Below are 59,273 nucleotides of genomic sequence, written 5' to 3' on the forward strand. Positions count from 1 at the left end.
ATACAATTACGATACTATATATTACCTTATACATTGTATTAAACATTACACTTTAATACTAGTATTACTAATCGCATATCTGCATTTTCCATAAATATGCTAAATTCCTCTTGATATGCAAATTATTTTGTCAAGACGCTCTTCGCCCCTCCATCCCAGCATAAATAGTCGCTCCAAGCCTGGGGCGTGCCATTCAGACTCTGTCTCCTCGACAGACCTGTTCTCCACCTGTCAAGACGCTCTTCGAAACAGACCGAGTGAGTTAAATAAAAGCGTGTAAATGTAAATAATACTAATAATAAACTGATACAGTACTCGGGGTTGTGAACGATCAGAATCGTGAGCAGAATCGTGAGCAACTGTACCGTCGTCATCATCATCAGCCGTCATTCGCTGCTGGATGAAGAACTCCGCAGGCCGCCGCCGTCTCTCCATCGTGGAGATGGAGCGATGACATCGTCTGGTGTGCAATAGGCTAGATGGATTGTATGATGCAACAAATATGAATATGAAACAATTAATTGTTACATAATATGATGCACGTGTCATGAGCTTAGGAATATATAGTCATCGGTGAATTGATAAATATTCAACACCCATACTCGTGGACATAAGTTGCCAGAACTTGAGAAACTGGATATTTCTATTTTAATGGATGAGGCTGGAATTCGGAAGAGAATACGCTGACCGCTGTTGCATAGGCTTCAACGTTTCAGGTCGTACGGCGTGTTGTTCGGCAGGTTGTCCAACGTTTCGCTCCGCGTGCTCTGCATAGGATCTCACAAGGAATTGCATAGCGCCCAGAGGAGCTTCCCGCGCGTGGAGCGAAACGTCGGACTTTATTTGCGAACGTCACGTGAGATAACCCGAGGGCAATCCGGGGCCACCGCTGTCTTTTTACAAAGGGGTGCGCCAGTTTCCCCACAGGCCCACTCGATGCACTGCAGTCATTAATACTTCAAGATGCATTGTCTGCTGTAAACAAAAACGAAAAGTTGCTGTTAAATATTTTATCCCGTGTCAAAGCCGGAGCATGCCAGGCAGTCGTCTCGACTATAACACATGTACACTTTTAAATAATCTAGATCGAAAGCGCATTATTTTAGAACGGCTTTTTGTGTTTGGCTCGTTGTCCTTCCCCCACACCTGCGATTAGCATGGTTGGCTACGTACAGTGCGAAATAAGTTGAACATACAAACAAAACAACAAATATTTTAAAAAAAATACTTCGTAGACGTTTCGCGATTGTGCCATACAGTTCTCCGATCTTTCCAATAATTTCATGCGAAGGGTCAATTGTCGACGCTTGAATCTCGCTCGGTGTGTCTCAAATCGGGGTGGTAGTGGGAGCGGTGACACGATGTAAACTCAGCGACCCGAGTTCAATTCACATTCGAGGCGAACATCAGTGGCGAGTAATATCTGAACTGATCCTCGGATCCTTCCCTTTCACCAACCCACACTGACCAACGTGGTGAAGTATGGTCAAACAAGCAAACCCCACGTTGAACAGAATGTGGGGATGCCTTAGTCCAGCACTGCATTGACAAAGGGCTGCAAGTTGAGACAGTTAATGATGTAATTTTTTTTACTCATAAGGAACTGCGCTTACAGAAACAATACAATGCATATGCATGGAGTAAAGAATACCTCGCAATTGATTTCACTCAGGTATTAACCTAAACCACTTTTATTCTACAAGGTAACGCCCACTGAACTATACTGCTCTTTTTCAGAAGTGACATGGCCACAATTGATAGCTGCACAAAGTGACTTATCATGTGGAGAATCTATAGCAGTCAAACTCCAATATGCAGGCGTCAAGGGTCTGGATCGAACCCACAACCGCCTGTATACCAGGCGAGGTAGTTAACATCTAGAAACCGTGGCACCCCAAAATTAAGTTGTAAGTTAATAATACATTTCAGTCCCTTGTTAATATGCTCCTGGATGAAGGGGTCCACACGCCGTGTCAGTCTTGGGGGGGGGGGGGGGGGGTTACGACCGTACTTCACCACGCTACGTCAGTGCAGGATGATCAAAAAAAATCAGTGGTGGAGGGCTAGAATAGCTCGGATATCACGCGTCAAGAATGTCAGCTCTGACCGGGCATTGAACTCAGGTTCCACTGAGTTCATATCGCGTACTGCACCAACGCTCCATCCCCGAGTAATTACTAATCCCGATACAGACGCTTAAGTCAGCAATAATAACTCACACAGCCAACGGGATTGCCAAGGAGCAATCTACTTACAGCCCTTTGAATTCCACGCCGCGTAGTAAATTTTAAGTATTGCCTTCAGCTTTGTTGGCCCCAGCACTGGGGAGCAAGAGACGCCACCCCCCTCTCTCCCCCTCACAGTCATGTACTGTATTGATCGTGGGATCGAGGGGATAAGTAGGCCCCTAGGTGCAAATAAATGACCCGACCCGCCCCTCCTACCCCCCTTTCCCCTCCCATGCCATGAGAGCACCAGGCAGACAAATCAACACTTAATGACTCCTCAGGGACTGTCGGATTTCAGTGATTTCTCTTGGCACAGCCTCTCGCCTGCCTCTTTGTACGTCTCGTTGTTTAAACGGGCACACTCACGGTGCCCGGGAGGAGGCGTTAGGGAGACTTTCGGGTGGCAACGTTGCATTTGGTGAGCCATGCGCAACACGCCTGCCCCGATGCTTAATTTCAGCCGGGAAATATTTTTGGCGGGCCGCGTCCGTCCTATGATTACAAAACCTGTTCACAGCATCGATTATATAAATATAGGGTGCAATAAGAGAGGATTATTATTGATAGGCGTCCATGATACTCTAGTGGCAGTGCCTTGTGCCGATTAATCCCTACTCCAAACCAACCTCGCAGCGTTCCGGAAAATCGCGAGTCAGAAATCAAGTCCGGCACGTGACTGCCACTGGCGTCGTCTAAAATGTTGACCGAATGATCTGTGCTGCCTCTCATCTGCTGCCCCCAGGGGTCTGGAACTTTCCCCACCGCCGACCATGCTGTCAACTCCCTGCCGCTGGTCAAGGATCAGGCTCCAACACCATTCTGCGTTCCGCTGCCGTTGACCGGCCACCCTCTGTGTACAGCATCTTGAGATGTTGGTCCACGCAAGAGAAATCCGCATTGTATCCTCGAATGTCTTGTGTCAGTGCGCTGGTGTTTAATGACGATCTGTCAAGCTCATCTCGTTTTAAAATCAACCGCGCAGCACACTGCTGTGAAAGCGCCATCGATTTTTTTGTCAATTCCCTTTGTGTTTTCGTTTTAATGTGGACGCAAGCATAGCGTAGTGTGCATTCAGATGGTAACCGATCGAGCGTTAAACAGCAGTGGCAACGTGGTTAGTGCCGTGAGTGACAAACCCGCCAGCCGCAGCAAGGATCACCAACCCATGCTCACGCACCCACATTGCGAAGTATGGTCAAAGACCTCCCACGACGGACGTGATTCTTATTCTTGGTTCTTTCGGTAAAGTCACGTAGAAGGTAAATAATAAAATAATGCAAATATAAGCAATCATCATCACCTGATTACAGTCGAAACGTCGTGAGAGTTTTTATTGTTTGATATTTGTATTATTTTATTAATTCCCTTCTACGTGACTTTACCGAAAGAACCAAGAATATGAATCCCTGCAGTCACGAAAGCTTTAAATCAAACATTTTGACCTGATTCTGTTGTAATGTGCACACTGTTGTAATGCGTACCGTGCACGGATGCCTACTTCATTGAGGGCGATATTGGCACGTAAAATAAAGATGCATTTATTGACATGATGCGGGAAGGGCCTTCGCCCAGCGGTGGATTGACGAGAGAACATTTTTATTATTTAGTTTTAAACAAGTCTGCGTTAAAACAAAACACCCCGAACTTTCCAGGACAATGTTTGTGATTGCCATCAACCCCACCAATCCCAGAGGAACACAATCCCTCACGCCCCCATCACATGGGGCTTAGCAATCGAGACTTTGTCCTATCCTTGGTTTATCTGTGAGGAAGAGGTGGGGGAGTCCTTGACTAAAGTTCTGCTATGGAGACACGGACGCTGTGTTGTGGCGTTACCTGGCAGATGAGGTCAACTCTGGCCTCCAAACTCAAGCGTTTTCTGAGTTTCCACCACTTTCTCAGGATGCCGCGAGGGCAGATCTCGGAGGTCACGTGTCGACTCTACAGCAGCTACGGGGGGGTGGCAGGGGGGAGGGGGGGGTTTTGGCAGAGTTCGGTAATATTTTAACATAAACATATATATAACAATAGGAGTCTAGTACAGAGCACAAACTGCGATGCCAGAGGGGGGTGGAAGGGGAGGGGTACAGGAATTCTGCGGACTTAAAAAGTTCTCGATGCAACCACAAATACAAATGCAATCAAATAATTGGGGTGTGTTTGCCAAATTGAAAGAGGATAATAACATCGTTGTCCATGGGCTTATATTTAACGAGGACTGCTTTGATTTTATTTTGACATCTTATAGCATAACCTTCGATATGATATCATCAGCCACGATAAATCCACGGCTAGATAGCGGCCTCCCCGAGCCACAATATAATTCAAATTATAATGACGCGAATTTTTCGACTGTTGTAGAGCAATGTGGGCAATAAATAATTACATACACAAACAAAAGTATCTCCGTCTAAAATATTATCTTTCTCATTTATCGGCCTTTGGGCCTTTCGGAATATATAGTCTGACAGAAAACTCTTGGTCAGTTTCGACTTTCTAGGTTTCACCAGTACAGTCAGGCTTGTTAAACAACACTGGAGCAGCAATGCCACATTGTATTGGTCAGAGCACGATATTTAAGCTATGGTGGCCCATCAGTACAGAGCACTGAATGTATTATCTTACAATTGTTTTTATTAATATTCATTACCACGACATGAGTTTTTGGCTTGCGCCGCGGGTTGTCTGGCAGGAAGTCTAACGATTCGCTCCACGTGCTGGGAGCGAAAGCTCAGACATCACGCCTAGCAACACGCATCAACACAACCAGAAAACACACCGGAGTGCCGATATTGATTTCTGATAGTCAATCACAACAGGAGCACGTCATGCATTTCGTCAGAGCCTCATAAAACGAAACAACCACCAGGCACGAACTTCCAGAGAACAATCATCGAATTAATGTGTTGGGCAACCACTGTTGTTATTGTTGTGTTAAACACCAAAATGCACTGTGGGGCGAGGGAGGGGGGTAGTAAAAGTGAGAAGGTACGAGCTTGGGGGAGGGGGTGTTTTGACCAGCATACGCCTGTGGGCTGCACGTTTTATTCTTCTCCGAGATTTTCATATAAATGACACACTCAGTGAGTATCCCACCCAGCCGTAGTGCCGTAGTGCCGAGTGCAGTTCAATAGTCCAGGCGGCGAAGTGGCCAGCGCGCGACGTGGCCCCGAGATAATTTCCCACTTGGGAATCAAGTCTCCCAGTGAGATCACAGCGGGCGATTTGTTCAAGGCCAACGTGTAATCACATTGGTAGGTCTCTTGGCTTTCCAGACCCATTTCATCGTTCATCGAAATAGACAGCGTCTACCTTGGTATAAGTGTAGTAGCGGTCAGCACACCGGACTTTCAATGCAGAAGGTCACCGGTTCATTCTCCTGGCGCCGAGTAGATGAAACAATGGTGCAAGTTTCTTAACTCCACCCCCGTACCCTTTGTCCACCCAGCAGTATAAATGGGCACCATGGTTAGTCCGTCGGCAGGTCGTGTGTGGTGGAGTAAAGTGTGGGTTGTGTCCCACCATGTCTGGCCCAGCGTGGAAGAGTAGGCCAAACAACTCCATGAGAGGGTCTCTCTCTCTAAAACTCCCTCTAGTTGGGGCCCTTCTGCCAACAGGGGCGTGAGCCAAGAAAGTGCAGGGCTGCACCTTCTTTTGATTGACACATTTTTCCGAGTCAAAATTCGTCGTTGTTTTGGCTTGGATCGCGTGGGTGTAATTTCAGATAGAGTTCCTTACGGCCCCCACCACCTGTCACAGCCAAGCAAATCAAGTTGTCGTCTGGACGAACGTTGCCGATTGATTTAGTGGGGTTTTTGTTCATTATCACCACGTGGTCCCACTTAAAAAGCCAGTGATGAATCGTAATATATTTGTCGTGAAAGCCTGCATCACGAGACGGACATATTGGATCTCGGTGGAACCCGATGGAACCCCGTGCCCTGCGGTCGATTCTCAGTCCTGGCTGACACCAAGTGGCGAGTGGTATCGCAATCGGTCCTGGACCCTTTTCAACACTCGTGCCAAACAGCCAGACGACCCACAAGACTGCCATGCCATGGGGATGCCCTTCATACAGCAGTGGATTGACTGGGGATAAAAAAAGATGTTCATTCTGATTATTGTCAATTCTATACTACAAAGTGTACGCTAAGCGACGTTTGGCAAACATTTGACAACTACATTTTTTCGGATTCCCTCAATGCTCCCGGTATTTAAAAAAAATATAAAATCGTTTTGTAACGAGAAAGAAAACAACGTTAACTCAATGTTTACAAACATTCACACGTGTGTGTGCCTTATAATTAAATTGGGGAGATGGGTTATAAACATTTAATGGCTTCAGCGTGGGTGGCGGATGGGTAGCGGGTTGAAATGTTTCGAATTAACGAGGAGTCTGCCACCAGAGCTTTGAAAATCCCCACAAAATTATTACCAAGGCCACGTGAAAACCCCTTGCTCCAATAGAGGCCCGCGGCTTGGATTTCAGGCGGCTCGATGTGACTGATGTCTCAACCCGGAGACAAGAGCCCTTGTGTGCACAGACGTCCATGGCGCCCTGTCCCCTCTCACCCGCGTTGTGCGGCCATTGAGCGCTTTGTCGAGACATTAGAGATGACTGAGTGCGATTTTGTGGCTCTCGTAATAATTGAAACGCAACGTATTTTCTTTCATCTGCGTGGTGTTAAAGTTTTAATTGAGTTTTGTTTTCAATATAAATGCTAAATCGCGTTCATGAGGGCTAATATGTTTTCCCAATTTGTAATTCATTACAGATATGAATTATATGAAACCCTGCAGTCTCTTGGGTTTAGGTGACATTTTTGGGTAGATTGGTGACATAATTCGGTAAGAATCCATGGAGACCAGATATTAATTTTGCAATGGATAATGATAAATTTCAGTCATTTGCCAATCTACTGCTGGATGAAGACATCTTGGCACCGTGTTGGTCGTGGTGGTTGTTTGACCATACTTCACCACACTGGTCAGTGTGGGTTTGTGAAGGCAGGAGGGAGGGCACCGATGTTAGCCGTGGCCGGGAGAAAAAAGTAATCAAGCGGCCGGGTTCATAGTACAGTGCGCTAACCACTGCGCCACGGTTCCACCCCATCCTTTTGCGTTTAAGTTAGCGCGGCAAAAACGTCAGGCAGCTTCCAGCATGTCAACAAAAACAAAGCAGGAAATACAATTCGAAATGTAATGTTGGCAAGCAATGATTCCGCGGAGATTCTGGTTTGTCGTGTCACGGTGTCACGGCGTGAATCGTGACATTACCCGGGCTACCGTAGACGTATGTGCCAAAGGCCGCTGAGAGAAGGGGAGAAAGAGAGCATTGTGGTCTAATTGTCTGGGAGCGATTCGAGCAAAGGCCCGTGCTTATTGTCAATCAAGATGTGGCAACGTAGAGGACACGAGAAACCTAGTGAGTGGGGGGGGGGGGGGAGCCTCAATTTGCTCCCCACAGATTCATAATGAGGTTCATAGATTATGGCTTAAGGGACAAGGCATGGTATGTGATGAGAACTTATAACTGTAAACATTGGAGCCAAATGTCTAATGACCTGCCCGCCCCTTTTCCCCATGCTCAAATTTAACAGGAGCTGCACATTTGTGAAAGGACCCCTTTGAGAGATTGGATGCCAGCGGTTGGCACACACTAAGTAGACCCCCATTGTTGTCTGAAATATCCAACCAGGAGTTTCGCAAGGGCAGGGGATGATTTGTTTTTGTCACGTGGGGATAAGCCAAACAATACTCTTCGGTTGAGTGCCCAACCATTGGGAGTGGGCAGCCCTCTGCTACTAGCCGAATGGATTAAGATTCTGGGACGCTAAATAAATGTTGGCCTTAAACGCTAATCTCGTGTGGGCAAAAGATAATTAAGTCTGTACATGGGGAACAGGAATCTCGTAGATTCCACTCGTCCCAGAGTCCTGTCTTCTTAACGCTAACTTTCAAGTTAAAGTTTCCCCCCCCCCCCCCCCAATGTTCCCAGCAAACGATGAAAGTTCTCTTCGACGAGCTGATACGAGCGCTGTGTCCGAATTGTGGGTCAATTAACCGGGCGCTCCGAACATAACGCTGGATTTAATTATGAGCGCATCAAGCAGAGCAGTGTGTATATAAATAGTGAAGCATATTATGTAACGTAGGTTTCAAGTGTTCTGCTGAGGGGTGTGGGGGTTGGGGACGGGTTCGGTTGCACGCATGTCCTCTTTTTTTTTTGTACAGGGGTAGCATGCTTCGCCCACTCGCTGCCCATGTGATCGCTGCGTGGTAGCGCGACCTCGAACACTGATAATCCAAAGGGGTCACTCTGCCTCGCCCGGAGGGGGTCAGATTTCCAGGAGGGTCAAAAGGACCCGTGTCTTCTGAGTAAGAAATAATCGACATGGGTTGAGTTCTCGTTCGTCGTGTTTGTGATTGCACGCAGGATCGCAATTCAATCCCGTGATGTCTGACTATTCGGCTCTTCCGCGTTGGCTACTATACTTCGACGGCTGAAGCAAAACGTTCACACGTGGTAATTATACCACGGGTGGTTGAATCAAAGGAGACGCGATGGACAGAGAGATGATTGCCGTTATTTTAGACCAGCATGTAGTTTAACTATACTTCACCACGCTGGTCATCGTGGGTTAGTGGCCAAGTGGGGAGGGGGGGGGAGAAGATGCCTTCATCCAGCAGTGGATTGACGACGGGCTCTAAAGAGGAGCAGAGGGAGAGAGAGAGCTGGGTGCAAATCATTAAATTTAACTGACGTTAAATACCAACGTGTCAACGAAATAACAGAAACACAATGCAAAACGTACAACAGAATGCAAACTGATACATTCAGTAATACTGTAATGATTAGCCATCAATTCCCAAGTAATCAGCTGCAGTTACGTGCTGTCTACTGCTTGACGAAGTCCTACTTGAAACTAAAAACTAAACAAAAACATATTTTACCAGTTAAGGCCCACTGAGCTCCTTTTCAGAAGCAACCTGGTGACACACGATATCTCAACGAAGTGGCTTATCGTGTGGAAATCTAGAGCAGACAAATACCCTAAATGCATGTTGATTCTAAATGTGGAGGGGGAAAACCGGAGGACCACGGGGGAGAGACACGCAAACTCCGAATATGCAGACGTCTAGGCGGGATCGAACCCATTCCCTGTATTACAGGCGAGGTAGTTAACATCTTGCCACAGTGGCAAGGGAGGGCAGCGGGTCGTGGTGGGCGTAGCACCTGCACGTTCGTGGTGAGTTGCCTTGTCAGGTCGGCTATCTTCACCGGCCCACACTGACCAAACGTGGTGAAGTATGGTCATGGGCCTCCAATTCCCTCGGCAACGCTGGTTTCACCAGCCACGTCACTTGGCTGGGTAGGCAAGTTGAGGAGGCTATGAGCCACTGGGGTACGAACAGGACTCCTCGTAGATGTTGCCACTGCTCGGTAAAACACACGGACTCTGTCTGGCGAATCGAAAACCTTGTTGATCTGGACGTCGAGATGCGAGAAAGGAATTGTAGAAATGGATTCAGTGAGACGAAGGTGAAGAGAGGAGGGCTCCATTCGTCATGAAGTAAACATTGTTTGGTGGGTGGAGTAATAAGGAGGCCAAAGCACGTCACATAGGCCAGAAAAAACCTGGTTCGACTCCTGGTCAAGGCGGTTTAAACTTTAACAAAGTTCCGTATTACGGTGTTGTCAGAACAAAGGAAACGATACCCCCATGTAACCTTAACAGATTGTTGGGGCAAGTGCAGTTAGTGAGCACCTAATGAAGGCCGGTATGGCATACGACAAAGACAAATATCCCCCGTATAGCCTTAACCGACTGTTGGGGCAAGTGCTGTTAGCGAGCACCTATGAAGGCCAGAACGCCACGCGAAGGGGGTGGGTGGCCAGCACCACGCCCTAATGTCGATGTTACGCACCGCACCAGGTACTCATTTGAGGCTGAGTCGACCTAGGAGAGGACCAGGACCGGTTCAGATAATCGTCACTGGTATTTGCCATGAGCAGGAATCGAACTCGGGTCGCCAGGTTCGAAGCGCAGCGTAGCGCTAACCACTACAGCTACTGCACACACACACACACACAATGCGTAGATGGGTAACATTGAGTCGTATTATGTTTTTAGATGAGTTAAAATGTGGGAAGTCTTACCTCTAGTGACCCATTCTGCCAGCGTGAAATAGTATACCGAACTACCCGCTCGTGACAAAAAGACCAATCCTCCCCCCACAGGGGCGTGACTATACTTAGCGGGGGCATACCTATGTTGTTTTGGGGGCCTCTTGAAGCTTTCGTGGGTAAGACGATACAACGTGGGTAAACCGAGACGACCTACACACCTGGAATGGAACGGACCTTAACTCGTGGCGCAACCTTATCCGTCAACATCGTCAACCGTGGTCGATCCACCGCTGGATGAAGCCCTCCCCAAAGCCATCGCCATCTCTCGCGATCCCGCGATGTGATAATACAACTCGGCACCTGCACGTGAGCTGCTTGCGTTGTTCCATCTGTACGGTGTGAAAAAAGTCGACGAGCAATGTAGTAGTAGTCATAAGAGATGTTGGCAGCAGTGTGTGCGGGCTCAACTCTGGCAAGTATTTATCGTGAAGTTTTAAAACATTAGACCTTAACAAACAAAACTGATCTTGACGTATCATTATCATCGTGAGCCGTGATAATGTATACTCTTAGGTTTTTCGGTAAAGTCACGTAGGTAAAAAATAATAAATAATAGAAGTAATAATAGAAATAAAATAATAAATCACGACGTTTCGGAGGCAACACAAGTCTCCGTCATCAGGTGGGACCATCACAGCTAGATTTACTTGAGGCAGTATTTTTTATTTTTTACCTACGTGACTTTACCGAAAAACCTAAGAGTATGAAATCCTTGTAGTCACGAAAGCTTCAAATCTAGAACCGTGATAATGTATCTGCTCTAAAAAAGAACCACCCCCCAAAACGTCACCTATTATTTATTTCCGTGTTTTTTTTTTTCCTTTTAAGGTCACACAGTGTTGGCTTTGGTGTTGCCGTTGTGAATTGTGCTTGTGCACCACTGCCAACGCGGCAGCGTCGCCAAATCATTTCCCACTACCGGACGAAGGCTTCCCCGACGCTACGTCGGCAACGTGGCGGTTTCCCGACCGTTCCTTCCCCCACGCTGGCGAGTTCGGGTTGGCGATGGGGACGATCGGGACTATTTCGTATCTCGCTCCCCGGGAATTGAGCTCGGGGTCACCGGGTTCACAGGGAAGTGCGCTCCACTGCAGTTCCGTACAGCATGTGATTCTATATGCAGCGCACAGCAGTATTCCTTTCTCGAACTCAAAACTATTTCTCAGCCACTTACGACCATACAACTCCTCCCCTGTCTGTCGTACCCATGTGTAATATACCCTGCCGTATGTAACATACCCTCCATAGCTCATGCATCTTGACACAACCCTCGCATGCACTTCCCTGCTGAGAGTTTGTAGATGCTGTGAGACACGAGGGTGACGCGTGCATTAGCCTCAAATATAGAGCACAATTTGAATATAGCCAGGACAATTGTCATCATCATCTTTTTTTTTACCTACGTGACTTTACCGAAAAAACCTATGAATATGAATAAGAATATCATCATCATCGTCCGCAGGCCTTTGACAATTCATTGCTGAATTAACGCTTCCCCACATGATTGCAATTTTGGGGGTCGTGTAACCATACTTCGCCATACTGGTCAGTTTAGATATCACCCCACGACTGATTCGGATGCCACCCGCCACTGGTGTTAGCTGTGGTTGGGAATCAATTGCAGGTCACTGGGTTCGTAAAGCAGTCCATGAACCACAGCGTCGCCACCGCTGCCATACAAACGTAAATCATTGTCTGTGATGTACAGCCCCAGGGTCCATCCACTGATAAATGAAGGCCCCATCACACCATGGCAATCATGTACGTATGTTGAACTTATTTCGCACACTGCTTAGCCAACCGTGATAATCCTAAGGGTACTAAACTATACTTCACCACGCTGCCAAGTGTGGGTTAGTGATGTGTATATATTACATCCAAGTAATTAGTTTAATAACAACATTATTTAATCACTCATTTTAAAATCTGCCCGTGAAACCGAAAACCATTTTTTGAGAAAGCACCATCAGTGAACATTATACATTCTAATAACGAACTTGATCATGACAACCCGATCATTTCCAACTGAAATCTGAAGTAAACAATCCGCGCATTATTCCCGAGGCCGAGTCGCGTGCCAAATTCGGTTGCGTTATCGGGCCGCGCCGCGAGCTGTTTCGGCGGTATCGTCCGACGTTTCGCTCCCCGTGCCGGGAGCCTCCTCGGGAACTAAATGTGTCCACGTGTTCCAGAAGCGGCCACCAGAGCACGCGGCGTAAAACACCAGACACCGGTACAACCCGAAAAAAACCACACACACACACACACCGGGTCAATGCCAGCGAGTTACACAATTCGAGAAGCGCCATCTGAGAGGAGAGCCGGTCACCAAATCTCAGCACAACTCTCGGCATCTGCAAGAGGGACGGGATTTCTAGAAAGAAGAACTGCGGGAATTTTATCCGCGGGTGAAAATAGAACCCTGAGGCGCCGTGACTCACCCGGCTAAGCGTTTCACGCGGGGTCAAATAATTTCGAGAAACAAAATTGATTTGCGGTTGAATTACGTTTTCGTCATGTCATTATTTAAATTATTTTGCTGCTATAAATTTCCACATGATGAGCCAATTCGTTGAGCTATCAATTCTGGTCAGGTCGCTTCTGGAAAAGAAGCAAACAGCTCAGTGGTCATTGCCTGGTAAGATACAATAAAAATAGTCAAGTTTTATTCGTGTAAGTGATTTGATTACCTTTCCTATACATTGCACTCCTATGCTGTGTTTACATTGTTTGTTGTATGTTCTGAACTGCCCCGACTGGACATCCGTGAAAAATAGCTTCATAGCTCATCGGATTTATTCGGGACGAATAAATAAATATTCTGACTCTGTATAGTAGTGAGCACGATATGAGCCTGGCTGCTTGAGTTCAATTCCCACCTACTACTCAGACCAGCAGCCTCCTCCCTTCACCAACCCTCACTGACCAGTGTGGTGAAGTATAGCCAAAAACTCCGCATGGCTGACATGGGATCACGCGGCCTTCATCCAACGGCAGTTGAGCATGACTGGCAAAAAAATATATAATATTACATTCACGTAAAATTAACTGCACATGAAGAATAATTATTGATACGTTCACAACTTATATTTTCGTGAAAAACGGTCTGTGAAAAACTTTTTGAGGGGGGGCACCCCCCCGCCCCGCCGCATTTCACCCCTGGATGCACCTCCGCTAGGACAATGCATCGCGGCTCTATATTTACAGGGCGAAGCGCGCGTGCACACTCACGTGCCTTCGCACCGGGGGGACAGGGGTGACGGCCACGTGTGGCCCCTGGCGGCCGCCGCCGCCGTCGTGAACGCGAGGACGGAATGTGCATATCTGCCAGGGAGGCCACCGACCGCTCAAGCGACCGGCAGCTGCACAGAGACGCGGGGCGTCAGTGCACGGGAAGAGGGGGGGGAGAGCGGTCAAGCGAATGGCCACGGGTTGTAGGGTGCAGCTGTGGAATGTTTCCTGCGCTACTCTGTCGCGCTCATTACACACAAAGTGCTTCTCGCCACAAATGATGATCTCGTCAAGGAGCATAAACCATCACGCGAACTCCGGGTCGTCATCCTCGCTGCGGCAGCGACTTTTGGCTGCTGCCATCGAACAAAGACGGTCACTGCGTCGCGCGCTTTCAAATGCGCTTCTGCAGCCGTCTAGAAAGCCTCTTCCTTCCGATATTAGGAAGCCACTGGAGCTATGCACTTTTACAACTTGATTTAAAACGAATTTTTAAGCTGCCTTTTGCGTTACGATTGTTGTCCGGTTGGCTACGTACGGTGCAAAAGAAGTTCAACATACCTACTGCAGGCTGCCCTCTCCCTGATGCCCTCAGAGCCTTCTCTTCCTCTCCATTGCCTTAGCATCAGCCCCAGGCTGCGGAATTTGCTGACCCAGATGGCTCTTTGCATACGACACTCTCCTGGCCCTCTTGAATTCTCTCCCCGCCAGTTGCGCACAATAAACGTGAATTGTAAATGGCCGTGAGCGCACGTCTTGGGCAACAAGTGAAAGCTGCCGAGGTCCGCGGGAGGTGAATTACATATCAGCTCTGCCAGAATTATGTGGAAAGACTTTTTTTATTGTGTGTGTGCGTGTGTATAATCATTATTGCGCACGAGTATGAGCATATACAGCTGGCTTACTGCAAAAATGTGTGTGTCATGCCTGTGCGTGGTTGAATATTTATAGAGGTTATGAATATTTATAGAGGTTTTAACGTGCAGTTGTTTACCGACAAAGATACATTCCGAGGTGCACGCTTGCGATTGCAATGAGAGACGGAATGAGGAGTGCACGGATCAGGGAACGTACGAATACCAGAGGCATCGTGCGGACTGTTAAGAAACATAAAATGAGGCCTTGGCTGGAGACGTAAGGAGAAGAGACGATGGCCTCGGGACGAGAGAAGTGACGTTATTGGCTGCTGATGTAGATGCGGAGCGACGGCGACAATTTCACATCCACGTGGTCAAGCCAGGAGCCAGCAGAGTGCATCGCGGCGACGCCTCCTTCGTGTTTGTGGATCTCGCCATTGCGTCGTTATACGTGGGACGGTCTGTTCTGGATGCCCACAGTCGCACGCTGGAGAGTTTAAAATTTGCCATTTGTGCATCACGTGTCCGCATCTGCAATGGTTTGTGCAGTGGATAGCGTTTAGGGTGGACCATGAGCTTCGTGGAAGATCAAACCCAGGGGTCTTCTGCGTTGGGTCAGTAAGGAATGATGACAGCTATGGAAGGTCACCATCCAGCAGTGGATAGATTACGCTTAATGGTGGTGGTGGTGGTAATGATGATGATGATGATGACAATGCACTTGTCATGCAACCTGATCTATTTTTCCCCTGTTGAAAACACCGCGTAAGAAATGGCGAAACACGCAGTGTTTTTGTGCCACAAATCTTTTGTGCGTAACGTTTAAACGGCAGTGTCGTAGGTTCATGCCATGCTTTGCCAAAATCGTGCTTGCCCGCTGTTAAAATGTTATTACAGCAAATCCCTTTTGCGATGGAATTTTAACCTCAACCTTTTACCAGAAGGAGAAAGTAGTCCATTTACATGAAGGTGACTCCCGACTGTTAATGTGGCCGCTATTAATAGCAAATTCCTCTTGGTGAGGAGGGCTGGCCCAATCCCAACATCGGCTCACACGTAGTTATTAACCTTCGCTCTTTACCTCGTGCCATAATACATCGCCTTGCTCTGCATACTTTCAAATCGAGAACGAAAATATTTACAATCTAGATTGAAAACTCATTTCTCTAAAACTGATTGTTTTTGTGTTCATCTTCTTGGTTCTTTCGGTAAAGTCACGTAGAATGGAAATAATAAAATAATAAAAATAAAACTACAATTATTCTCACGACGTTTCGGCCACAACGCAAGCAGCCGTCCTCAGGTGGAGAGCAGGTCTGTCGAGTAGACAGAGTCTGAATATGGTGGTAATGATGTCTACTCGACAGACCTGCTCTCCACCTGAGGACGAAACGTCGTGAGAATTATTTTATTATATTATATTTTTATTATTTTATTATTTCCATTCTACGTGACTTTACCGAAAGAACCAAGAAGATGAATCCCTGCAGTCACGAAAGCTTTAAATGTTTTTGTGTTGTTTAGTTCATTGTCGTCATCCCCCCCGCCACCCCGCACCTCCGATTAGCACGATTGGCTACGTACGGTCCCAGAGAAGTTCAACATGAAGCGCTAAATACCATCCACAGGAGCTCCCGAGTGATCCCTTCAGCAGAGACCCTTGCGCCTACGAGCCCCTACGGGGCTGCAGCTTTGCAGTTCCACCGCGCATTGTGCTGCTCGGCGCGGCTTTTGGCCCGGTCATCGGGGTTCACGCTGTTTACATCCAAATTGAAACTTCATCAATGTCACGAAAACGGCTCAGAATAACGCCCAGGTGAAGAAGGCAAGCTGACAGCTGCACCCTCTGCTTGAGGCACGGCGTCCGTGCCGAGGGCACAGCATTGCTGACGCGGGAGGAGTGCAACAAGTACGTTTGATGTTTCAATTATTACAATATTAAATCGTGCTCAATCGCGCCGTGCCGGTTTGTGGGGTTTGTTCGGACATACTTCGCCATGCTGCTCAGTGGCGGGTTTGATGGAAGGGAGGATTCAGGGAGGGGTTGAGATATCGCTCGCCGCTAATGTTGGCCACGGCTGGCAATCGAACTCAGGTGGCTGGGTTAGGAGTGAACTAACCACTGCGTCGCGACTCCACCACAATAATAATGATGGGAACAAAAATGCAATGCATTCGTCCCTAACAGTGCCTTGAAAGTAAATCAAATAGGTGATGTTTCGGCTAAGGGACAATTATAAGAACGCTCTTTGCTCATGGAAACCAAAGTGGTTCTCAAGAATCAGGAGAGACCTGTATTGCTGGGATGTTTGTCCAATTACATCAGTGAGTTGTTTCTTGTGGGGGGGGGGGGACATTAAAAAAACCCACCATTAGCTGATGGAAGAGACAAATAGGAAGCGAATTATGTATTATTTGTAATGCTCCACATCAACGCATAGTGCCTTCGTGATGATTGTGTTGTTTGTATCTGTCGGTTTTTTTTTCGTTCTATTGTGAATGCACGAACTCTTTCTATCTGCGCTTGCAGCTGTTCAACATGAAATGTGTTTATTTTTTCAAAATCGTATTTACTTTTTCAGCAGCGGCCGAGCCGAGAGCACGCGGGTTCACGGTGCCCGGTATGGACGAGCGGATGGATCCAAAAGAGAATCGACTTGAGAAATCGAGGGGGAGGGGGGAAATAAATGATATCAATGTGAAGAAAGGAACTGCTATTTCTTTTTTAAATGCGCCGTAAGCGACACACGTGCAAAGGCGAGTGTCCCAAGAGGACATCCACGTGAATGAGCGATAGCCTCGACTCACAGGAGGCAGACGTGGAAAGTATTCCCCAGCCGATAATGGACAATTATAGAATGTGCAAGTCCGTACGAATGCTAACATAATAGATTCTCGCCCGTTGTAGCGTAGCATCATGCGATTTCATGCCATGTAAACGTTTGACACGTAGTTTTCTGTATACTGTGGTTCCATCTGTCTGTTTTAACACTTATTTTTAGTATATTGTTAGCTGTTCTTTCAACATTTTTTGTTTAGCGTTTGTATTGAATGTGCACGTACACGTTTTTTACATGTTTACTATATTAGCAGGTGGCCGAGCAGGAGCGAGTGGCTCGCAATTCTGGTAGGCGTTTGACTCAGCCCATTATTCCTCTGGGGGGGTCGATAAAAATGAAGTACCATTTTGTGGACAAACTCACCCAGCCACAGGAATGTGGAATTTCCACAAGCATGGAAAACACTTTGACTCGTGTTGCTCTGTGTGCCAAGGTCAAACGAGAAGTGGTCACAATGGGCTCTCACCTGGTATAGATTAAAAAAAAACATGCATTCACACAGAGACTTTGCATGCAATGCATACGACTGCTGTCGATTTCCCAGTGCGAACAATGCGGACACTCACAATTCTCGCAGTGCTGCAATACTGCACCCCGTGTGCACTGCCCAGCGCGTGCACTTCTCAGCAGCTATTGGCATCACATGATGCCAGAATGTATCGAGTGCAATTTTGCCGTGGCAAGTCGATACATCAGGGGGCTTGCGGTTCCTATGAGGACAGACCAGCACTGCTCCCAGCCTGTCTGTTCTAGTTTAGTTATCGTAGATTTCTGCAGCACATAAAAAAAAATGCCTGGGGGCGAGCACAGGCATTAGGCAGACAGGCAGACAGGCAGGCAGCCCGCGCAGACCGGGAAACAGACTTGGCAGGGTAAAAGTGACGATGCAACTGCACGGGACCACGCGGACAAGCGCTGACCCATCGACCTGCGGGTCTGCGATAACCTCGGCAACAGTCGCGTGCACGCGCACGCACACACAGCCGGTGGGCAGGTCACCCCTGAGGACAAAGTCCTCCACGGTACGCTCGGTCACGGAGCTCTCGAGTTGGCGCAGGCAGTGCAATTGCGCCGGCGGAAGGGACGGACATTGGACAGCGCGGTGGGGGGGGTGGGGTGGGAGGTGCCGGTTTCATTCCTTGCAACAAGGGGGGGCTCGCGACAGCCACGCTGAGTGCCACTTGTTGCCCCCTTCCTCCCTCCTTCCTCCCTCCACACCTCCGATTAGCTACGGTTGGTGCGAAAGGAAGTTCAGGGCACATGCGTCACGTGGACGAGGCCGTGTGGCAAATCCACGCTCGCGTTCGCAGTGCACGAGCAACCCCTCGACACCGCGGGCACGGTGCGCGGTGAACTGAAGTATGCGGCCGGCGCGCGAACGCCCCATAAAGGGCAATACCGTGTGCAGCGTTTAAAGTGGTCTGGGTAAAATGGCCCGACACGTGTGTTCTGTGATATTGCCTTAAACAGAAAAAGTATGCAACAGGCGTTAGTGCTTGGGTAACGGCGCTTCCCCACAGCGCGGCCCTCTCGTGGCCTCTCTGTGTGCTGTGAGGAAGGGCCGTGGCCCGAAACGTTGCCTATTATATATATTTCTCTCTTAAGGAAGTGTTATTCACCAATTCGTTGATTCTGTTTGTGTGTGCTTGTGCACCACTGCCAAAAGCAACATCACCAAATAATTCGTTGAGGTTGGGGAAAGGTGACGGCATGCACAGGAAATAACGGGGGTTTTTTGTTATAAGGTTGCACTGTTGCATTCAGTATATATGTATACGTCATGTACTACAGGTTGCATTTTAAAAGTCAAAGTGATTTTCTTCTCAAATGAGCATTGAGGCATCGGTGCTCATTTCCCGTGGCACCGCGCAGAGGCAATGGTGGGAATTCCACATTCCCAATTTTATCTTCCCCCAAAAGGATGATGGGTCAACCCCCCCCCCCCCCCAAAACCGGATTTGAACTAACATGTTAATGCGATCCACTCTCTCAATCTCTGAGCGACCCTGCACTAAAATGTATTTGATACATTATATACTATGTAATGTATGTTCATAAATCTAACGTGCATGATACACTACATCACGGCATGATATATGTTTTTCGTTTGTCGGTATGTCATACGGTCCACTTATTGTTATTACCACCGGTGTTGCACACCGGCACATGCCGTTGTGCTTTGAACTTCTTTCACACCCTACGTAGCCAACCGTGCTGACCACTCATGGTGCACGCACCAGGCCACCCGTTCACCAGACCTTTCGTAAACACCGCGAACTAATCGCGAGCCCCCTCGATTCGTCTGACGCGAGCGTACGCTGAGCTCACCGTGCAATTTGTCCACACAAGCCACCTGTTCTGCGCTCAGCACGCAGCGGCTAACGGATGGGGCAGTTCGCAATGCACTGTTGGCGTTTCATCACTCTCTCGCTCAGGCGTTGCGTGAATAACTGTGCTCTGAGCACGGGGTTTGTGTGGTATCATTTTTACACGCGGCCGAACAGACCGGGCGAGTGTTCCCCCTCCTCCATCCCCTCTCGTTCTCTCGACACGCGCAACTCCGAAACAGCTGCTGCCAAGATATCTGCTTCATTTCTAATATATGGCTTCTCTCTGAACAACCATTATCCCCTCTCTGGCCCCGACGCCCGATGCGCGCGTAACACTGGCTGTCTCTTGCGCCACCGATTGTGAAACATTACCTAGGTCCCCAGGGCGAAGGGCGCTATACCGAGATCTGGCAGGCCGAACGGAGTGCCCGACATTCTCTCACACTCACTTGTCCGTTCGGCATTCGTCACAAAGAGGAATCAAGTTCTATTTGGGCGATTATCTGGGGCAGACGAGTGGCCAAGGCCTCTTAGCCAAATCCCATTAATCAATCACCACAGCCCTCCCCTCTCCACTCCCGCGCAGTTTTCGTGTACATCAGTTTTCTGTTCACTGCCAGAAGCAGTAGCGGCGGCCATGATCTATCCACTGCTGGCTGAAGGCCTCTCCAAAGCTGCAGCCATCGCTCACGAGGCGGTGATGTAACCATGAACTGAGCGCCTGCACATGAGCTGGTTTCAACATTTCGATCTCCTCGGTGGACGTGCTCTGGGACGCGTTACATTCCTTAGCGTATTAGTCTTTATTACATAAAAGGCGATTCACAAAGCACTATTATTGTTTTCCAAAAAAGGAATTTTTCCCTTTTGGATATTTTCCAGTTTCTTAATTGCTGTGAATTTCCTCCCAGCATAGCATTGTGGTCAAGTCTGGTCTTGATGTGCCTTTGCCGAGCACATCTGAGCATGCGTTATTTTTTTTATTTATATGTCTAGTTTACATTTGTGGTAAAGAGAAAAAAATGTGATACTGTAGATTACCAGTCGTGACAGATGTTACCAAGTCACCACTTAAACCTGTCCCGAATGTTCGATTGGAATTTATTTTGTAATGCGTCTTCAATTCCAGTTAATGGTCTTTAATTCGGAAAATCCCAGAATTTAACAGCTCAACTCGAAGATGGTTTTGCTATGGTATTCCACCGTGTGCATTACAACTGTAAAGGAATTCACAATCCTGCATAAATGAGCGACGGGTGTGTGGGTGCAGTGTGTGGGTGTGTGGGGAGCGGTAGTGTAGCGGTTAGCGCGCTGCGCTACAGACCCAGCGACCCGGGTTTGATATCCACTTTCGGCCAACACCAGTGACGAATATCTGAACCGGTTCTGGGCCTCCCCTAGGTCGACTCAGCCTCAAATGAGTGCCTGGTGCAGTGTGTAAGCATCCTCACGAGGGAGACGAGGCGACCGTGCGTGGTTCTGGCCACCCACCCCCTCGTGTGCCGTACCGACACTTGCCCCAGCGGTCTGTGCGTGTGTGGCCAGGGTGAACGGGTGTGCGTTCCTACACGCTTACACACTTATACAAACGCATGTTTTTGCACTACTGTGTACAATTCCCCCCTCCCGAAAAATGCAATACAAAAAAAATCTAGCGCAAACATGTGGTCTCCGCGTGGTCGCACTTGGACACTTCGGATGTTTAAATCTAGGTGCCGTTTTCGTCTTCAACATGTGGGATGTTCATGTCCAATCGTCGTACAATTTATCTGTCTGCTCCTTTCGGCCGCGTCAAGTGGCAGTCATAGCACTCAAAACACACGGCTGCCATCTGACATGAAATTACGAGATCTCTTGCAGCCGTTTTCACACGTGCACGACATTGTGCGCTGGCGACATGAGTAAATTAACCGCGCGCAATAAGTTAAACGGGTGTGCGGTGGTGGCACGCTGGTGGACCAGCGGTTATCGCGATCGATGAACCCCGGCGACCTGAATTCAGTTCCCAGCCGTGGCCAATATCCTTGGCGGGTGATTGATATCTGAACTTCCCCAACGACTTCACCAACCCACATTGACCGGTGTGGTGAAGTATGCTGATTGATGATGCGTTTCCAACGCAATTTTCAATAACATTATATATTTTATTTTCTTCATCGTACAGTAAATGTGCACCATCTTATACTGGTGTGGTGAACTATGGTTAAATAACCCACATGACCGACATGGAATGGGGAACACCTCCATCCAACAGTAAATTGACAATTGGTTGAAAGTTATTATTTTATAAACTTAAACATCGGTTAATGTGCAGGTGCTGGATCGGTTGTTGCATCGCAGGATGATGAGAGATGGTGGTGGCTTGGCAAGGACTTAATCCAGCAGTGGATTGATTATTGCTGCTAATGCTGCTGCTGCTGCTGATGATGATGATGATGATAAAGAGTCGTCGTGGCCGCATGACATTGAGGCTGCGTGTGTGGTAAGCTCAGCAGCTTTTATTTCATACCTCCCCGCATGGCATTTCACGCCGAGACTCCGAAGCCAGAGCCCGGTGCTTTTTCTGTTGTGCCTATGAGACATGAACTGTAATACCCATTGAGGGCACTTCCAAAATTACTTCCCAGCCATGCTGATGATGCATGTATTTCCAAGTGATGACTCATGAAGAAGGAAAAAATCATATTATTATGATGATGCCAATTAATTAGCCAAGAAAGCCTCACTTGATTCTCCACACTCTTGTTTCAGGAGGGTCCTGCGTTGTGAATGTTTGGCTCATTCAATTAAGTAGTGGTTTTCTTTGTAGAACATTTATTGAGCACAGGCCCAAAAGGTCCAACATTCAAAATGGTCAGCAAGGTAAATAGGTACTTTGGAAAAGAGGCATGGCTTCGTATGGGAGGAAACCAAAATATTGCTTGGATTAAACCCTTGCATATTATTGTCTCAAAATTCCACACAGATAGATGCAATAATCAATTGGCCATCTCGCTGCCCGAGCTTACTACATACTACAACTGTGGTGGTCTCCATCCAGGTACTAACCACGCTCACACCTGTTTAGCTTCCGAAATCTGACGAGACCGGGCACATTCAGCGTGAATTTGTCAGAGGCTGATTTAAACATAACCAATTGTGCCATTTAGCGGTGGAAGCCAGCTCACACATGCAGGACAGTAAGGGCATTGTCTTCATTGTCCACTTGCCCTCACCCTCTCTACTCTTCTCGCATTAGTATGCGGTCCACTTGTCTGCTGGAAACACCGATGGCGAGACTGTAATATACTCGTGCTGATAATAATAAAACCGGTACACGGAAATATCATTGTGCTGCTGTTGCCAATTTCTAAAATAACACGGCCACAATTTTAACTCTCATTTTTGGTTACGTGGTTTGTGGTCTGTTTTTGCATTGTCCACGCAGTACGGAGAAGTCACGTGACACGCAAGGCATGATGGGATGATAGATTCTATGGTCACAATCGCACCTCCTGCGGTCCAGAGATTATCTTTGGCATGTATCATTTACCCACCCTTATTTGTTTCCATCCTGGATACACTTTTCTGTCTGATGCGTTTGTCTTCTCGTTGAGCGTTGGTTCTCACCGTGTGCTATTTGGACCGACGATGCTCTGCAGGGCCATGTGGAGAGAGTGCAGACCACAGAACTCTTGCAGATACTCTTATTTTTCTCACACGAAGCACTGTATTTGTTTTTTTTACTGTTTAGTGCTCCGCAAACAATCGTTTGATGGTTGACAGTGGTCAGCGGGTCCAGAAACCTTGGGGGACCACTTGTGTCGGGAAAGTGTGAGACTCAGGTTTATTGCAGGAGACGCCGTCAGAGTGTTGTATTCAGTGTGGGCCCTGCCGTGGTGGGGTGTGTGTGTATGTTGAACTTCTTTCGCACCGTACGTAGCCAAAACGTGGTTATCGGAGGGGTGCGGGGATGAGTGCTGGTGGTTTACGTCGCCAAAGTGCGTTCCGGTTGGTTGCGAGTCTCGCGTTCTGTATTCCGTCGTGGAAAAGCGCATCAGCAATGCGAACAAACGGCTCCCATGTCAACTCGGTCGCCACGTTCTGAAGTTGTAAAATTCGAGATGAGATCCCCCACGCGTTTCATAATTGATGAGGCGGTCGTTTTCAAAAGCATCGCAGCATTGTGACTCAAGCCACGGCTCCATATTTCCCCTTGGCTTGCAATTTACAGGAATCTTCGCAAGATGCCACGCATTCATCCATTCGCTCGTCTGTGGCTACGGTCAAATTAGCCATTACATTTAAATGCCATGACGTGTGTCATTTGCAACCGCCCTAATCTGGGAGTCATTCAGAGTGATGATGATGACTCTCGAAGGGATGATTACCATGCAGTGATGTTTGTATTCGCGTTGTCTGTTAATATGCTGCCAATTAACAAAAACACCCTCCCCACCCCCCTTGATAGTTTGCATCGGGTAGGGTTCGTCCACACTGAAAGGGGTTTTTAAAGCTGCCGGAAGTTGCATGGGGGTTGGGTTTGGCTTGCATCTGCTCATGAAGGTAAACAGCTGAAAACATAAACTGAAAACCAAACACGTGGAGCGCCACGACATATTTCCCCCAGCTGCAACTGTTCAATCCGTTCCACGTTTGTTTGCATAGAGCAATAAACATTACAAAATCTGAAATGGCCAATCTCCCGTTATCCTTATCGGCCGTGATAGATCCACTGCTGGTTGAAGGCCTCCTCAACCACCACCTCCTCTCGCGATCCTGTCCACGCACCAATCCAATTGGTACCTGCAAGTGAACTTATTTAATCGCTCCTTCTCCTCAACGGACGTGCTCGCGAACGCCTGCCATTCTGTTGGCTGCTGCTCTGCTGTTGTTCCTGCCGTGGTGTGGGACTGTTTTCAGGTCATTTTTGCTGCTTTTCCCAAGCTTGATAAATCGAACGTATATAATCTAATTATCTTTTATTTCGTGACTTGCTCACCTTTTTTGCACTTTTATCGTTTGTTGTATTGTATGCTGTTGTAATGTGCTGACTCGCACATAATGGACATCTGTGAAGAAAAAGAGCTTCATAGCTCATCGGATTCCTCCGGTCATCATGAAGATCCCGATTGTGACGTTGGCTATCATCCCTTCGCAGTGACGTGTTTTGGCCGAGTTAAAACAAAAACACTGCAACACTGAAGTGGACATTCGTTTTGTATTTACATAATCTTTGCTCCCAAAAAATTCTTCGTCTGCCCCGATACACACAAGCGAGCGAGTGCAACAATTGACCGATCAACCGGGGTGGGGGGGGGTATGGTTCAGTGGCCCCTGATGAATTTCCTGGGCAGTGACGCACATGCGGGCCTCGAGCATGTCCCTGCCATTCCGAGAGGGGCCTCAAATGGGGAGGTTGTGGGAGGGGGGCACTGGGTTTATCTCGTGGTACTGGGATACAGGGTGGGAGAGTGCATGGGTGGTGACAGAGGGGTGTGTGGTGCGGTGGTGGTGGTTGTGGGGAGCGGTATGGTAGCCGTGAGCTCGCCGCGTTACGAACCTGGCGATTATCTGGACCGGTCCTGGACGTCCGCGAGGTCGACTCAGCCTCAAATGAGTACCTGGTGCGGAGTGTAAACATCGTAACTGGGGAGACAAAGGCGGTCGGCGTGTTGCTGGCCATCCTACCATGCCGCCCTTCATAGGTGCTCGCTCATAGCACTTGCCCCAACAGTGTGTCAAGGCTATGAGTGGGATATTTGTCTTTGTAAGAGAGTTAATGTGCACGGTTAGGATGTGGTGGTTGTGTGACTAATTCGTGTGATCGTGTTGTGTTTGAGTGATCGTGGTGAGTGTGGTGTGTGTGTATTGGAGGTGATGGGAGAGTGTGTGTGACTATATATGTGACTCTAGGTATGTGTGGCTGGAAGTGTACGCGACTGTGTATATATTTGTGTAAAAGACTTTGTCAATGCACTGCGCATGTAACTTTGTGAATGAATGTGCGTGCATTAGCATGTGAAAATGCATATGCATACTATTTGCATATGAATTATATGAACACGTGTGCAGGCAATGACTGAGCCAGGATTTTTAGGTACGGGGGCCAACCCCTCCAGCAATGAAAAATGATAGAGGAGTTGTTAGTAAGCAAGGACTTGTCCCTTGCTTTTTATTCGACCCGTGTGCGGCGATGGCGCAGCCGTCGATCGAAGGTCGAATTCGAACCGCGTCGTGTGATCGGCATCGCGCTCGCTGAAGGTGAATGCCTTCAGGGAAGTCGTGCACTGTCTACGCAACTACGCACAATTCTGTGAGAGTCACTTATAACTGCTTTGCCGGTACTTATTGCCAATTATGGACTCAGACTATTGTCCTATCATCTCATAGAGTCCCTGGCACATAATAATATGCTACACAGTGGCAGTGGTGGTCGCAAAATGCCGATTTATTACTAATAAACCCCAAAGATCCGATCGAAATTAGGGATTTCGATCGGATCATTGGAGGGGGGGCACATTCCACCCCCATTGGGGTGGGGGGGGGGCACATTCCAGGAGTGTATGTGAGTGTGTGGATGTAACTATGCCAACTCACTGTTTAGATGTGCGAATGTTTGTGTATTTGTCTCCCCAGCGGGGAGACAAAGGCGGTCGGGCGTGGTGCTGGCCGCCCACCCCTCGTGTACCATAGGTGCTCGCTAACAATCCTTGCTCCAAATGTTGTTAAGGCTACACGGGGGTGTCTTTGTGATTGTATGTATAATTGTGAATGTGTTTTGCATGTGTGTGAATGCGTAACACATGTAAACGTCTGTGTGTGTGAGTGAAGGTACTGTATTCTCTATTCAAATGTAAAGTTGCTTCTCGTGGTGGTGGTGTTGGTGGTGGTGGTGTTGGTGGTGGTGTTGGTGGTGGTATTGGGGGTGGCTCTCATAACTCAGGGTCACAGAGTTCGCTGTGCTGCAAGGCTGGGTATTGGGTGTGTGTGGGTAGGGTCATGCAGCAGTTCTGGTTGCTTCTGTCCTCTATCAACACCGGCACCATCACAACCACTCCACCACTAAGCACCACCAACAACACACGTCCATCATCGCACCCACAAATTTCCTGCCATGAACTCTGCAAGCCCCCCCCCCCACCCTCCATCAGCACCACCACCTACTCACACCCCCCCCACCACCACACTAAACAATACAACTTTTTTATTTTACCAGGTAAGGTCCATTGAGCTCTGGAGCACTTTTTCAGAAGCGACCTGGCCACAAATTATCGATCACGTGGACGTTTATATCAGCCAGATAATCTGAATGTACGTTTATTTTAAATGTGGAGGGAAAACCCGGAGGACCCTGATACACAACAATGCACGCGACCACGGGGAGAGAAATACGCAAACTTCAAATATACAGCAGTCGTCAGGGTCGGGATCGTACCCATGACATCCTGCATACCAGGCGAGGGAGTTAACATCTCGCCATCGTGGCGTCCCACAGATCCTCCACCACCATAAACCACTCCACTATCCCATCACCACCTCCATAAACACCTCACTTCCTGACCATCACCTCCAATCACCATCAACTCAACCACCCCATCGCCTTACCATCAACTCCGCAATCACCATAAACCCTTCCACCACCGCACCATCGCCACCCTACCATCACCTCCACACATTCCTAACCACCACCTCCCCTAAAGACAAAGACAACAAAATCCCCGTATAGCCTTAACAGACTGTAGGGGCAAGTGCTGTTAGCGAGCACCTATGAAGGCCGGCACGGCACACGAGGGGATGAGTGGTCAGTACCATGCCAGACCGCCTTTGTCTCCCCAGTGGCGATGATTTTACACACCGCACCAGATACTCATTTCGAGGCTGAGTCGACCTAGGGGAGGCCCATGACCGGTTCAGGATAATCGTCACCGGTGGTGTTGGCCGGTGAGCGGGAACCAAACTCGGATTTTGCTGGGTTCGTAGCGCAGCGCGCTAACTATCTATAACACCCCAACATACACACACACACAACCACCTTATAAACACACACACAACCACCACCTTATAGACACACGCAGCGCGCTCACCATCTATAACACCCCAACATACACACACCACCACCACCTTAAAGACACACACAGAGCGCTCACCATCTATAACAACCCAACACACACACAACCACCACCTTATAGACACACACGCACGCACGCATTTCCTCTTGCCCCCCACCCACCCCACCCCCCACCCTACCCACCCCCCACCCTACCCACCCCACCCACCACCCCCCCCCCCGGCGCGCAGCGAACCGCCCACGCACGCGCTCGGCCCTCGCCCATTGGCCGCGCGCGCGTCGCGAGGCGCGCTGCGATTGGCTCGCGCGCCCTGTCCGCGTGCTCGGCCGCTGATCCGCGGAGCTCATAAAGAGGAGCGGCGGGGAGGAGGTCCGCGAGCTTGCGAGGTGGTCGTGGTCGGGGGGCAGTAGAAGCTGAGCCTGTGGCGAGGGGAGGCTACGCAAGTCGCGACGCAACCCCCTCTGCCCGAGCGAGATTTCAAAAAAGGTCCGTCTCACAGTCCTTCCTTCCCCTCCTCAAAGAGGCTTTTTTTTTAAGCTCGTATCGCCCTGTGAGTAAAAACCCACCACGCCGTCTCACCTCTCGGCCGGGTTTCTTTAGTCCGGTTTGTGTTGCGCAGCAGCAGCACACGTGTGTGTGTGTGTGCCGCGGTGTTTCTCCCACCCCACCCCCAACTCCAAGCACATCTAACCCCAGCGTGTGTGCGCTATAAGAGAAACAAAAGCTTTGAGTGGCAAACAAAGACGACAACTCCGTAGCGGCAGCAGCAGCAGCGCACTTGGAGGAACCCGCGCTCGGTACTTTGTTAATGTGCGGACGGCGATGGAGCGGCGATTTTAGATACCGGCGACTTGAGAAAGTGGTGGGGGTAAGGGAGAGGAGGCGGATATACACGACGTCTTGAGACGCCGACGCTTTAAAACACCACCACCACCACCCAGTTTGCTTCGTGAGCGCCGCCGTGGGGTCGAAGGGTGAGCGAGTCGAGTCCACCAAAGGGTGACGAGAGAGGGAGTCCCCTGCGATAGAAGCTCGCCGACTCCGGCGAGAGATCTCCGGGAGGAAGGAGGAGGAGGAGGAGAGGACCTGGGGAAGGAGTCGTTCCTCTGCTGCGGCTACCGACAGAGCATGCACTGCTCCAGGTAATGCGAACTTTGCGTTGTGCTAGAATTGTGGTGCTGATGATGATGCTGATGCTCTTTTCCCGACGCTGCTTTGTGTTTCCGTTGTTGCTGTATTCGTACACCAACCCGCTCTCGCCTAACCCACTGCACTGACCAGCGTGGTGAAGTATGGTCAAATAGACCTCTCGCAACACGCGCATGATGCTGGGAGGGATAGGGGCACTTCATCCAGCAGTGGATTGATTTTGTGTTGTGTGGAGCTGGGCATGTTTTAAAACAGGGTTTGTGCAGGGTAACGTCGTCGAAACTCTTTGTTATACTGGATTACATATGCTCCAACGCCTATACGCCCCCTTGACCTGCGTGGTGAAGTATGGTCAAATAACCTCCCACAACCTGCAGGATGCGGGGGGGGGGGGGCAGGTCCTCATTTCGTCCAGCAGTGGATTGATTTTTGTTTGTTTAAAAGTTGACCATAATTCGTGATTCAGGAAACCCCTTGGTCTGCCCGGCGGTTAATGTAAGCATTTGTGTTACTTAACCAATTCTAAAATGAGAATTAACAAAAGGTGTGTGAAACTTTTAAAGTTGTGCGTTTACATGAACTCTGAACACATTGTACGCATGAACCGTTGATAAGCGTTTTGTCATTATCGACAGTATACTCGCAAATATACATTACATACAAGTTACTCACTGGCTTTATCTAAATACCACAATTGCAACAGCGCCATATCTGTGCAATAATAATAATAACGAGTTATATGGAATTGCATACTGCGCCAGTCTGTTGAAACTTGGTTAAAGTCCATTAAGGTCACATCGCACGGGGTTGGGTGGTGTGGGATTTTCGAATTAACCGCCCCACCAATTACCATCCACTTCCTTAGACACCAACGCATTCTCGCGCCTAACATACAATGTGGTGCTATTCGTGTAAAATTGGTTTCATTAACACCAGTCTGCACCCCAGAGGCAAATGGGTCTGACACACGGTAGATATTCGTGTAGTCATTTAAATTGTAAAGAAGCTATAATCCAAAGTATAAGTTGACACAACAAGCTTCAGTCGTGCATCAATAACTTTTAGTCGGAAGGCAGCAGATGTCCTTGTTGGCAGTGCTGTGTATCTGCTGCCAGTGATATTTAACTCGTTCCAGGCGAGGTTAGATTTGAGTGTAGACACTTCACTTTAAAGAGTCCAAGATCACTCGAATGTTGTGGCTTTTATTGACACAAATACTACCACTCGAGTAATAAGTCATTTAAGACACTGTCAATCCACTGCAGGATAAAGGTCTCCCCCCCCCCCCCATTCCGTGGCAGTCGTGTCGGTTTCACGACACTGTAGTTTAACCTCTGGTCAGTGGTGGGTTGGGGTAGGGGGCATGTTTGGTTCAGGTATCACTCGTCACTCTTGTTATCCATGGCTGGGAATCGAACTTGAGTCACCACTCGACTCTATTTAGAAATAACAGGCTATATATACGGACGTACAGTACGTGTTTTTGCAGAGTTGTACTTGACACAGTTTCATTTGAAAACCTGAAAAACTGGAAATTCAGAATCGCTTTACCCTGCTGCAGTGGACTAAGACAATTCTCAAATATAGCAAGCGGTAAAGATCATTCTCCACGCTGGCATGGACGGCAAAGAATGCAAAACCAGTTTAAAAAATCACACGCGCAAATCTTATTTTAATGAGAAATACCTCACGGCGTCTTGCGTTAAACGAAGAGTGGGATCACAAACCCAAGTGAACCAGCTGCGAAAAAGTGAGCCATTGCTGGGGGAATTGCGCAAAATCACTTGCCGTGACTTGCAAGCGTTGGCACGTTTCATTAATGCCCTGCTCTGTGTAATGGCATCAATTTAAATGCTATAAGGGCTCCTTTTTTGCAACGGTCCAGTGATCGTTATGGGAGAGATATTGCCGTGAAAGTAGGTGTTATTTGATCATTCAGGGGTGGGTATTTTGTTTAGTTATCCAGTTGAGCGAGAGGCTTGGGGGGAGTCCATTTGGCACAAAACATTGGAAGCTGGGTGACATAAGCCAAAAGCAATACTGGTATGAAGCTAGTGGGTTTTGTGGCTTGGGAGGGCAGGGAAAGATTGTACAACCCATTTTTTGTAACAATGGTGTTCTACCTAAAGCTACCTTCTGAAAGCCATAATTGTATTGTTGACGTTTGGGTTTCGTCAGGATTTTGAGTTTGTGCATCCATTGTAAATGCATTACATTTTTTATGGTAAGCATGATAGCGTTAAAGGTATTATCGTCTTATAAATCTGCTTCTTCGACGAACATGACTACGTGCCTCAGAAGAGTGGTGGTGCGTCACGGTGGGCAAAGTTTTTTGTTTTTTTTATTATTACTACTGTAGTTTTGGGGTGGGAGCAAGGTTGGGAAACATTGACCCCCATTCGCTGCCCTCAGCAGTTTTAATCCGCTGACAAAGGTGTAACATTTCTCTTCCTTCTCCCCCGCCCATGTCTTTTCTTGCAGTGCCAGAGTGCTGCAAGTCCTGCCTCCATCCCACCTGCACACCTCGTCGCCCTTCATCATGCCCATGTGCGATGTCGCCATGACCCTGTACTTTGCCCCGTCGCCTCCTCTGCGCGGATTTCTGCCGGCGTCCTTCCAGGCAGAATCCAACGGCTTCCAGTCGCGGGCCGCGTTTCGCTGGAAAAATGCGCGCAAGCCCCTGCGCTCCTGCATCAGCAGCGCCTCCTCCATCGCCACCGCCGCCACTGCTGCCGCGGACGCGAGCATGAAGAAGAAGCGCGTGGTGTTTGCCGACGCCCGTGGGCTGGCGCTGGCCAGCGTGCGTCTTTTCTCGGAACTGGAGGACCCTTGTCCTGAGCTGCTCCAGTTCGAGCTGAGTGAACTGCACCTCGAGGAGGTGGTGTCCAAACTGGCGCCAGAAATCAAAAGGAACGGCATGGGCGGTGCAAGCGGGAGGCTGGTGCTGGACTTTGCACAGCCATCGGCCGACTACCTGGACTTCCGCAGGCGCCTCAACGGCAACATGGTGAGCCTGGAGAACTGCCTGCTGAACGAGCGCGTCCTCTCGGGCACCATCAAGGTGAAGAACCTGGGCTTCGAGAAGACGGTCGTCCTGCGCATCACCTTCGACACATGGAAGAGCAGCACGAACGTGGAGTGCTGCTTCCTGCACGACGCGTACGGAGGCTCGGACACGGACACGTTCTCGTTCCAGGTGGAGACGCCGTGCCACGTGTCACCCCACGAGCGCGTCGAGTTCTGCATCAGATACACGTGTTCGGGGACCGAACACTGGGACAACAACGGCGGCAGCAACTACCGGCTGGCGCACGTCTCCTCCGCCTCGTCGTGGAAGGCGGCGGGGGGGTTTGACAAGGGCCAGGATCATCGGCAGGAGGAGGCGGAGCGAGCAAACGCCACCGTGGGGAGGCTGAGCCGATACGAGAAACGCCCGGAGGTGGAGTGCGACCTATACGGGAGCCCTCGCATCGCGCAGGGATTGTTCCCCGAGTGGCAGAGCTGGAACGGGTTCAAGAATCAAAACCCATATTATTAGTGGAATGTTTTAATTAAAAGTTGTCGGCATGTGCTGATTGAGCATCGAGGGCGGAGGAGGCTTTTCAAACGTGCGTCACGACTCCGGGGCACCGTGCCACTAGCGTGAATGAACCCTAATCGTTGGGTGTGTATGCGCAGGCTGCCTGTGCGCTTTGTAATTCCCCAGCTGCACGGTGTGTCCCAGGCCTGCTTTGAGCACCCACGCAAAGCGTGCGTTTTTGACGTGCCACTTAAAGCAGCTGCAGACATTGTGGTTGCTTCAGATTATAATGCATTGGAATCTAGCGATTTTAATAACTATGTAATGAAAATGAAGTCACAATCATGCACAGAGCACCGAGTGTTGGGCTTTTCAAAAGGCTCACTACGTTTTTTACGTTTAAATATTGATGAACTCGAGCCATAAGGTCATTGCGTCGCATTTTGAAGAGTGCATCATGGAATGGTTAATTATTTTCTCAATATTTTTTCCACAATGAATTGCTATGAGAGTCGCTTTCTCTATTGGAAGTTTCAAGAAAACTGATGGTATCTCCCAGGACTGTTCATTAGAATGTGATTGGGTAAAAAGTGGACGTTGGACATTGCTGCTTGCTCCAAATGGTTAAGGTGCTTATACACCAAGCCTTTTGCCCATGTGACATCTGGAGCATGCATTGTGTCTCAGTTATTAACCAGAGGCCCCACACTGCTTGCTATTCCATGCATACCAAGAGGTCTTTTAATACACATTATGTGGATTATCTGTTTTTACTTCTTGTTCATTGTCTAATGACCAATCCTTTGCAGACATTTGAGAGGATTGTTTTAAAATAAGATTGTCCTCAATGAAAAGTCTGTACGCGGTTGTAAAATATGACCTTGCAGCTCTCTCCATCGCACCCCCCCCCCCCATGTCTTCGGTGCGCAAGCCTCTGCTCCTCAGCCACCCATTTCAAGCAGCGTCGCGTGTCCGAATGATTCCTCTTGCGAGAGGGTTTGTTTAGCGGCCACTTGCGGTACAGTTGAGCGCAAATGACTGACTTGGCATGCCACTTATACTGTGGATGTTACTGTGTAAATGTTATTCCAGCCTCGGAACTGTTAAGAGCCGTTCATGTTTGTGGCTGTCCCCCCCGCCGCCCGTCGGAAACGAAGGAGACCGTGCAAAGCAAAACCGGTTGAGCAGATACACAAACTACCTAAACACGCCGTGCATAACCCGACTGAGTTCTCAAACACAAGCGTGTTCAATAACGTGCCGTGCGTCAATAATGAATTACCAAACAAAGTGTGTTAATTATACATTCGCCTATTGTTTCAGAATTGCCTTGTGTCTGGTAATGTTTGAAAAAACAAAGAACTTCCGATGAAGGGTGTTAGTGTTACGGAGTTAATGTTATTTATGTCGTGATAGCAACTGTAAATAAGCCATCCGGATGGAACTGAAAAGGACTCTACAAGTCTCAGAGCATGTGTATAGAAACTTTTAAGTACAAGTACATAACGAGCAGCTACCAGATTAAGCCTAGCAGTGCCTTTTTAGAAAGATAAAAGTTGCTAGCTTGAGCAACATGATTTTGCTACTGTATTGTACATAATGCTCTTGGACAACTCCAATTAGCAGGGTTGGCTACGTACGGTGCGAAAGAAGTTCAACATACATTGGTAAATGCAGTAGGAAGCTTCCTTAAATTTGCATGAAGCGTTTGCACACTACTGTATACTAATCGGGCTATTTCGCAAGTGAATTGCTTGGTTAGTTTTGTTGTGGAGCAGGATATTCGGGACTTTAAAACAGGTCGTTGCATGTATGAGGGCATAATGTACAGGAATGTCATGTTTCCTTCATATTGAAGGACCCCACTCATTTTCATGAGTGTGGTGTGCACTACACGTCACGTAATAATAACTCGGTTTTAATGAGTGTATTCACATACAGGAGATGCAAGCGCAAAAGGAGGGTTTCATATTGCTGCGTTTATAGGAACGATGTTTTACTTTTTTAATTCTCAAAATATATTTGATTTCTCATCAGCAGAGTGCTTTGCAATCTTTATAAACATTTTAGGATTGGTTTGCTCTCCTGTATTAACTTGATGGTGTCTTGTGCTTGAAAATTATTCAGCAATATCGATATTGAATCACCAGTTGATGGTACGGGTGTGTGTGTGTGGTTTTGTTTTAGCTACTGCCAAAACAACCACCCTGGGATTATTTGGGAGTTGGCACAGTATTGTATAGGATATGTAAGGGAATGTTAGCAGTGGGGCAGTGACATTTGGCCTAAGAATTGTGTTGTCGCAAGACCTAATGTCCGTAACCTTAGCGAAATAAGCTTGAGAGGGGAAAAAAGCAGTGGTACTGCGTAGGCTTTAGAAAATTATATAAATATGCTTTTTTTATTAAGTGCAACAAAACGGTGGTGCAATTGAAATGTAATGCTCTATGGCGAAACTAAACTTGACGTAGTTTTAGAAGTTATCACACTGGCTTTTCCAGTTAAATTGGGTATTACATGCTTTTATAAGTTGGCATTGGTCACAAAAGCGAAGCTGGTATAACAGAACTGACTGGCGTTTGAAATAAATTATGTTTATCAAGCGCAGAGCCAAGTGAAGGTCCACCGAGTAAGTGCACATGCCAGAGAAATCTGCAATATTTCCTTTCTCGTGTTCTCTTGTGTAATCTAGATTTCAACTCAACTATTTAAAGCCTAACAAATGGGTGTTAAGTAAATTTAGTGCTGCGGAGCGCATTGGTAAATGGATACTTGGCTCTCGCAGTCCGTTTGGCGTGTGCGCCTTACTTGATGCCAAAAGTGGAAACTCATGTCGGTGTCGGGTTTGCATCATTTCGTATTTGAACACCCACTGCAACACCAGTGCAGATTAAGGTAATTTTGTACGGGGTGGGGTGGGGGGGCTCTTATAATGCTTTACCGGATCTCAATTCTAACCTGAGACTTTAAAAGTTGGCTCCATGAAATCGTGCCTATCACCCTGTGCCTTTTGGGTAGTCCCATCTTACATAGGCTGCCATATTACAGAAACCCAGAAAGTAATGTGTGGTTATTGGCTATTGTACTATACAACCACCTCTCAAATTTGTGCGTAACTTATAGGTTTTCATGAGTTGTCATTTTTGCCATCCTGTACCAGATTTTTTTTTATGTTTAACTGTGAAACTAGAGGGATGTAATGACTGTACACTGTGCAATAGGTTACTGATTGAGACTTTTATATTCACAAAAAGGATACTTCTGTTTGAATGTTTGTTTTTGGTTTAGCTTTCACAATAGGGTTTTCTGTGGCTGTGTTTACGTTTAATGGTTTGTTGTACAGTGATTTAAATAAAGGAAGGTGATGTTATCCTGTGCGCGTGTGTATTATGGGCTAATGAGACCTTACTTCATCGATTTAATATCTTCCATGCATTGACTTACGTGGGAATATGTTTAGGATTTTTTTCATCATTGATTCGTGGTGTCACGTGATCCCTCCAGCCACCAGAAGCCGCTCCACTTACCAGTGTTCCAATTGATTCTTTAAACCAATCGCAATGCTGAACTGTGACAATTCAATTAATTACGAGTATAACAAATCGTTACACTTCCTGCCTGTGTACAAGTCTGTAAATGACTTTAACCACAAGTTACATGAACAGTAGTTGCACGTTTTGTAACTCAATTGAACAAGGACATACTTAATGTCCCAAATGTATTTCAACTTACAGCTGAAAGTTACATAAACTGTAGTTGCATGTATAATTTTGCAAATCCAGACGCAGTGTAGCAATACTTGAACAAGAACATAACGTCCCAATTTCGACAACTTGCAGCTAGCTATGTGCCTGTTATACACAGGATTTGCATTCACTAGGATTTTATCACGAGTTGAATACACATTTCCCCTGTGCTTGTGGTTTTTTTAATGGTTTCATATTTTTTTTCATTAGTCTGGATATTATGTTTACAAGGAAGCACTATCCCACTAATGGTGCATGGATTTGGATGCTGCAAGCACAATTTCTTGACGGGTTTGACTGTGACATGAGAATACACTGACCTACTCTAACGTAGTTTGTAATAGGCTTTAGTTGGGGAAAGCCTAGGTTTTGAAAAATATACCACCGTTCGACCACACCAGCCTCCACTTATTCAGTGAGCCAAATCCATGGAACAGCAATGCATTATAGTAGGAGTACAATATAACCACGTATTTTACAAATAAGCGTTTAATTACGCATCATTTAACATTAATCATTATGCTCATGATAGATGCAGAAGATTCCTTGTGTGCTGATATGTTTTGTTACAATATATACATAGGTAAATTACATACTAATGTGGCATTGTTAAACCCTTCCAATACAATCCTGGATAAGTTTCATGATTGTACTCTGTCTTCAAGAGGCCCCATAAACGTTTTATTTTACGAGATAAGGTCCACGAAGCTATATAGCTCTTTTTCAGAAGTAACCTGGCTACAAATGTTAGCTCATCAACAAAGTTTCTTATCACATTAAAATGTATCGGAGCCAAATGCATGTTTCTAAATGTGGAGAGAAAAACCGCAGGACCTGGAGGAAAAAATCCACGCGACCACAGGGAGAAAACATGCAAGCTCCAAATATCCACGCATCGGGGTCAGAACAAACCCACGACCTCCTGTATAACAGGCGGAAGAAATGACACTTCGCCACCGTAACTCATCCCTGCCTAACCATCCTCATTCATCTCATTCTACCCCTCTCATCTTTCTGTCGAAGTCCGCAGTCAAACTTCGCTTGATGAGAGGTCACATTTCCCTCTGCTGGCCCCACAGTGTGGACCTACCTTCCCCCAACTATCGGTGTTGTTGCCTTCCTGTAGCTTTTCCCTACCTATGATTGACCACCTCTCTTAAAAAATAAATACTGTATGCCCATTACATGATAAAAATAAGTTAAAATACGACGAAGAAGAACGCGTGGATAAGGGAACAAACACAGAGGCGTCATTACCTTAAGAATATTTGGTGGTCACGGGAAGAAACACATCATGGCTCGAAAGGATGGTGGCTGATGGGACCATCGTGACGGAATTGCAGCCAACGCACAAGAATACATCGGAAAGAGGGGATGCAGGAGATGAATTGGTGGATCGTGGGACCGTTAGGGATTGCAATGGTGTGATTAGGCTTTTCATCCATCAGTGGATAGAGCAGGGGTCAGTAGCCAAAATAACAAAGTATTTTTTTTCGAACTCTAAAAAAAAATTCAAACCTCAATACAGTACAGTATATCGATCCTTAACGAATAACGTCACGAATCAGTCCTTTAAAGAGCTGCAGATTGCCGACCCCTGGACGATAGAACATGGCTGAGAATGATATGCGAACTACAGTATACACCTTAGTTACAATGACATCGTATTTTACTGTGGCTTGGTTCTGCCATCAAGGTGTGAGCTAAACGCAGTATGTGAAAATCTAAACTGTTGAATAACCGAGTTACGTGAACAATGCATGCAATAAATACATAGAGCCCTTTTGTCAATCCTTTTCTGGATTATGTATTTGAACATACTTCACCACAAATACACATATATTTGAACATACTTCACCACAAATAAGCACATGAATACATGTACTTCAGCAGTAATAGTCTGGGGCAAACAGCTTTTCAACCTCTTGTTCAACAATTTGAAGCAGAATGTTAAACCTAATTCCTTATGCCCACGTGAATTAATGAACGAATACATTAATTAAACATGCAAATAGATATCATCCAAACCCGTCTATAATTTTGCGAGGTTTTTTTTTCTATCAATAAAATTATTTTGGTAAATGTGCCAATTAGATTAAGCAAGTGGATAAATAAATAAAGTAGTGCGGTGCGAAATTAATTACGCGGGAGAATTAAGGAATTAATGAAATATCCGAACAATTAGACGAAATGACCGCATGAACAAAATAAGCGTGTGGAGTTTAACAACAAAAAACGCGAATAGATGCAGAAATAAGTGAACGAAACACACGTGAATGATTGCATATAAAGGGCGAAAAATATGAATGAAATAATAGTGTAAAAAAATTGTTCCTGGGTAGTAAGTGTTATTTCCTAATTGCTTATGCCTCAAAAGTACAGAAAATTGCTATTATTCACCACAAACTTTGCTTTTGACCAGGACAGTGAAAAAAATAAAATTTACCAATTTTCAATGAGAAAACGTGTGCATTTGTGTCATTCCTTCACATAAAGTCCTGATCACAAAAGCAAAGTTTGTGGGGAATAATAGCCATTTTCTATACTTTTTAGGCATAAGCAATTAAAATATAACAATTAATAATCCAGGGACAAAAATCGTGTTACAAAGTGTAATCACCACCACCACCCACCACCACGTCACCCTGAGTCACCCCCTCCCCCCCCATTGCCCTCTGCCGTTTGACTCCGCGTGACGTAAAGTTTAGCGCTAAAACGGTCCATGGACGTCTCTAAAACGCCAAAAAGCCTCCCTCTTGCCTTCTCGTGTTTATCGTTTATTACACTTAACATTTAGTCGAAAGTTCACGGATAAATAACACGAAACTGCCCGCGGCCGTGCGTTCTAGGCCAACTTTATCGTGAGCCCCGCGGCCGCGTTAGGCATCTTGTACGAGGCCCTCTGCTGCCTCCCACGTCAGCCCCCCGGGCTTGCCTGATTCTCCCGCCGCGCTTGGGGTCTCGGATCCCCGGGCCGAGCATGGAGCCGGCGGCCTGCAAAGGCCGACGTGGCGGTCGGGCGACCGCTGCTGTCGCTAAGGAAAATATCCCCGGCTGGGAGGATGACGGACGCGCTGATGTGGTAAATGCGTTTGTGTCATTGTCGTGTGAGCGATTGGTCGATTTCGCTGCTAGATGAATGGTTTCCTACGTTGTTTTGCCATACTTAACGCTGGTCAGTGCGTGTTGGTGGTAGCGAAAGGGTAGAGGAGGAGGTCACAATTTACCGGTTCAGATGTCAACTTGCCATCAGCACCACCGCTCCGCCCCTGCGTACTCGTGTTCTAATTTCTTAAATATCCAGTTCGTTTTAAAATGCCACGGGTCTTCATTATAGTTATTTAATAATAATTCACCGCGCTGGTCTGTGAGGGTAGGCGAAAATAAAATACATGAACCACTTGATACAGTAAATTTGGCTGTTACGGTCCCATCACCTGAAGACGGAGACTTGTGTTGCCTCCGAAACGTCGTGATTTCATTTAGTTATTTTCATTTATTATTATATTATTATTATTTTAACCTACGTGACGTTTCCGGAAAAAAACTAAGAGTATACATGAACCAGCTTTCGCCTCGTTCCTGCGATGTCTATGGGATGTTTATATTGCTGAGATAAGCTTTACTGATCTATTCTGTTGAGGACCTCTGTACGTTTTCATCTTAAGATAACCTTACCACTAACGCAGCATGTTTTTAGACAATGCATTCGTTTGTTATCGCTATACATCACTGAAACATCAAACATTGCATCGGTTATGATTGTCTCCATTAAATATCACCTATTACAAGTGCAGCATGTTTTACAGTCCTAATAGAGTTCACTTTTGGTAATGATTAGGGTATAAGACACATGGCACGAGAGTTGCATCTAATACTTGTGCAGGATTTTGTGAAGGAAGGATCAGCATTGAGGATCGAAGCGAATGGCCTTGCTGAGACCGGGCCTCCGCCCAGCTCTACACCAGACCTTGAATGCGACGATCAACCCAGCTCTGTACAATGTTTCACAACTTACCAGGTCGTGCGAATGAGAAGGAGTGAGTTGTGCAACCATCTGACTCGACTGTCACTTGACACCAGGTGTGTGCTGTTTATGTCATAATGATTTTCGCTTACCATTGTTTAATAACTACCATCACCTGCCCGCGTGTAATCCCACTCAAAGCGAATTGAAGAGTTCAGTGGAGTCATTGTTTTAATTTGCGAGCCATTTGCCTGAGATCATGATTATTTATACCGATGTCATCATACCTCAATTGCATCATTCCAAAAGTCTATATCAAATTTGGCAGATTTGTTTTCTTAAAATCCTGATGACGCATGGAATAGTGTTAAATTTTAGAGTTAAATCACTCAGTTTTCAAGAAACTATGAGTCTTTATTTAGGTAGTTTGCAAGCGTTGTTGGGGATTTTTTTTTTATATCCTGACTGCATACATTTTGGTTTAAAAGTTTATTTCCTATGTACATCCTTGATTCAGGATGTTTACCTCATTTGCTGTACTTTTTGTTTATCCCAAGTCTCCCTTGAAAAAAGCTCATTTTGGTTTCTGTGGGCTTTTAGCTGGTTATAAATACATGCATTTCTCTGCAGCGTAAAAGTTGGCTTCAAATGAAATCGCTAATGTGGCGTCTGTACTTTTGGCTTTGCTCCTGCGGTTCAATCCAGTGGGACCAAGGAAGTGCTACGGCAAAGGCTGAAGAGCTACTGTCAACTTGAGCACCGCAGGAAGAAGGGTTCCGAGGACCAGTCTGCATGCAGCAAGCGGCCTGCGATTGCCAGGGGCATACTACACGCGAGCGAATTGGAGCCGTGTGCCTTCAACTACATCTGTGTGGTCGACTTCGAGGCCACTTGCCAGGAGCACAATCCTCGGGACTTCCAGCATGAAATAATCGAGTTCCCTGTGGTTCTGCTTAATACCAGGACTCTGCAGATTGTACGTCCTTTTAATGATTGTTTTTGTATACATTTGCTCTTTTCACCCAGTTCATGTCTTGTCATGGTAGTCCTATGACTCATATCAGGTTAATGTGTCATTGCATTTGCCACAACTCTCCTACATTTATCTGTATTCTTAGCTGGCCTTATATAGGTTTCAGTAGAACAACCAATCCATTCTACACTTGTTGTCTGGTTATTCAGCAGTCTTATATTTCTCATAATTTGCCTTGCAGGATGGTGCTCATTAGTCATGCAGCTCAACTGATGTGTGGATACAAATTTAGTTTGATAGATTTCATGATCAGAAGTCGGCTTTGATGTTATCCAATTGTCATTCGTCTTATGTGGACGTAGTGACTTTCTGAAGAATCACAACTCCATTGCTAGGATTTTAATTTCATAGTTTCTGTTAACATCCAAGTCTCACATCTGTATAGGGACAATTATAAGACTAGTGTTCTTCTAATGTGTACCTTCGTGGATATTATGATGTCCATATGTTCCTAATCGTTTCCAAATTGGATAATACTAGAACTGCCCTCACACTTGAAGGATACATATCCGGAGAGAAGAGTGGGGGTGAGTCTTGACATCAGCATGTACCAACCCAGCTCAACACTGATGCAGGTGATGTCATCACGCAGATGTGCATGGTTACATCACTACCGTGTACATGCCTGCCCAAGCGCCAACCAGAAGTATAGTTATGATTCATAATCAACGTTTTTGGGTTAGATCGCGTTATTTATAAATGTGTCATAATCCTCCACCACCCGACACGGCCAATCATCAAAAAAGTGTCACGTTGACAAAAAGACAAACAGTTCACTACTTTAGCCCACCAGTGTGTTGAAGCGTGAAACCACAACATTTACATTTTTTGAGTACAGTACGGTACTCAAAAATAATATTAATATTGGTCGCGAAAGCCTACGTGTTGAACAGTATAGTTATGAGTATGATAAGATGGCTGTTGCCTTTGCGATGCTTCACTCCAGTGTTTCTAGAAATGTTCTGTAATTTGTAATGGCTTGTCCAAGGTAGGTATATAATTTCACTTGCATCGAATTGACCTCTGCAGATGTGAAGTCATTGATAATGAAATAGAGTTGCTCTCTCCACACAAAGGGGACACCATTTATATACTTTATAAACATTCGTCACCTGTCTATCACGTTTTTTTCATTCTTAGAGCTAGAATAAGAAAAAATAAATTGTTAAAATATATTTGTGTACAGTTATTAAATAACCAGGTTAAGATCAACTTGCTGCACTTGAAAACGGTTTCAAGTGTAGCAAGTGACTGAAATGTAGATTCACGCCCAGGATGTAGCAATGGTGGCTAATTGCCCCTGACCACAGAGCCAGCTAGCCACCTCAAGTCGCTGGTTATTTAGTCGGCAGTGTTTAGTAAAAGGTCGTGTGAGAAAGATTTCAATTATGGAAAATTATGCTTTCAGATGATGTTGTTAAGATCTGTTTTGTGCACTTTCTTAGGAGGATACATTTCAAGAGTACGTGAAGCCATTTCTGAATCCCACACTCTCAGAATTCTGCACTTCCCTTACGGGGATAACGCAGGTAAACTACAATCATCTAATTCAGTTATTTGCATCTGATGCATTTCTGTAATCATATTTCTTTTACGAAAATAAATCAGCATTGTATTATTTTACTACATTGTGAAATAAACATTCTGCACGCTTTGCAATTCTGTGGGTTTAAATAAATGTGAGGGTATCGTGTGTGTGTGTGTAACCTAGGAAACCGTGAACGCTGCTGACTATTTCCCTGAAGTAATCGACAGAGTTGTAAACTGGATGAGGCAGAAGGGTCTTGGAACAACCTACACTTACGCGATTCTTACCGATGGGTAAGGGCTGTTTGTGAGCTAAGCCAGACATACAGATGTTTACATTTATTTAAAAGACATACACAGCTCATGCGAAGTAATGTTTTACGTGCACAGAAAAAATGTGAGCCCGTTGTATTTTGTAAACCATAAATTATATTGTGGATTTGCTAATGATATCACTTCATGCATCATTGTGTTGTCAGGTCCTGGGATATGGCACGGTTTTTAAAAATCCAGTGCCAACTCAGCCAACTGCCATACCCACGCTTTGCAAAGAAGTGGATAAACGTTCGCAAAACCTTTAGCTACTTCTTTAAGGTGAGGGTCTAAATCATGTCTCACGTGCTTATATTTATACAACACAATTGCAACAGTCGTATCGGTTACTTAGTGGGTGGCACATGCACTAGGATTAAATTACGAGTCCTCTCGAGTTTTTCTGACCTTCACGTTTTAGCACGCCCAGGGGGAGTTTACTGTAGTTTTAAGCCAGAGGGTCAGGCGCCATGCATCAAAAGGATTTCAAACGACACTGACGCAAGATGCAGAAATAGACTTGGCCTTTGCAGGCTCCAGCCCGATCACTCAGAAATAATCTCTGTGGCCAAGTGCAGTGCTGCGTATCTCCACAGGAGTGATGATTTCAGCTCGTCAGCTGGCACTCGCTTCATCTCCAGCAGCTTAACCTTTATGTAGAGCATTTTCACGGCAGCTGTGATTTATTGAACACACAGGTTAATGGTGTGACCTGATTTTCTTTAGTTGACATCTCCATTGTGGATTTTGATTTGGTCTGTATTTGATGTAATTAATTTATTTTACAATTAGTTTTTTCACAGCATGGTAACGTGCTGCGTGAAGTTTTTATTATTATACAATAGTTGTGCTTTGTTAATTTAGAGCCCCCCCCCCCTCTACGCTTGTGCAGGTTGTGGGAGTTATGTGACCTGTGACAATACTTCACAGGCTGGTCAGTGCAGGTTGTTGTAGGCAGGGAGCATAGAAATACAATCCAATGTATTTTGCTGCACTGCCCTCTGCTGTCCGCAACATTTCCGCAGCCTCATTACAACCTCTTCTTGGTTCTTACGGTAAAGTCACATACGTGGTTCTTTCGGTAAAGTCACATACGTGACTTTACCGAAAGAACCAAGAAGATGAAACCCTGCTGTCACGAAAGCTTTAAATCATTACAACCTGTTTGTGCATGGCAGTCAAGTATCTTGGCTCAAAGCTGCTTGGCTTCTGAAACCTGATGGATCAGGCACAGTCCGAATTATTTGGTCATCAGTCCAAATGTTGACATGTGCTCCCTTTAAATGTATAACCTTACAATAGGTGCGTGTGTGTGTGTATTTTTCCATCATAGTGTATTGGAAAACAACTCGTAAGGGTGCACCAAAAGGTTATTAAGTATCGCGTTGTCATTCCAGAACCTGCCCGCTTTGGAATGCATATTTGCATTAGTGTAGTGTCTCACCGATGCCTTGTCTGCCATGCCAGACCTGCTGAAATAGGGCACGCCGCCGCATTGAAAGCTCCCTGACAGAGTGCATGTTTGGTCTCTGGAATAGCAGTGACCACCGCTCCAATTAGACGTGACATTAAGCAGGCACTAAATAATACATTTTACTCGCATGACATTTAAGGTTCATATTCTTGGTTCTTTCGGTAAAGTCACGTAGAAGGGAAATAATAAAAATAAAACATAATATTATGTTTTATATACAATATTCATTTCAATAAAACAATATGTTTTCATTTTATTATTTCCCTTCTATGTGACTTTACCGAAAGAACCAAGAATATGAATCCATGCAGTCACGAAAGCCTTAAATCGAAACATTTAAGGTTATTAAGTGGTAGCTGTATACGTTTCTCCATTTAAATTATTCCTGGTGGCGAAAGAATGTTTATTCAACAGTGATTCATAAAATAAAAAATTATCCGCAATCTACCGAGCGTTGTGAGACATCAGAAGGGTTAATCAGAAATGAAAGTTAACACCAACCCGCTTGAAAGTCACTGTGCCCCTGTTTATACAATATTCATTTCATGTTCACCATGCTACTATATTTAAAGTTCCTGCATGAAATGCAGTAACATTTCTACGACCTTAATTAATTTCATATCACTTTTGCAATACAGACATCAACATGGAACTTTTCCTGATAAAGGCTTTACCCTGAAATGCCCATTTCCCCATCAAGTTATTTCCAATAGAGAATTAATAAAAGTCTATTTTTAGCCTGTCAATAAACACTGCTTTGGTATCTAGATACTGTGTCTCTATGACCTTGGAAATAATTTCATCATTACCATGTGCTGGATGCTATAATTATCTCCATGTTATACACAAGTGCAACGAGAAGAGCCGCCTGTGTTTTATAGACAAGTGCATGCAGATGCTGGGTAATTCATGGAAGGATATGGTAAGCCGCTTTCCAATTTTGAGTAGAGAGTGGCCAAGAACACTTAGGTAAAACATTTAAAAGGAGGTTGTGATATGTGCACTGGATGGATGAGGGCAACTTACTCAACCAGGCATTGTAGTTACCACCCAAAGTTTGCCAAGCATACATATATATATAGTTCTATGCATATAGAACAGCTTTTTGAGTTTGTTGTCCTTCCCCCGCACCTCTGATGAGCACAGTTGGATACATACGGTATATAAGAAGGTCAACATACAACCATGTCGAAGGCTAACACTAGATGGTGTTGACTTTGCAAACCAATGTGATATATCGCAGAAGATAAAAATATGATGGCGAGTTATTGTAGCATCATATCCCGCCTTCACGATGGCTTGCAACGCTGCAATTCCTTGTTCATGACACTGCTGGCAGAAGGGCCTCCATGAGAACGAGCTCTAGCGATAGCTTTCTGAGGGTACGTGGTTTAGTCTTCTACACTGGCAAGATAGCTTAAAAGAGGTAAGAGTACCAGAACGCATACAAATGACCTTTAATTAAACTAAAGAATAAAAACACATTCTTCATCACTCCCATACGTCAGCTATGGTAAATACGGGGCATTGAGATACACCCCATTTTTACAGCATATTTGGAAAACACGCTTTGTGATTAGGCTAATGTTGATGGGTAATGCATGCCTACTTGCTGTCGTGAGAATTTTTTCCTGTACTTTTTAAAATATATTTGCTTGCTCAGTTATCACGGGAAAAAACGAAGCTCTCGCACATGCTGGAGTGCTTGGAGCTGCAGCCCGAGGGCCGAGCTCACAGCGGCCTGGATGACTCGCGGAACATCGCGCGGGTGGCGGGCAGCCTTCTCAGCCGGGGCTGCTGTCTGCGTCTCAACGAGAGCCTCTCACAGGGCCGCGTGACGGCCGTGCGCGCGGCGGAGGCCCTCGCCGCCACCCCCGTGCCCTACACGCCACAGCACAAGCACTCGCGCAACTCTCAGTCGCCCAGCCGTCTGAGAATCTAGCGGCGCCGTCATTCATTCCTTGTTGGGGAGAGGGAAAGTGAAACAGATGGTGCTAATGAATGTACGCTTTGACGCGAAAGTTCATGCGCTGAGTCATTGAACCATATGTCAAATGCGACTAGTTAATATAAATTGCATTGGTGTGGTGTGGTGTGCTGGACTTTGTGCTTTTTTCTTGTTCCATGTATGTATTGAAAATGTGTTTGTTTTGTATAATAGTAACATGCTATTTTTTAAGTTAAACTGCCATAATTTGATATATTTTGTAAATGTGGACTGTAAACATGTAAAATTGGGGTAAACAGTTGAACTCTGTGAATTGTACATTACAAACATGGTGAGTTGTTGCTGCATCGTAAAAACGATGCACCAGTTGTACAAATAACTGGTAAGCCACATTCAAATCAATGCTGAGCACTGAAATAACCAATTAATTAAAATTTGGAGATGTTTTTATACATTCTGTACCAACATTTTATTGGCACATAATTTGACTACTAGCAATAAATGAATCGTGACTAATAATATTTTAAACTGACAAAACAAATTATGAAAGTCATTTATAAAATTTAGCAAAAGCATCGGACCAAAATATTGGTATTCCTTTTCAATAAAATCAATTCGCAAGATGATCATTGTCATGCTCGTGCGTACACCGTCAACTCGGGCAAACGTTTTCTATTGGGCTTTATAAACACTGGGTGTTTCTGAATGCCGATAACCAGTGGCGGCTCCTGCAAAATCTCTCAGGGGGGGCAAATGTCTGGATGATTGATAAGGATAAGGTCCACCCATGCAAAGGATAAATTAACAGCTTAAGCATGTAAAGGCAACTTCACTTTAATATTCATGAAAAATAAAGTGACTCTTACAATACATCTTGTTTGTTTCTATACTCACTATTAATACAATCCACTCATGTTTCTTTTATTAAAGATTCCACTAGGTGGCGACAAATAATTTTGTTGGATGAAACGTGCTTACGTATGATGACGTAAGCACGTTAGTGCGAGCCCTCCCGGAAGCCATAGAGAATGCATTGCAGCGCCCCCCGTTCGAAAAAAAACATCTTTGAGTGTAAGTCTATGGGACCACTCGGGGCGATTCTCAGCCGGAGGGAAATCGCCCAAAAAGAGGCGGTACTCCACAGAACGTAGCATGACTCTGATTGGACTATATCCAGAGGCACAGTGACGGCTAGCGTGACTCTGTGGTTGAATGACATTGGTGGTGCGTCGCCCAATCGCCCTAATGAAGAAACCGCCCCTGCCGATAACAGTAATTGCGCTAAGTGTGAACACATTGTTGGATGATACTGCTTTGGCAGTGGTGCACATGCACACAAAATTACTTGTCAATAACAGCTCGATAAGAAAAAATACACGGCACGTTTCAAGATATGGCCCTTCGTAGTGCATTGATGGTCTATGAGGATGGACCATTGCCAGAAACGTTGCCTATTGTATATTTTCCCTTGTAAGGCAGTGTTATTGTCGAATGCAAAGTGAAAGGTCTGCGTGCATTTGTAACGGGACTCATTTGACGTGCGCACACGCAAATTAGACTTGACTGCACGTTGTTTTTGGCACGTGAAGGCATGTTGTGCGAGGGCAGACTCGGGAGTGTGTTAACGGTGCACTTCGGGCGGCGCTGGCATTTTAACACGGTGCACGACTGCCCGCTGCAGGAGACGGGTCGTAAAAATTAATGTTTCGAGCGGCCGTGGTGGGGGGGGGGGGGGTCAGCGACATTGTTATGCCAGAATTCTGAAGAGCCTCGTTTTTATTCTTGTCCGCTTGCATTCCACATGCTGGGGGCACCTGCGCCTGCTTGGAATTTTAAGGCGACGCCAAGAAGATTATGGCCAGTTCACGAGTGCCGCTCGTGGTGGTTGAGACTCGGTGGAGATGATGCCCCGACATCTCTGCCAAAATTGTGTTCATTCCATCGCGTTCGGTAGTACGGAGCGCTCGTTATCGGCCCTGGTTAGAGAGTTCAAGTTCATGTATTAGGTATAGCCCTGTGAGCCATTCGGCTCTTGAATCGGGTGCAACCGCAACAAAAAAAAACACGAACAAGAAAACATCTTAAAGTGACTGAGTGCAAACAGAAAATCCAAGAAAAGACAGCAAAATATTGCAGAAAAAGCACCGTACACCAACACTGCAAAAATCCCAGTGGGATGCAAGTCAAACAACAACAACCACAAGACAACTTAGATTAAGGCCATCAGTCTAACTCTGTACTACAACAAACAAACATGGCCAAACCAAAAAACTTTTCGAATATCACCAAAATAAAGCCACCTCACTGTTGTTGACACCGGGGTCACACAGTGAATTCAAGCTGCCGCTGCGCGTACAAATGCAAAGTATGCGTGCGATTGTCTGTATTCTTAAAGGAGATTGTGATGGTTCTGACACGTTTGCAGCACATTTTGCCAAGGTAGAGGTAGTACCCAGGGATTGGCAATTTGGATAAAGAACCAAAGCAGATGGTTAGAGACTCTGAGTGGACCTTGGAGGCTGGGTTTCAATTCTGTAACAGTGATTTTATCTAGCAGAAGGAAATACGTTATGGCATCGGTTGCATTGGCTGTGATATTTTTACCTTGTATATTTCAGCTGAATAGTCAAGCAGCTGAGTCGATTTCTTCCTGTTTCAAAGTTGACTCCTACAACTATCAATGAGTGATACTGCCTTGGCAATTATGCACATAAAACAAAACTATATACCATTCAATAATACTGCCTTAAAAGGAAAAAAACAGTATATTATTTGAGATTTTGGGCACATCTATTCAGAGACCCGGTCATTATTGCAGGGAAATCAATATGCAAAATCACTGGTGTTTAACTTGATCATGAAAATCACCATCGGCACCATTCACTCCTTTTAATTGTCATCCTCTAATCGTGTATGACAATGCTCGTCCAGGCTTGCACCAAATCGAATACACCGTTCTCGTGCACCTGTAGGGTATCGTCTGGGCCGTAGAGAGGTGGGTTTGGTGGAGGAGCAGATATGGGGGCAGATTGCATTGGGCTTCAGATCCGAATGGAACACAGAAAAGGCCGCGGGGGGAGGAGGGGTCTTGGAGAGGACCTCGGGGTGTCTCCGAGTCACCTTTGTTTTTGCAGACCGCGCCAGAATTAAATCTTGTCAACAAAACAATCCCAAAGCAATTGAGACGCGTCAAAGCATTTGGTTGAATCGAGTGTGAAACTCATTTTGTCCTGGATTTCGATTGGGAGAACATTTAAGGGGGAGCTGCCCGCGGCATTGGACGGCCGAGCGCCAGTGAAATCGCGTGTCCACCGAATGAAAAGGAGTGTCAAGAATTTGTGTGACGAATGTCACCGCATCCCGCACCACTTTCAGATGCACTTCTGTGGCCGTCTGGAACGCTCTCTCCCTTCCAATATTAGGAATTCGCTGGAGCTATGCACTTTTAAATCATCTAGATTGAAAACTCGTTCCTTTAGAACTGCCTTTTGTGTTAAGTTTGTCCTTCTCCTTTGCACCTATTGTAGAGTGGTTGCTTACGTATGGTGCGAAAGAAGTTCAACATATAGATACGAGGGGGCCTCGTGGCATTTTCCCCCAGGCCTCCAAAAATATTTCGACCGCTTTGGGTTTCTTAATAGCATTCTCCCTCTGCTGGCGATGAATGCTGTGCTCAGTAAATCGGCTTTTGATTTGTAACATCATAGCATGAACAAAAACAAGTGTGACACGGGGAGTGCCACACGGTGGCGTGCGTGAGAACAAATATGATGGGATGGAAGGGGCGCGCTGCAGTGCGTCGTGCGAAAGCACTATAAACCTCAGCCACCCGAGTTAGATTCCCATCGGTGGCGGGTCTTGTATCCCCCTCCCCGCATCCCCCTCCACAAACTCTCCCCATTCACTGACCAGCATGGTGAAGTATGGTAAGATAACTCCCATGACAGAAATAGTGTGGAGAGAGAGGCCTTTATCCAGCAGTGCATTTACAAAGAGCTGTCCTTTTTAAATCCTTTATATTAAGTTCACTTGCTTGCTTGCGCGCTTACGACCGTGCAAATCTTTCTGTCGTTTTTTTACCCACTTCCCGTGGTCCAATCGAGCTGACATTTTGCACACAGACTCGTTGTGCGTGACAATTAATTTTCGTGAAAAAAAATTTCGAAAATTTTACCCTTTTTAGGAAAAATAAATTATATGTAATTACCAATTGCTTAATGGTGGCAAGCAATCATCTGACCCATAGGTGGCAGCCATCTCAAGCCAGCGGACGAGAGGACTCTAGCCGCCACGCATATAAAGGATTTATAGTGAAAAACTTTGTTTTTACGGGTTAATTTTTTTATCACTGTAAATAGTAAGGCATTTTGGCATTTTTAAGGCGCTCTGCGAAGGCAGTAGGTTTTTTAAATAATTGCCAAAAGCAGTCAGTTAATGTATCACCTTCAAGTGAGGTTTATAATTAAGATTGGCTTTCTGCACATCTGAAATTGCAGTCACCTGTTAAAGGCGCAGACTGCAGTGACAGCATGTGGATAGTGCCTTTGATGCAACCATATTCCAGCCGTGAATCCCACACCTGTGAACCTACGGGTGGAATAAAACATGTGGTTAGCTGCATTGCCCGTGGTGCACAAGCACAAATACCAAAACAACTACAAATTCGTCAACAACACTGGCCTTGAAAGGACAAATATAGGAGTGACGTTTAGGGTAATGGCCCTTCTTCATGTGCTTTGAAAAAGGGCCATTACCCAAAACGTCACCTATTTCCATTTTAAGCAGAATAATTGACAAATGTGTTTTTTTGCTACGTGTAGAATACGTGCAAAAACAAGTGAATGCGTGCTTTGCCTGTTAATACATGGAGTGGTTGTGCCGAGCTGGGTGCATGTTCTTTATTTTCACGTGAAACCAAATAGTCTGCCAAGCACCTTTGCTTGCCAGCTGGTACCACTGCCTTTGCAAATGTCATCGACTCATTCTTGCCCTGTCCTTCCAAATGATACAATTGGGGTCCTGGGATGGAATGCACATTATACATTTACATGATTAATTTGGATGATTAGATGTGGTTAAACAGGCAAACTTTCAACTCGGATGGGCGTCTGCGGCCGTCTGGAATGTTCTTCCTTCCGATATTAGGAAGCCACTAGAGCTAAGCAATTAACAATTAAGATTGAAAACTCTTTTCTTGAGAACTGATTATTGTGTGTTTAGTTGTCCTTCCCCCGCACCTCCGATAAGCACGGTTAGTTACGTACGGTGCGATAGTAGTTCAACATACATCTCGCCTTATTTTATCCTCGTATTTTTTTTCACACGTTCATATGATTATAGGAATATAGGGTATGATATTGTAGGATTTTTTTTTATGAATGGGCATATATTGTACGCTCGTGGTAGTGCCTGCTCCCAGCCAGCCTAGCAGCGTTCCGGCACATTGCTGATGTAATTAACCTAACAAACACAAACAAATGGTGCATGCGTTAGAGGCGTTTCGGATGAATTTACGCATTCGTGACTTCCTTTCACATTACTACGGTGCTAAGACACTGACGCAAGCCTCGAGAGATTAAAGCACACAAACTGAGGAATGTACGCAATTTGCATCTGGGGGTGTCAAGAGGGAGAGGCTCGTCATTAATCTCGAGCTTGACCTACGCCTGGTCCCGTGCCTCAACTCTAATAAAAACTGAACTGCTGACCTAAAAAAAAATAAACACAAAGACAAAGATCCCCCGTATAGCCTTGGGGCAAGTGCTGTTCACAAGTACCTATGAAGGCCGGCATGGCACACGAGGGGGTAAGTGGCCAGCACTACGCACGGCTGCCTTTATCTCCCGAGTGGTGATGTTTACACATTTGAGACGAAACCGACCTTGGGGAGGCCCAGGACCGGTTCATATAATCGTCACTGGTGTTGGCCGTGAGCGGGAATCAAACCCGGGACGCTGGGTTCGTAGCGCAGCGTAGCGCTAACCGCTGCACCACCGCTCCGCCCAAGATACATCCACACACACATACACGAGTCTTGGAAATGTCAATTTCCCAGCGCAGATGTGGGATTGATTAATTTAAATTAAGTCAATAGAACAGCCAACTGCGACGATGGACCCAAAGGCAGGAGAGCCTAATTTAACAAAGCCAGTGATAAAATGTGCGTTTGGGTATTAAAAGATAAAAAAAAACACATTCACCATATGGTATTATAATCCATAATATCATCCAATATTATACTTTAATAATGTACATGTACAGCCTGCATCAATCTACTGCTGAGCATGTCCTGGAGGTTATTTGACCGCACACACACGCACACACACACGTACACACGTGTTCATGAACGGGAAAGTCGCTGGCTGGTTTGTGCGCGCAGGAAACACGAGAGATTATGATAAGCCCTGCCTCGCTAGTTCAAAGTCAGCCGAGCTCGAAGCCCCCCCCCCCCCCACCTAACTCCCATCGTGTGAAACGACAAGAGAACATCCTGCCGGCTTTTAAAACACTTATTAGCGCCAGGTCAGGGGTGTCAAAGATTCTTATTATTTTTATTAGCGAGACCACTTGGCGAAGAGATGACACTTGAATTAGAATGACCGTGAATTTTAAGTGTTGCGCTTCTCACGCGGTCGTAGAAGCGAGCGCTTCAACGAGGCGTGAGTCTGAACATGAATGCAGATCTGTCGTGTATGGCGGACGCGCACACGTGCTGGCCAACGGCATACGTTGGCGGATGGTGTCTTTACTTTTGCTCAGGTACGTTTGCGAAGATCATTCATGGCAGCCCGAGTAGCAGTTGAGCCGCGGGGAGCCATGGGGAGCGGCAGGGAGCCTCAGTCGTCCGAGTGAAACGATGCACCGACCCTTCGATTCATTTCTATTCTCAAGCTCACAATACACGCACCAAATCGCTTGTGTGTGAGTCTTGATTTTGTTCGCTTCGTTCATGCGGTGATCACGATTGTCATCGGCAAATCTGAGATGGTCAACGTTTTCTCCGTGTCGTTTGATGCCTCCATGTTTCCAATGCTCTTTTAGGTTTAATATTATCTGATGCTGCTGTCAATAACGTTGGTGAATTGATTGACGACGGCTCTGAGAGGCCTTCATCCAGCAGTGGGTAGATCATGGCCAATGATGATAATGACATGCGGTAAGCAATTGCGTTTAGATCATACCCCCTGAATTCATTCGCCAGAGGCTGCGACATTCATCACATTGTGAAAAGAAAGACCATCCATTTATGAATCCAAAATCGCAACACGACATTTCGTCCGCTCATCGGCGAAGGGGAGGTGAGTGAAACTGTGTTCATGCGATAGTGTGTAATAGTGTGTACTCTGTGTTCACGCGATAGTGTGTAATAGTGGCCAAAATCTAAATATCCTAAAAGAGAGAACCTGTACGTGAACGTTTGACAACTTGGGGTAGGAGTAGCCATTATCTGTGTATGTCTCCGCATGTCCAGTCTCTACGGCCATTTAAACTTTGTACGTATGTCTGTTGAACTTCTTCCGCACCGTACGTAAGCAACCGCGCTAATAGGATGTGCAGGGGGGAAGGTTCAATAAACTAAACCCAAAAGGCAGTTCTAAAGGAACGAGTTTTCAATGTAGATTACACTGGTCAACACACTTTTTCTGGCATAAGGTATTCCAACGGTTTTAAGGTCATTTTGGGGTGCTGATTTCAAATCTGGCATCAGTTTTTGTCTTTCACGTCAGGCTTTTGAGATATCAAATATTGCATTTTCAATAAAAACTGCAGAAGAAAAATATTAAATAAATGTGGATATATACATAAAATGATATTATAAACACACTATTCTAAAAATACAGCACCATATTTTAACACTAAAGCAGTCACTGACTCGCAACAACTTGCAATCATAAGTGACAGAGTTAATTTCGGGTAAAATCAATGAAAAATGGGGATGCCGATAGCATAAAATGAGATGTGATAGAGCAAATCTGAGATAAGATTTGGAATCGGCACCCTGAAATTAGTCTAAAACAGCTGGAAAATTCCAGGCCATAATTTTTTTTGTTGACCAGTGTTATTTTTAAAGTGCATAGCTCCAGTGGCTTCCTAATATCGGAAGGAAGAGAGGGCGTTCCAGACGGCCGCAGAAGTGCATCTGAAAGTGCTTCGCGATGCGTTGACAGTCTTTTTGCTCGATGGCTACGGTGGCATTCGCCACGCAAACCCTTGGCACTCCTTTTCATTCGGTGGGCACGCGGTATCACTGCCGCTCGGCTGCGCAATGCCGCGGGCAGCTCCACCTGAAATGTTGCCCAAATCCAGGACAAAATGAGTTTCACACTCGATTCAACCAAATGTTCAGACGCGTCTAAATCGCTTTGGGATTGTTTTGTTGACAAGATTTAATTCTTGCGCTGTCTGCAGTTTCCCTCCTTCCCACCGGTATCGAATCTGCTGACAAAGGATGAGAAGACGCGGGGATTTGTGATTTATTTATTTTTGCGGAATCCTTTAACTACATCTGATATGAATTATTCGTGCTGTTGCTGGTCTCCTTGAACCTCAGATTGAGTTGCTGAAGCTGAATTCAATTGCTGGTCACGGCTAATATCAGTGGCGAATGCTATCTGCGCCGGTCCTATGAGAATAATGGAATATACATATTGTTACCGTGACCTTACACACGCGCACTCAATATTCGTCTATGTATATTTATGTCCACATGCATCAAGGATAAGGAACACAGGGAACATCATATGCTTGGTTCTTTCGGTAAAGTCACGTAGATAGAAAACAAAAATGTCAATTAAAAGCAAAAAACCCACGACGTTTCGATCGCAACACAAGCGGTCTTCATCAGGTGAAGAAGACCGTTTCCCACCGGTATCGAATCTGCTTTTAATTTAGATTTTAGTTTTCTATCTACGTGACTTTCCAGAAAGAACCAAGAGTATGAATTCCTGCAGTCACGCAAGATTCAAGTGCAGGGAACATTGCTCACGTGTCCGCATCAAATGCGACTGCCTGACAGAGGGTTTCTTCATGACTCATACGGCTGCAGTGAACAATCTTCATTTTGATCATGGTGCCCAAAAAAGGCAGTTCTGTATAATCAGAGCACTCAAGCAAGCACTTCAGCTTTGGTGCAAATGGCAACGTTGTTTTTCACGTGTTTTTTTATTAACCGTTAAAGCATTTAAGCGTTATTTACGTCCATCTGTAACGAGGGGCCGTCATAACTCTGATAAACATGACTCCTCATATACGAAAGTGTAGTACGTTGCTATTGCAGACTTGCCCTTTCGAAAACTGTCAACAACAAAAATGTACATCAAAGCGTCGATATAAACTTTAAGACACGACCGAGAGCAAAAAAAAACATCTTTTGGAGATAGACAAACGCATTCTGTCCTGACAGCCGCCCCGTCGACTTCCACGCTTCTGATGGTAAATACATCCGAAGACAAATCGTGCGTCGGTGAAGTGTCACGGAATCTATTCACATGCACTATTTTACTGGTAGGAACCTCCTGGTTCCACCAGCCCACAGGGGATTATTGTGTCCGTCCATCCGTCGTGCAAGGAGGGGCTGGGTGGGGAGGGAGGGGCTGGGTAGGGAGGGGCTGGTTGGGGTGGGTGGGGAGAGGCTGGGTGGGGAGGGTGGGGAGGGGCTGGGTGGGTCTGGGTGGGGAGGGGCTGGTCACCCCATGGTGCCCTTATAAAACTCAACGTTTAACCTACTCACGCCGGCTTGTGCCCGCCCTCACAGTCCGCCATATTTGCGAATACACCGCGCCGCCGTTGACCCTGGCCATTGACCGAGCAACCCAACGTTCCTACCAGCTCCCTCCGCAGGAATGTGTTTCCGAACTTGTTTTTATTTGTGTTGTGGAAAAAACTCGCCACATTACCCTGAAATAGAATATTTATGTTTCATCCACAATAGAGGTGATTTGGGTTAGATCGCGTAAATATATAAATGTGTCGTTAAAACCCGCCTCCACCCGACACAGCCAACTAGTAAGGGTTGTCACGTAAATAGAACGTGGCCAATTCGTCCCTAGTACAGCAACAACGGTGTGTTAGTGAGACAAGCCACAACATTTACAATCTGTTTTTCACTCTACCTCACTGGCCTATGTGCTGTAACGAAGGGCAATTGCCCAAAACGTCGCTTATTATATAGTTTTTAACGTTTAAGGTCGTGTTATCGACGAACGTGTTAACGTTTTTTTATATATATAATAGGTGACATTTGGACAATGACAGACCTTCATAGGACAGGAACAGTATGAAGAACTGGCAGTGCCTGCAACATCACCTATACTATAGATTGAAAACGCATTTCTCTAGAACCGCTTATTGTGTTTAGTTTCTTGCCCTTCCCCCCACACCTCCGATGAGCGCAGCTTGCCACGCGCCGTGCGAAGACGTTCAGCACACACACACTGTAAAAACCGAGACTGGGGTTAATTAATGTTTAGTAAATATATAGGAGTAGCCTATACATAAAAATAATGACTATGTGTAGTTTAGAATCACATTGAGCTGAATTCAACACCTTTCTATTAGTTATTAATTGTATTTTACTCAGTTTTGTTCAAATAAAATCAGCCATCAATAACTGAGTAGAATTTAATTGTATTTTATCAGGAAAGTCAAAAATGCCAAAAATTGATTAATTTTACTAACCGGGAGGTTTTTGAATTTAATAACGTTACACTTCCGCCCAAACTCGAGGCATTTTTTCGCGCCACGTGCATGTCAACCATCTTCTTCAACAGACACGTTTCAGGGACCGCCGTTCTCCCAAAGGTAAGACATGTTTTATTATTTTAGCGAACATTTTTTTAACAAAGGTGTGGTAGCAGTTGAACATTGTTTTATGTTACTGCATATTACCAGCATGCCAATATCAGAATTAACTAGCACAACGTTAGGCCTTTGGAAGTCAGTCTGATTTGACTAAAAGCACGAGACTATAATTTTTGTTCCGCACACGAAAAAGTAACGTGTGTGATTAAAACTAGACTATATTCATTCGGATCATAGCGTGTATCGAACCAAAAGTCCTGTACCTGCCGTTACACCTCCAGTATATTATATCTTGCTGTTGATGTACGTACAGTATGCTAACGTTAGCTAGCTTGCCACCAGTCAGTTAGCGTCACCCTTACGTTGTGGCTAGCTTGTTGTGTAGTTGCTAGCTAGCTAGATGATGTGAGTGACAAGAAGTTGATGTGCTAAATGTGAGCATGAAAATTTGAATATTAAAAATAATAAGGAATTATCTTGTAAATGTGCTCCTATTGTCCTCATGTGATTAGAGACCTGGTGGCCTTGCATCTGATACATGGACCTTTTTCTGCCTCAGGTTTTTGCTTATGGAATGGAAGTGTAAGATCTGCAAGTCTTTGTCTGCCACAAAGGGAAATCTACTAAAGCATTACAGACTACAACACGCAACATTTGGTCGTGGGCAATCCCAGCCATGCCTATATGACAGTTGCCCTTGCACATTTAAAACACAGAGTGCCCTTCGCACACATTTGTCCAGATACCATTCAGATGAAGAAAGTCTACGGTCAGGAAACATACTGCTTTTAAGTGTTTAGTTTGCAATGCTTGTTGTTCTATAGAGAAGGACTACTTTCAGCATATTGGAAATCATCTGAAGAGCCACGAAACTGTATTTTGTGTATTTGCAGGATGCAGCTTTCAGACAAATATATACAATACATTTCTAAAACACAAAAGCAAAAGACACAAATCCTATTCTTTGAGTGATTTTAAGAAAGATGTGTATGAGAGTCGCCATAATCAGACTGTTGACCATTCTGATTTACCAGAGGCCAATGATGGTGAGGGCACTAGTTTAGATTGTGATCAGGAAAGTGCATCATACTTAGTTCTTCAAAGAATTGGCTTACTTCTGCTGAAGCTAGAAACCATCTATAATGCCTCAGTGAAGTGCATTGATGCCTTGGTTGAAGACCTTCAGTTCATTTCATCTTCAGTATCAGTTGCAGTTGTTAGGAACATACTAGATTCAACATTGAAGGTGAATAAATGCATTGTTGACCAGGCCATCGTAACTGAATTGTCAACAGTTGTGCAACTTCCATCCCATTAGTACAGCACTTGGAGCAGGTGGTCCACTTGGTTCAGCTTTTAAGAGAAGAAAGTATTTTAAGGTGCATTTCCAGTGTGTTGATAGCATTGAATATATTATTGATACTGAAAAGAACAAGACCTTTCAATATGTGCCTATTCTCCAGACTTTGCAGGAAGTCTTGAAGAATGAAGACATTGCAGAAATAATTTTATCCAGAAAATCAAATAGTACTGGATATATTAAGTCAATTTTTGATGGAAAATCCTTCAAGCAAAATGTATTTTATGCTGGGGAAGAAACAAGACTGTCTATAATCCTTTACGTTGACGACTTTGAAGTGTGCAACCCACTAGGAACTTCGAGAAAAAAAAAACACAAAATAACAGCTGTTTATTGGGTTTTGGCAAATGTTCCAACAAAGTTGCAATCTGCATTAACGTCAATACACCTAGCTTTACTTTGCAAAGCTGTTGATGTCAAACAGTTTGAATACAGAGCAGTTTTGGAACCACTCTTGAAGGATCTTGTCATTCTAGAACAGGAAGGGATTTTCATTTCCAGTGTTAAAGGGACAGTACATTGTGTTGTAGCTGACAATCTCGATGCACATTCTATCAGTGGACTAGTTGAATGTTTTACGGGGCCGTACATCTGTAGATTTTGTCTTGGACATTCTTCAGAGTACCAGACACACGAAGTGCGGACCGGAGTGTTTCCACCTCGGACAAAGAAGGAACATAGTTTGCATGTGCAAACTGAGAGAAAATCC

General features: G+C 45.8%; 2 protein-coding genes across 4 annotated transcripts; both read left to right on the forward strand.

Moving 5' to 3' along the window:
• Positions 1-28,106: 28,106 nt before the first annotated feature.
• On the forward strand, positions 28,107-35,767 carry LOC133343491 (protein phosphatase 1 regulatory subunit 3C-B-like). 2 transcript variants are annotated; one of them, XM_061553148.1, is made up of 2 exons: positions 28,107-28,870; positions 31,359-35,767. In XM_061553148.1, the coding sequence occupies exons 1-2, from the start codon at positions 28,857-28,859 to the stop codon at positions 32,413-32,415; spliced, it is 1,071 nt and encodes a 356-aa protein (XP_061409132.1). In that variant the 5' UTR covers positions 28,107-28,856; the 3' UTR covers positions 32,416-35,767. The 2 variants fall into 2 exon arrangements, with proteins under 2 accessions (XP_061409132.1, XP_061409133.1); XM_061553149.1 differs by having other exon boundaries at positions 28,121-28,214.
• A 3,039-nt stretch (positions 35,768-38,806) lies between these two features.
• On the forward strand, positions 38,807-47,274 carry ERI1 (exoribonuclease 1). 2 transcript variants are annotated; one of them, XM_061553151.1, is made up of 7 exons: positions 38,807-39,225; positions 40,165-40,226; positions 40,816-41,086; positions 42,589-42,672; positions 42,855-42,964; positions 43,150-43,264; positions 46,120-47,274. In XM_061553151.1, exons 1-7 carry the CDS (start codon positions 39,124-39,126, stop codon positions 46,396-46,398), a joined length of 1,023 nt encoding a protein of 340 aa, XP_061409135.1. In that variant the 5' UTR covers positions 38,807-39,123; the 3' UTR covers positions 46,399-47,274. The 2 variants fall into 2 exon arrangements, with proteins under 2 accessions (XP_061409135.1, XP_061409134.1); XM_061553150.1 differs by having other exon boundaries at positions 38,808-39,225; positions 40,030-40,226.
• Positions 47,275-59,273: the final 11,999 nt, after the last annotated feature.

This window comes from Lethenteron reissneri, chromosome 17 (genome assembly GCF_015708825.2).
Source record: "Lethenteron reissneri isolate LAM-NWPU_2019-01 chromosome 17, ASM1570882v1, whole genome shotgun sequence".
NCBI classification, from domain to species: domain Eukaryota; kingdom Metazoa; phylum Chordata; class Hyperoartia; order Petromyzontiformes; family Petromyzontidae; genus Lethenteron; species Lethenteron reissneri.

Excerpts from the sequence above, each read along its gene's own strand:
- ERI1 (XM_061553150.1), top strand. The coding sequence starts at position 39,124 with ATGGAGCCGGCGGCCTGCAAAGGCCGACGTGGCGGTCGGGCGACCGCT. Across the intron at positions 42,965-43,149 it reads TACGCGATTCTTACCGATGG|GTCCTGGGATATGGCACGGT; the intron begins GTAAGGGCTGTT and ends TTGTGTTGTCAG. Across the intron at positions 43,265-46,119 it reads CCTTTAGCTACTTCTTTAAG|TTATCACGGGAAAAAACGAA; the intron begins GTGAGGGTCTAA and ends TTGCTTGCTCAG.